The 72,089-nt window shown below is 41.8% G+C and overlaps 1 protein-coding gene across 2 annotated transcripts; it reads right to left on the bottom strand.

Annotated features, from left to right (window-relative positions):
• Positions 1–13,688: 13,688 nt before the first annotated feature.
• Positions 13,689–51,074, bottom strand: adprs (ADP-ribosylserine hydrolase). 2 transcript variants are annotated; one of them, XM_078567083.1, is made up of 6 exons: positions 50,887–51,074; positions 47,625–47,721; positions 36,815–37,022; positions 25,373–25,557; positions 16,365–16,459; positions 13,689–14,069 (listed from the first exon to the last, which is right to left on the bottom strand). In XM_078567083.1, exons 1-6 carry the CDS (start codon positions 51,059–51,061, stop codon positions 13,756–13,758), a joined length of 1,074 nt encoding a protein of 357 aa, XP_078423209.1. In that variant the 5' UTR covers positions 51,062–51,074; the 3' UTR covers positions 13,689–13,755. The 2 variants fall into 2 exon arrangements, with proteins under 2 accessions (XP_078423209.1, XP_078423210.1); XM_078567084.1 differs by lacking the exon at positions 50,887–51,074 and adding an exon at positions 47,817–47,993.
• Between the last annotated feature and the right edge of the window lie 21,015 nt (positions 51,075–72,089).

Here is a 72,089-nt window from a genome sequence, read left to right as displayed (position 1 = left end):
CTAACTGACCTTTTGAGATTCGCAAGGGTGAGTAAGTCTGCTCTCTGTCTATCAGTGTACATGGAAAGTACAGGGAAGGCTCGATAAGGCTTGAGTCTCGGGAGTACTTCAGAACTCCGAGGCAGCATTACGCACGGATGACACTGCTTGTTGCCCCGATGCCTCTATGGGGGTGTCGTTGTGGTTCTGGGTGAGGGGGGGTTGCTGGCCTTAGACTTGAGGAAGATACATAATGTATTGTCTGCCAGTCAGTGTGCAGACTATGTGTTCCTCACAGAGCTTGGACGCGTGTTGAATTTAAGGTACCTGAGAATAAACATCATAGTACTGTCATTTCAGGGAAAGTGGGCCCATGATACCCAGGAAAGAAACAGGACTGGAGGTGGTGTGCCCAATCTGGCAATTCTCACGTCCCTGGAGGAGGAGATTCTTTGTTGTCCTTCATGGAACGGAGCCACTTGATTGGAGGCACAATTGGAGGAAAGCCTCGGAATGGTGAAATTTCAAGGGGCTTTATCCAGATGTGGGACACAGGTGGGGAGAGGGCTAGGTGGGGGTGACTGAGGCCTGGCATGGTGACATGAATTGTACATGTGTGGTTTATGTATTCAAAGTCTGGAATGCTTCCTGGCAGAAACCGTGTGAGGATGTTCTAAGTGGTTTAATGGTTGTAAGGTGTCATATCTCATAATTCATATAGTGCTAACGATGTTGAATTTTGTGTCCTCAAACACCCATGGAGACTGTGAAAGGCCAATTAATGCCCTTGTGTGTGTCCTGGACAGGTGAACCATCATCTACTGACCTTGCCAGCCCTGAGGTACGTATCTTAGCCTCTGAGGAGGAAGAGGAAGCCTTACAGGGTGCAGCATCACATCCTCTCTCTGCACCAAGCACCAGCGCAGATAATGGTGCCTCAGCAGGGATTAGCCCAGCAGGATGAGGGAAAGCACAATCTGGTGAGTGCACTTTACAATCACATGCAGTTGTCGGAGAGTGTGCTGGAGCAGGCCTCGGGCAGTTGGAGGAGTGTTCAAGGTAATCCAGAGACTAATCCGAGACAGATGATGAGCTTCTGGAGTTGTCTGTAGAGTGGCAGATGCTGGATGTCCAGTGTGAGGTGTGTGGAGATTTGGCGATATACCAGAGGGGTTGCGTGTTCTGACCTGGACTGTGGAGGTGTCCATCCAGACCATGTGCACTGCGAGCGCCCACTCCTTAGAGCGCCAAGCTTCCTTCATGGACAGACTGGCGACTGGTCTGGAGGGGCAAACTCACTGGATTGCAGAAACAGTCACGGGTGTGACCTGCACATCATTGCCCTGGCTCTGAGCTGAGGGGCCCAGAGTCAGGGCAGAGACAGTGGGACTGGGAGCCTGGACATTGAGCCATCTCCTGGGATTTCACAGGAAGGAAGGGAGGAAAACTCAGCCCTCGTGACAGAGGATGAGCAGCAGCTGTCGCCATCTGGAAGCACCTCTCAGGACACTTCTGATGGGGCAGCCTCTCTTCTGATCCTCCACCATTGGCACAGTCACCCTCAATTGCTGCAGCAATGGAAGGTCCTCCTGCCATTCAACAGGAATCTTCTAATGTGGTAGTGCCCTCAAGGCCTCAGCCACACATAGGATGCCTGCCAAAGACATCCAGCACAGCAGCAAGCGAGGAGAGACACTACGCCACAGCACACAGAAAAGAATTAAGATACCACCACAGTTGTCACAAACTGGGTCACATGGGTGCGTTGTGTTTGTGTATTCCTCAGTGGGACCATTAGTCATTTGTTAATAAATCATCTATTTTTTAGCTTTCATGCAGAGGTTGAGTTTGTCCTTAAGCGATTTATGAAATGTCTGGAGAAAAGATTCATGCATTTTGAGTATTTAATGTTGGTCGGGATTCAACAATGCCTAAGGTATCGAGACAGTGAGTGTGCTGACAGGACTTTCTCAGTGAGCTTGCATTATAGATGCAATGATATTGGGACATGGGCAGTACATGCATCTCAGAGGCCAAGAATGCCTGACCTACTGAAACCTCTACCTTATTAAGGCCTCCTGTGCATTACAGCCGTCCATGCACTTCTGTGCAAGACTTTGCACTTCTCTGTCGGGGTGTTCCGTCATCTCATCAACCTCATCATCAGCGGAATGCCCGCTATCTTACGTCTTCCCTTCCTCCAGGGCACCCCCTCTCTGAACGATGAGGTTATGCAGAATGCAGCACACAATGGCCATCAGTGAAATTCTGGATGGAACGTACTGCAGTGTTCCTCCTGATTCATCCAGACATCATCATCTTTAGCAGGCTAATTATATGCTCTACAATGCCCTAGCAGTCGTTATAGCTCCTCTCTTACAGGCCTCATGAGCCATTGCTTCAAAGGCGAGCCCTTGTCACCCAGAAGCCAACCATGCAGGGCATCAGGCCCATTAAACATGTCTGGCACCTGGGAATTCTGGAGAATGTAGGCGTCGTGGGTGCTGCGTGTGTACCTAGTGCAAATCTACATAATTCTTTGGCTATGGTCACATACCAACTGGACATTTACAAAGTGATTATCTTCCCTGTTAATGAATGTACAGGGCTGGCCTGCTGGAGCCTTTGTGGCAATCTGAGTGCAGTCTATTGCTCCCTGAACCCTGGGGAAACCGGCAATCACCCAAACCCTCTGGTTTGTTCAAGTTGACTGTGACGATCCATGGAAAATGCAACGTACTGATCTGCCCTTCGGAACATTGCATTGGTAAAGACTATAATGCAGTGGTGGGCAGCAGGCTGTGTGATGCCACTGAGGTTTCCACTGAGGCTGCCTAAAAGGATCCAGTGACTTTGACGGCTACTGACATTGAGTGACCACGCACACAGTTGGAAGCATCTCCCTTGCCAGCATCTGAGAGGTCACTGTGGTTCCAGAGCATGAGTCTCCTCTGGCACTTTATCTCAGAAGTTTGAAGGTAACTCATTCGCTGCCTATATTTACTCAACTGGCAGCATAAATCCTTGTTCTGTATCTCTCGGATTGCAGCATCCTGCTTTCAGCAGCTAATTGCTCCGACACAGGTCTGCCACCCTCATGCATTCCAGTGCATACTACCCCTGACCATCTGGCCTTCTCCCTCTCCATCTCCTCCTCCTCCTCACTGGAAGATGTATTTCCCACATAGCCTCTTTTTGGTTTTAAGAAGAGGCCCTAACTGCACATTTCTGCAAGCTCATTTCAGCCTTAAAACAGCAAAGGTATACCCTGGAACTACACCTTCCAATAGTGAATGATAACAGCTCTAAAAGCAGCCTGAACTGCTGAGGTCAAAACAAAGGACCCAACTGTTGCCTCTAAACCTGCCCTTAAAATCATTTGAGTGCAAAAAAAACAAGTTCCCCACCTGGCATGCTTCACACACACACTAACCATTTTATTGCTCCCAGCACGTATTAATGCAGTCAATTGCACCTTTAATAAGCTAAACTATTCAATTTTAAACAATTTAAATATGGTGGGTGGGCAACCAATTTCTAGGGCTGCCCACCTAGCTTATCATTATGTTCCAGCGTGATGTTGGGAACGTGACCCAATGCCATCGTGCCTAATACTTTGGTGTGGGCGCGGTACAAGCCCCTTTTCACTGTGTATTATTCAGCCCAAAGCGAATTCACCTTGTAGACTACAAAGGACAGATAAGCCGCTGATACATGTCACAATCTATTTTTAAAAGTTATTTCATCGAAAACGTGTGAAAAGTTTATGCCACTTGCAAATCACGTTAAAAATATCCAAAACCATTTTACTTGCTGCCCTGGGTGTATATCTTTCCTTCCTTGCTGCCATTTATTGATTTTTATTTTGGTCAAGACAGCTTTCACAGCAATTTTGGAAAGTAAATTCCAATACTGCTGTCCCTTAGTCACCACAGGCTTTAAAAATGAAACACTTCCTGGCATCATCAGCGTTAGAATAGCTAGATGATTTTTTTTTTTGTTTCCTCAATTAGTTTTGTCTCCTTGATTCTGTAGGCATTTTTAATTTTCTAATTAATTTTGCTTGCAACCAAAATTAATAATAATGAAGAAAATCATCTGCTAATTGCCAATAATTTGCTTACATCAAGATTTTGCTTCAGGATTGCACAAAAGGCGAATTAATTCTGTGTTTCAGTAATTTACGGTCTCAATTAATTTGGCAAAAGTCTCATCTAAATTCAACAGATGGTCAAAAGGCTATAAAATACCAACATGAATACGAAATGGGTCCTCGGAATGACAATATGCTGGCTTTGTCCCAACAACATTCTCAGCAGAAACAAGCAGCTGCTTTCAGAGACTGTTCCAGTAACAGAAGTTCCAAGACTTACAGGTCAGTGACAGACAGTTTGAAAACTTCAAGAGTTCAGTCACTTGAACTCGAGCTGCCCATTTCTGCATTGGATTTAGGAGTGCCTAATGTGAATGAATCACAGTGTGAGCGAATTAGCCGATGGATTAAGAGTGATGTTCAGCCAAGAGTAAATCACACAATTGAAACTTTAATGATGGCATCAGTCTTAGTGCAGCTCCACGTTCATATTATGAATAACAATATGAAAGGAAAGAAAGCAAAAGTATCTGACATTGATATGATCCAATAAGATTGTGTTTAACATTGTGTGTTGCAAAATACTCTTCTTTCTCCAATGAATTATAGTTTTATTTTAACATTATAGGGTGGAGTACCATACATACAGCGCAGAGCTTATCCTTCATTAAGATGACATCAGCAAGAAATCAGGTAAGTAGATGTGACTGTCTCACTGCTCCTGTAAAAGAAAATAACTTCCGGTCCTCTACGCTTTCACGTTCAGCTGTTCTCTTCATTTAGAAACTGGAAAAGTGCTCAAAGACAAAACCTGTTTCTGGGTTTCTCAAGAAGCAAAACTGTGAGGCTGATAGCAATCAGCAGTAGGAACTCTTTGATTTTCTTCCTCTCCCAAGCACAGAACATCAAAGCCAATTATTATGGACTCTACAGGTCCTGTAACTGAATTAGCAAATTCATCACACCCTGGGGATCAAATCCTGGGCCTTCCTGGGCTGTGGTTCTTTGAAATACCATATAAGCTTCCAATCACAAATGCACGCCATCACCAAGACCTCTTATTTCCATTTCTGTTACAACTCTGTCCCGCCTCATATACGTCTTTGCTACCTTTAGGCTTGACTATTCCAACGCAGTCAAAGCCAGTCTACCACATCCTACCCTCACAAACTTGAGGTGATACAAAATTCTGCTATCATATCCTAACTCACACCAAGTCTTATTCATCCATCATCTTGATGCTCACTGACATATATGGGCCCCCATTTAAGCACACCTCAATTTTAAAATTCTCGTTTTCAAATTGTCCCTGCCTATTTCTGTAATCTCTTCCAGCCCTACAGTCCTCCAAGATATCTGTGCTCCACCTATTCTGGCCTCTTGAGCATTCCCAATTAGAATTGCTCCACCATTAGCAGCTATGCCTTCAGCTTTGAACTTAAGCTTTGGATTTTCTTCCTTAAGCACGTCTACCTTTTGTGATCTCCTTCCTCCTTTACGGCACTTTAAAACCTACCTCTTTAACCAAGCTTTGGGTCATCTATCCCAATATTTCCTTGTGGCCCAGTGTCAGATTTTGTTAGATAACGCTCCCATGAAGTGCCTTGAAATATGTTACTGTGCTAAAGGTATTGTATAAATACAAGTTTCTGTTGTTACTATGATGTATTTAGCAAATGAGCCCAACACCTTTGTTTCGTAAATAGAAAAAATAGCTTCCGAAGACGTTTTAGTATATAAATGAGGGCTAAAATAGCCTTTGACCTTATTGTTCATATAATTTGTGGTGCAAGGCAAGTTGATGTGAAATTGCCATGTCATCGTTCAAATGTGTGTGTTGGAAGTCCTTGACTGGTTGTACTACACAAGTCTTGGTACAAGAATAATTTGTTCTTGCAAATTAGAAATTCATTCAACAAGGTTGAGCTGTTGAAGGATATTGTTGCAATGATGCAACAAGGATATGCATTCCACATGGATTGGAGTAGACCAATGGAATCATCTTTCGTAAAATGGAAAAACGCCATTTGCTGATTTAGCTTTTCCTCAAATGAATTTTTAAAAAATTTAATCTCAATTCCTAAAAGATAATAGTCAAGCTGTTCTTTGTACTGCCTCAATTTATTTTCACTTCATTTTTATTACTTACAATTATCTGACAGAAAAATGTATGTGACAACACAACCTGCACTCTATCACTTGGAGGAGAGCACCAAATACAAATTTCATGTTCACAAATAAACTGAATAGTTCTGAAAGGAAATCTGTATCAGGGCACCGCTATTTATTAACATTTAGATTAAAATTGGGATACATGTTCTTTGTACCTCAACAAAATATTAATCCAAAACAATGCTGCAACTGACCCAACACCCCATAATGTACATAATACATTAGGAGAAAATATCTTTCATTCACTGTGTTCGTCATGTTGTACACATAGGAAGAAATTTATCCTAACTCAAGTGCAATAAAAAGAAACCTTCCTATAACATTGCTCAGGTCTAAATTCTTTCAACTAATCTAGAATGGAACTTCAAGGATTTAATCTTATAAAAACGTTTTCAAAGGATTCATTGATGTTTGATATTAAAACAGCAACAGGGAGGGCTAGACATTAATTGAGGTGACTTAGTGAGCTAAAAGTTTCACTATTCCAAGAGATAATAGATAGCAAAAATTGGAACTTCAGTGAGTGTTGCTGCAGCATTGGACAAGATCAGCAATATGAATAGATTGCTGCAATGCTACATTAACTTTCCAGCTGGCATAGTACATCCAGTGGTTGCAGCTGATTCTAGCAACCAAATTTCTGCCAAGTCCAAAAAAAAACCCAATTTAAATAGGGCTTTTAAGCTCCCAATCATGTCATTAGGAAAGATTTTTCACAAGCAAAGGTGTACATCATTCCATTCAATTGCCCGGATTTGAACTGCAACTGTACTATGATTCTGAAGCAAAATTTCTGTAATTGGTTACTTGCCATGGGGGAGGGAAGAGAGGGGGGAAAACATGGATTGAAAAAAAAACAGGGAAAACTGCTAAAGAAAATAATTCTTTAGAACAAAAGGGCATTATGAATGGGACAAACATCAATCAGTGGTAAAATAGAGCACAATTCCAAAAACATAAGCTCAAGAAATTAATCATGAGGTAATATATTGCAAACACTAAGTGAAGAAAAATGCCTCAGGAATAACAGCCTCGCAGAAAAAAAATGGGGCACACATTTTGCCTAACATGTACATCATTCACAGCTATTGGCTCTGTCTGCAAACCGCATTCTTGAGGAAGAAACTTGGCAAGAAAATATAGGTATTTTGTTTCTTGGGTAAGAAATGCTCAGCATTTCTTCAAAATAAAATTGAGTTGTGCTGGTCAAGGGTTAATTTTTGTTTTGCATCTTCTTCAGTCACAAGGATAGGAGAGTTGGCATCTCCTCATTAAAGAAGTCAAAAGGAGTCCAAGGTCTTTCAGAAATGTTGTGAAGCTCCAGGAAGAGACAGTGAACATCATGTCCTCAGTGAAACAGATTCAAGCTGTTCCCTACTACAGAGTAACAATAATGAATGGAGCCAACTCCTCAGCAGCAGTTCCAGTTCAGAGGTCATTTTTAACCACACTTATTTTGCAACAACTTCAAACTGATCTAGAGTTGCAATTCAGTGCTCTAATAACCTACAATTAACACAAACTCATTACTGGATTAATATTGTATTTTGTTGGTTACCACAATTTTAGTTGCTTTTATAATCCCACAATCTCTCATTTCAACTGCTAGGCAGTTTACATTTTAATTCACTATGAATGTAGGAAAGAGAATCATTATCTCACCTAAATCAAATTAAGCTTAGAGGGTCCATAGGATTTGAAAATATCCCAAGCCCTTATCATGCTGCTTTTCCTTGCAGATATCCACTAATTATACCATAATATAACATGGTTAATCTGGTCATCAAAATTTGAAAAATGGGCACTAGGGCAAGCAGTGGCTCTCTGTACTCAAGGAACTGTAATTCAATCCACATAGCCTCAGCAATGGACAAGGGAGAAAGATTGACAAAGAATATCATAAAACGTTAACTTTATGGATTAATTTATATGGCTCCTCTTCCTCCCTTCTCCACTGGTTAAGATTTGCAGTGGTGGAATGAAAAGTAAACTCTGTGCACATCGAGGACTGTTAACAGACAATGTAAGTACTCGGAAGCTAGGTGTAGCGCAGATTAGTTGTAGGACTATGTTCAGAGGCATGAGTGATACTGATGCGTTTGTGTTGTGCATTCAGTAAAATTGAGTTATCTTCCAATGTCTATGCTTTTTGAATGGTGTTAAAGAATTGGATAGTAATAGATTTGAGCCCATGGCCAAGGTTAATACTTGAAGCCTTGAGCGATCGCAGAAAATAGTTTACCTACTCATTTCCAACTTGCCAGGTGGAATTTTTGCTTTTCTTTCTGCAAGGGGAGGAAAAAGAATCCTAGTTAAATTCTGGAAGAGCAATTCTTACTCAGCAAGATCTTGACTGCGCACTCAACTTTGTACAACTACTACCAGGCCATTCCATATACGGTTGTGCTTGCCTTCATGCTTCCATCTTTCACCAGGAGTTTAGTTGCTCACTACCCTTACTGCATTTAATAAACACAGGGGAAGGCCAGGGTTCTTTTTCCTGGTGCATCAACAGATGGAACCAGAAATTTAATGATATATTAGAAGTGAGTGGATACACTATTATCTACAATCACTAATCATTTCAATTGATAACCTATCACTAATTATTTCAATTGATAACCTTGACTTTGGACCCAAATCTATCACTATATTTTTTAACAGTTTTCGAAAAGCATAGGCATCAGAAAGCAACTAAAAGTAGGGTACTCAATTTAACTGTATTTGGTTTTAACAGGATTTGAAATTTTAAAAAATCTATATATTTCTGTATATCCTTGCTAATAATACCTAGTCCTTTGTCTCTCTGAAGGCTACCGAAGATTCTAAGAAGCAAGTTATATTAAAATTAATTCAAAGTTTGAATCCACAGGATAAAAACACTCCAAGACAATTTGCACTATTATTTTACAATTTTCTTTAGATTTATCTGTGCACCTCCCTGACCAAAACTACTGATTACATTTGTGAAATTGTTAAATTAACCTTTGGAAACAAAGGGCTACAGCATTTCTTAGTTTAAACTATTGTATATTTTATATCTTGAAGCTCTGCAGAGATGATTCACTAGCTTATGTGTAACAGGAATTCATTCAGTTCTTTAAAATGTCTGCTCTCATGCTTCTAGAAGCTTCTCCAGTTTGTTTACTTGTTTGAGTCCACATTGAGGCTTAACTAATCAAGCAGAGTGAGCATCAATAATAAAGACTTACATAAACAAGAATAATTGAACACAAACCACAATTTAATGCACATTAAAATGCTGTGGATCGTTGTGGGACAATTTTTTGGGTGTTGCGTGCTCCAAGGATACAATGGTGACTGTTGAGCAGAGACTCTGGCAAGGATGTAATTATTTCCCCCCCAGTTAGTCAATGGGACAGATTTCCCCTGCCCTGACTTGTTCTTTCAGTTCCCTGATTGGCCATTCAGATCAGTGCTCCAATTGGCTAATCAGAAACTTCCTAAGTTCTTGTAACAAAAGTGGTACTTTGAACACGCTGACGAATGATGAGGCAGTCTTGGGATCAGTGCTGCGGCTCCATTACATGTGAATGCATGATTCTTAGCCCCAAGGCCCCATCAGAAAGTTCAAAACTATTTTGGACAAAGTCATTTCCCCCCCTCCCTGCTCTCTCTGGGGCACACCAATTTTTAAGCATTAAAATGGGGTTACAGTGGGAAAACGTTTGGGAAGTACTTCAATAGGCACTTTACAGCCTTCTCACAACATTGAGTTCAAAAGTTTCAGACTGCAATCTCTCTGCCCCCATCTTGTTTCCTTTTCTTTACATAATGTTTTTGCTTTTGGACAGCAGCCGTTTAGCATTCTGCCATTCACATTTACTTTGGACACATCTTTTGTTTATTTATTTGCCCCATTACTGCTTTCTTTGGCTATGCCCCATCAACTCTTTTGCCATTTAATGTCTCCCATCTTTAACTATCGCAGGCTGTCCCTTTTGTTCCCTTTCCACTCTTCCCCATTTTACTGACTTAAAACCTATTGCTTTTCTAATTTTTCCCAGGTGCGAGGAAAAGTCACCAACTAAGCTGTTAACACTATTTCTCTCTCCCCAGATGCTGCCAGGCCTGCTAGCATTTCCAGCATTTTCTGTTTTTATTACAAATAACTATATCAGAGCTTCATTGGTTCACAGCTGGACATGGTGGAAGTGGAAATACTCACCAGTATTGAACTGAAACTCATTATGGGAGGAACACATTAAAAAAAACATCAGTTTGAAACACTTCAAAGATTTTTCTTGTATGGGGCTGGGTTATATACATTTACCATGAAATATATCTTCTAGAGACTATTAATCACAAATGATCTTTAAATACATTATTAACGCATTTTAATATGAAAAGCATTTGCTGGTTTTACAAATACTGCTGGCTGGAGATGCACTTTCCTATGTTTCTATTCTTCTCTAGAATTTATCACTAAAGGCAGACAATAGCAATAGACTAGGCCAACATCTATTCCTGTCTCCCTACTATTCTTAACTTTACACAAGAACAATTTCAGACCATTAAGCCTGTTTCAGGCAAACAAACTTTCTTCTGAATATTTACAATCAAGAACTTTATATAATGATTTACACAACTCCTAGGATGCCCCCAAAGCACTTTACAGCCAATGAAGTACTTTTGAAGTGCACTCACTGTTGTAATGTATGAAACACTGCAGCCAATTTGTACATGGCAAGGTCCCACAAACAGAAATAAGGATTACGACAAAGTAATGTGTTTTATTGGTGCTGGTTAGGGGCTAAATAATTGGCCAAAACATTGGAGGGAGCTATCTGCTCCTCTTCGATAAGCATCTTGGGATCTATTCCATCCAAGTGGACAAATGGTGCCCCAGTTTGTCGTACCTGAAATGCACTACCTACAACAATGCAGCACTCCCTCAATACCGTACTAAGTGTCAGCCTAGATTTTGTGCTCAAGTCTCTGGATCACAAAAATAGTCAAAAAATAATGCTTAGTTATAAAATTATTAGTCTAAAGCCAAATTATATGATATCTGGATATACTTGACATAGAGCTAGTGCAACGAAGGTTCACCAGACTGACTCCTGGGATAGCAGAATTGTCCAAGGAGGAGACCGGGCCTATATTCTCTAGAGTTTAGAAGAATGAGAGGTGATCTCATGGAAGCATACAAAATTCTTACAGGGCCCAAACAGGGTAGATACAGGAAGGTTGTTTCCCCTGGCTGAGGGGATCTTAAACCAGGGGACATGTCTCAGAATTAGAAGTAGGCCATTTAGGACTGAGATGAGAAGGAATTTCTTCACTCGGAGGGTGGTGAATCTTTGGCACTCTCTACCCTGGAGAGCTGTGAAGGCTCAGACATTGAGTGCTTTCAAGACAGATTTCCAGATCAAGATGTATGAGGATAGTGCAGGAAAATGGCGTTGAGGTAGAAAAATCAGCCATGATCTAGTTGAATGGCAGAGTAGGCTCGAGGGGGTGAATGACCTTCTCCTGCTCTTATTTCCCAGGTTCCTTTCTCAAATTTTGGGAAACCACAATACTACTCCTCTCAAATTCTAGTTATTTTGTTCTAGTCATGTGAATAATTTCAATATTTGTTTTAATAATGGAGAAATAGGTTTGATGGGCTAAACTATTAAATATATTTTAAATCATCTGGTTGACAATAGCTTTAAATTTTAATTCACAAGGCAAAGCCAGTGATGTCCTCATTATTAAAGCATAAAGATAATTCCAGGGATGAAGGCGGCTTCAGTTACAGAGCAAGTCTAAGGAAACTGGGGCTACTGTCACCAGAACAGAGAAAGCAGAGATGTAATCTAATATTTCAATTTATGAAGGGCTTTGATAAGATAAATCAGAAAAAATATTTCTGCTGGTGAGTTACTAAGATTATAAAAACAAAGGTGGTAGGAGTTTTTTTTTGAAATGCAGAGGGTTAGGACATGGACCACTAATAACCACCACCCCACCCAAACATACACACATGTGCACACACATCAGAAGCAGTGAATACCCCACCAGTAACAGTGATAGAAGAATCCACTCTGATGAAGGCTCATTGACCTGAACCAGTAACTGTTTCTCTCCACAGATGCTGCCTGTCCTGAGTATTTCCAGCATTTTTATTTCAGATTTCCTACATCTGGAGCATTTTGTTTTTGTGTTGAAGCAGAATCTATAATGGTATCAAAAGGGAAATGGATAAATATTTGGAAAAAGGAAAATCTTATGAAGGTATTGTAAAATACACAGCCCTGGAGAGAAAGGCAAGGCCTCCTGTGTGGTGAAACTGATTCACTAACAAGTCTCACAGAAGAATCACCTAAATAATAAAAGGGAGTATCTGGTGATTTTAAACTTGTGTTGTGGAATAATTTTTCATTTCACGTTAGAGCTTTAGCAATATTATCAGCTACACCTGGTAGAAGGATTAGAAAGGAGTTGAGGGGAATTTTTTCACCCAGAGAGTGCTGGGGGTCGGGGTGGGGGTGCAGGCTCTGGAACTCACTGCTCGTAAGGGTGGTAGAGGCAGAAACCCCTCATCGCATTTTTTTTTTTAAAAAAAACACTTGGGTATGCACTTGAGGTGCCATTACCTACAAGGCAATGGACCAAGAACTGAAAATGGTATTAGGCTGGGTAGCTCATTTTCAGCCAGCACAGACAAGCTGAATGGCCTCCTTGAGTTTTTTTTTTTATTTTCAATACACTACAGTTGTCCTCCACTCTTAGGCAACCAGATAGGACTTCAGTTAGATCTTAGATGGACAGTCCAATTATCCTGCGCCTACATAAAGTGGCCGATATCCAGCTACCATATAATGTGGCATGGGTGATGCAAAGCAATGCTACAAAATGCTGATCTTGGGCATTACTTCATATCAACTAACGCATCTTAAGCAAATGCATCCCTCATCTAGAAGAGTTCAGGTAACCCCTAACCCCAGATTAGTGACATAAAACCAGCAAACAACCAGCAACATTTAGGCAAGACAATACAATGTTCAGGCTCAGCAGTGGTGTCATCATATTCTGTTTGTTAAGCAACAAACCAGATGATATAAAGACATTAAACAGGAGACTTAAGCAATGATAGATTCACAAATGTGCTATCCTTGCAAATGTAGCAACAGCTGCATGACTGAGGGACCAGATAAAGTCAAGCAACCAATATTCAACACATCCTTAATTTGGCAAGACAGTGTGACAAATTCAATTTAAGAAAGAAAAAGTTGTACTATTCATGTACTCCTTACTCTAGTATTTATGGTTGAATCCAGTAAGAGATTAAGCAATTACAATTGAGGCTTCTATGAATCAATTCAGTGTTAAATTATTTCAAGTTAGAAACAAAATTGATAATTTAAAACTGTCACAAACAATTTTGATTACTCAAATAAAATAAAACAGGAGAAAATAAGTTTCTAGAACCAACTGGATTCAAGACTACTATATTTTTCATTTTGCAATTTCATTATTTATATTTTCACCAACCAAAGCATTTATCCTGTTTTTAGTGAGGAGTCTAGGCGATTACGGTACAAGTCACACAGTTTCTCCCCCAAATAATCTGCATCTTTATAGGCTTCACAGCTCTTCTGCCAAGACTGTGGTATATCATCTTTTCCATAATAAGCCCCAGCAATTGCTCCTGCCATGGTGGCAATTGTATCAGTGTCGCCACCCAGTGAAATGCTGTAGATTATTGTCCTTTGAAGTCCGTTGTACTTTTCTGGAATTTCTGGATCAGGATCCATGCACCTCAGGAAAGAATAAATGGCAGTTGGCACAGATTCAAAAGCTGCAATTCCATTCCCTAAAGTAAACAAAAATCATACAAACCTTACAAGCTCAGCAGATAGAGATGACATCTTTAGAGTACAAACACAAAGCACTGTACAGGGTATACCCAAGTGGAGCACTTTTAGTTATTTATGGACATTCATTTTGAAGATGCCAATAGAATTACAAATAGCTTTCTGCCACAGCTTAAATAGTAAAATGGCACTTTTTGTCAAAACATAAATCATAAGAGCATAACCCTTGAGCAAAATGTATGTCTCAGCACATATTAAAAATGTGAACAAAGTTGCAAGCCAGAGTACAGAAGTCTTGCATAAAGGGGAAGATTTTGTAAATAATAACCTTACAAAAAGAGGGGAGAGATATTTGTTGTATGGTTTGCATGTGAATAAATATTCCTAATTGATATAATGTTCTGATAGTCAACAATACTTGCCTGCTTCTCCTGGTGATCATAAATCAATGTGATTACATTAGACTAGAGCAGTTGTCATTAGGAATATTGCAAATCTCAAACATACTGTTTCCAGACAGAACCAAGATTAATGGTGATCCAAAACATCACTGATTTTTAAAAAATAAATGCAAAGTTTTATTTTATTTGTTCATGGCATGTGAGCGTCACTGGTAAGGCCAGCATTTATTGCCCATCTCCAAGTGCCCTTGAAGGTGGCATTGAGCTGCCTTCTTGAGCTGCTGCAGCCCATTTGGTATAGGCACACCCAGAGTGTGGTTAGGTACAGAGTTCTAGAATTTTGACCCAGCAATGATGAAAGAACAGCAATAAACTACCAAATAAGGATAGTGTGTGGATTGCACGTGGCGGCGTGTCTATGCGCTTGCTGCCCTTGTTCTTCTAGACGGTAGAGGTTGAGGGTTTGGGAGATGCTATCAAAGAAACTGTAGCAGTTTCTGCAGTACATCTGGCAGCCAGTATGTAGAGTGGTGGAGGGAGTGCCAGTTAATTGCCCTGGATGGTGTCAAGCTTCGAGTTTTATTGGAGTACCAGTCATTAAGGCGAGTGGACAGTATTCCATCACACTCCTGACTTGAGTCTTGTAGGTGATGGACAGGCTTTGGGGAGTCAGGAGGCAAGTTACGCGCTGCGAAATACCCAGCTTCTGACATGTTTTTGTAGCTATGGTATTTATGTGGCTGATCCAGTTAAGTTTCTGATCAATAGTAACCAAGTTGTTCATGGTGGGAATTCAATGATGCTAATGCCATTGAATATCAAAGGAAGGCAATTAGACCCTTGCTTGTTGAAGGCAGTCCTTGTCTGGCACCTGCATGACACCAATGATACTTGCCACTTATCAGTCCAAGCCTGAACATTGCCCAGATCCTGATGCATGCAAGCCTAGACCGCTTCATTTTCTTCAGAGTTGTAAACAGAACTGAACATCCTGCGTTCATCAACTAACAGTCCCAATTCTGATCTTATGAAGAAGGTCACTGATGAAACAGATGAAGATAGTTGGGCCTAAGTCACTACCCTTAGAAACTCAGGGTTGGCATTGGCTCACTGAGCCAGAAGGTTGTGGGATCAAGTCCAATTTCAGCCATGGTTGTAACTGGTGGCTGACTGGTCTTAGCATTTGATTCTTGCTTATAGAGCTTCACTGTGGGAATATAGGAGGGGCTCTGGATTCAGATCCCAGGTGAGCCTGGTTGTGCTAAAGAAAAATCTGCAGGACTATGTGGAAAGACCTGGGGAGTGGTACTAGCTGATTTGCTTTTGCAGAGAACCGGCACAGACTGAATGGGTCAAATGGCTTCCTTTTATGCGGAAGCCAATGATTCCAGCAGTAATGAAAGGGAGCAGAAATGAATGCCCTTCAACAACCACAACCATCTACCTGTCTTAGGTATGACTCCAGCCAATGGAGAGCTTTGCTCCCAATTTCCATTGACTCCAGTTTTGCTCGGGCTCCTGGATGCCACACTGTCAAATGCTGCCTTGATGTCAAGGGCAGTCACTCTTAACTCACCTCTGCAATTGAACTCTTTTGTCCATGTTTGGACTAAGGTTGTAATGAGGTCTGGAGCCAAGTGAATATAATAAATTTATAAAATTAGACATCAACAAATAGATGAGAGTCAAATACGGCAGTAAAATATTGCTTCTAAATGCTGAAAACAGATCAGCAGGAAGCAGCTGCTATCTTGAACTCCTACAACTAATTATTTTCCTTCCAGCTGGCACAGTTCTCTTTCCTCTCCCTTAATTCTGCTAAAGTTAATACACTTAAAAATAAAACAAGGGCTTAGCACAAAACAGTTTCTAGGAAATAGAAGCAACTTTTACCCAATTCATTAACCACCTCTTCCTTTGAAACATCCGTTCGGGATAAAAATGCTTTCATTTTCTTCAGTCTATTGCAGAAGGGAAACTCATGAAAGCTGAAAAAGGAAGAAAATAAAGCAAACGTTGAGGAATCCAAGTAGGAAAGAGTCAATTGCTCAGACTGGAATGTTTCTGGCGTGACTATTGTGTGTAAGCACTGCACTTATCAACTATTTTGTGCCCTTCTCAAATATTTAGATTCATCACAAAATATGCCTTGAGCAAAGATGACAAAAACTTACAAACACCAAAGCCAGTCCATTAAATAGGGGCTTATTTTTTCTTTTAAGTGTAGGAACTAAAGTTATCACTGTCCCACATTTTATAAAACTTCTCTTTTATGGCGCTGCATGGTTACAGCTTCATGTTTTAAAATTCCAGCAAGATGGAATCAGTAATTGTTGGTAAATCTTCCTAATGTTGATGTCATGAAAGGGTGGCCCCCGGCTTGTAAGCGATAATCTGTTCAGTAATTTACTAGGAGACATCTTTAACGTTAAACAAATCAAGAAAGATGTGCTACAAATTACAAAACAATTTAAAACATGCACATTAGCAAGGGGTCAGGAGAGGCTCCAGCAGTCGTACAGATATCACCCTAACACTTTGGATTATATGACACTCAGTTGAACAGTGTTGCTTTAAGCAAAATAGTGCTTTACAAACTTATCCAAAGATTATACCAGCTTTGAAGGGCTGTGACTTTTATAATAAGTCAACAAACTTTCAAATCCGGAACGATCTTTATTGGGTACATTTCATACACAATTTTATATATTCCGTTCTATGATGATGATGAAAGATAATGGGGAATTAAGTGCTTTTCAAGTTAATGCCCAACATCGAGCTCATTTGCTTCAAGGTCCAATAAATTATGTACCAGACACTGTGAAGCTACTATAGAGGTTATAACGTCTTTAAAGAGTACCTCCCATTATACTAGCATGGCATTTCCATTTCCTACTTCTTGATGTGAAATCACCACTAAACTAACAGTAAACTCTACTTCCAGGACAGAACACTCATCAATTCAATTATGTGCGTGCAGTGCATTTTGGCTAAAATAATCTGATATCAACAAAGGCCATTTGAACCAGTGCTTGCGCCCCAGCAAGAGTCATTGTCTTCAGGAGGAGGGATTTTAAAAAAAGGGGAAAAAATCTTAAATAGTACAAGAAATTTGAGAGCATCCAACAGTTTTGTAATATAACCCAACCTCAAGCATTTTGGTAATATATTTCAAGTGGACAGCATTTGGTTTCTATTGTACAGGTTCTTCAGAAAATAATTTTGCTGGTGGAAGAGATTAGAATACAAAAATTGCTCATGATCAATTTTTGGAATATTGCTCTGTAAACTGATCATACCTTCACTCCCATTCCATCCCCAAATACAACCATTTACTGAATGCTCAACAATGGTAGTAAAGTGAAGCAAAATTTAGTTGCTTATTTAAAAGCATTTTTAGAAGGACTCAAGGGGAAATTAAACAGAATTTTTTAGCAAACCATTTCTTCAAGGTTCCTTCAGAACCTCAACCCTGGAATCTTTGAAAACAGTACATCCTATCCCAAACATTGCTTGGTTTTTCAAGGCTGACTCCACACAATTCACAGTTTTAGTAATTTTGTTTTATTTTAAGTTTTTTTAAAAAAGTCATATCTTAAGAATTTCTGAAACCTTCAACAGTTCAAAATAATTTAAACAGATCAAGTTTCAAAACAAACATTAATTTGGCACTGAAATGCATCTTTTTCACCTCTTCCATGCTACATAACCATCCTTGATTAAGAGGAAGGGTTGGAGACTGTTGTTAATGCCACTCCATATTCAGCGTGTTCTCTTTTGCAGATGTAACTAGCATTAGAGTATTCAAGAACAGCCCACCATGTAACTAATTACGGATACCAATTAATTTTGTACCCCTCAAAACATGTGAATTTTATCAAAAAAATTAAGGGATGCAGACCACTGTGCATACATACTGATCTTCTCACTGCAAGATAAACCATTTGTGCACAGGAATCACCAGTATATACTGTGATTTTCTTTTGATTTGATGGTATGGATGGTCAAGGGCAATGAGTGAAATTAAAAATGTTGTATTTATTGCCCAAGAACTAAGTCAAAAACTCAGAATTGGATAATCTCTCAGGCTATTTGGGGTTTTTTGGTTTCATTTTGCACAAAATGCATGCAACTGAGGCTGCTACAGCAAAGTGAGTTTACCAGCACTCCATTTTCCAGCAAGTCAGACTAGATTTTTATTTTTAAAACAAAATCAGACAGCCTGCTTACATAATGGAAGAAATAAAAGCATATTCTTTACAAATGATGATTTTTTTCAAAAATTATTTTGAAGTCATGAACAGATTTAGAATTGAGATAATCCAGAAAAATGAAATGAGAATTAGGAAATTTCTTCACATTTATTTTTCACAATATTCATTTGCTCAGAACTCCTAAATCGCTGGGAGGGGGTCAGACCCCAGAAGACGTGCTGGTCCCCAACCCCAGGCAAAAATTGCACGGGAATTGCCCGGGAAGTTAAACTTCCGATGGGCAATTTCCTTGCACTGGGAACCATCCGACACTCCGAATTAAATCGAAGACTACGGACGGTTCCGACGGTCTTAGCAGAATAGTTATCCAGAAAATTTTAGAAGAATTAAAACCACTAACTATTGAACCACTCCAGACACCCCCACCAGACCCTGACTATCACCCACCCTCCGACCCACTAACCCCCAACGCCTAACTACTCCCCTGAACCCAGACTACGCTCTAGAATACCCCCCATACCCCTAATCCATCCTATCCTCCTCCTCACCACCAGCTCCCCACCCAGAAGGCCTCAAGAACCAGGTGTACTGCACATTTCTCACGAGGCCCGGGTCAGAAGAGCAGGCAAGAAATGTGCAGCTCCTGACCTGGGTAAATAAAAAGGAGCTGAATGGTAACCAGATGTTGATTGCCACTCCTCGAAGTTTTGACCCAGTACTTAGTTTTGAGAAAAAGGCAATGTAAAGAATTACATGCAGGCAAATTTTAAATATATATTTTTGAGACACCTGCTAGATTTAAAGGCTTCTCTACACCTATTGTCTCTATGCTACTCCCACCACCCAATCGATAGCAAGTTGAGTATATTCGAAACATTTACATTCAATCTCAGTTTGCCAGGGCAACATCCCAAAGGAAGGATAAAAAGCAATACTGTTCTCACTCAGCTCCTAGCAAATGTCTTAACAGAAGTTGTCACATGGTTGTAAAAACGTAATCAGGTTTTGCAGCAAAATTTACAAGTCTACAGATAGATAACGATTATCGCTGGATTACACATTTTGAGCTAAAATCAGCAAAATTGAGTGGCCAAGTCCACTGTGAGCTCAAGAAAGCTGAGTAGTCAGATGCACTGCAGACAAGTTTTAATCCAGCAGACTCAAGTGAAAACAAGCACTCTGTTCTGCAGCAGACACCAGCTTAAAGAAGCAATCATAAAACATACATTTAGTGGAAAATTACACACTTTTCCAACATAACACAATCCTCTTTGCACTAATAAGCAGCAGCTCAGGTGGTTTCAGCAGCCAAGTGGGAAAATCAAATGAGACATGAAAAAGGTTAGACTGTGGATTATAAAGCTACCAAAGTGATCAGAGCTTGTTCCTTAAAACGTGCCCTCTCCCCTCCACAATCACCTCGAGAATCAGCAAAAGCTGTATAAGCCTTTTCAAACTGAGCAAAGCACCACCTATATCAACCATCAACTAATTAAAAGTCACTGAAAAAGGAAGTTCAACAATTGAACTCCCTATATATAAAAACAGAAAATTCTGGAAAAACTCAGCAGGTCTGACAGCATCTGTGGAGAGAGAAACAGAGTTAACGTTTTGAGTCCGTATGACTCTTCTTCTGAGCTAAAGGGTAGAAATGTGATGAAATTCATACTGTTTAAGAGGGGTAGAGCAGGTGAAGCCAGATAGAAGGTCAGCAATAGGTGGGGGCTAAGGAGAGATAGACAAAGATGTCATGGCCAGAAAGACAAAGGGAGTGTTAATGGTAGTGGTAAGGGCTAAAGAACGTGCTGATTGTGGCACAAATGTAAGAAAGCAGAATGTGAGAACAGCAGAACAAAGGTCAGCACTCTGAAAGGACAACATGGAACAAGGTAACAGAAGGCTCTTTCAGGGTGGGGTGGGGGAGGGTATGTGGTTGGGGGAAGGAAGATACAAAAAGGGATAAGGGGATAAAAAAGGGATAAAACAATGAATAAATTAATTCAAATAAAGCTAAGTAAATAAAAATAATTTTACAGCGAATTTTAAAAAGGGGTGAAGATAGAGGAGAGTGTTCATGGTCTGAAGTTGTTGAACTCAACGTTAAGTCCGGAAGGTTGTAAAGTGCCTAACCGGAAGACAAGGTGCTGTTCCTCCAGTTTGCTTTGGGCTTCACTGCAACATTGCAGCAGGCCAAGGAAGGACATGAGGGCATGAGAGCAGGGTGGGGTGTTGAAATGGCAAGCGACAGGAAGGTCTGGGTCATGCTTGCGGACAGACCAAAGGTGTTCCGCAAAGTGGTCACCCAGTCTGCATTTGGTCTCCCCAATGTAGGGATGACCACATTGGACTTTATTTTGCTGCACCAACTGCAATTGAAAATGGTCTGAAGACCAACCTCTTAAGTTGTAAATCAGAGCCATAATAAACTACCCACTTTAGAAAATTTATTAAACATTGCAAATTCAAATTGGAAACATCTTTTTGACTGTTAATTGTTACTTTTTAAAGATTATATACTTATTTTCACATTGATGTAGTGATTGCATATGTTCAGAACATAGTATTTACAAGACAACAATTATACCTCTTGTAGTCGTTTTAACATGTTTCTGGACCAAGATAGGTTGCCATAGCAAAGGTCCACAGAACAATCCCATATTTTCAATGGGAATTTGCGGTTGGTCACTTCCTATGACAAGTGGAAATGAATGATGAACTTTCATTAATCAATAAATCTCTCTCTGCAGGAATATATGTCTGTAAAGAAATTTTCATAGCTTTTCAAGAAGGGTACCTAGCACTCAATGGTTTCCCAGTTTTATGCATGTCACATGGCCTGACAAGCATATATCCCACAAGTGTTTGATCTACTTGTGTGGTTGAATGACAGGGTTTTGGCAAAGTGGAGACACTATTCTTGCCACGAGCAGTTAAGCATTTAGTTTGTCTGCACAACTCGGATACCTTGCACTTCCAGATTTAGGCCCAGAAATCACAAGAACAGAGTGTGGAGTGTGAGGATAAAATTTTTTCCACCTTACTCAAGAGAGCTAGATCTCACACTCTTAAAAGGTTATAATTAAAGGCAAACATATTGACATCAAGTATTCCAATTGGAATTTCCTCCTGAATTGCAGGAAACAAAATTACATTTTATCAATTTTTTAAAAAAATCAAAGATCAGTGTGGAGAATGCAGAAGTTGCACTTGAACATCAGCATGCATGTTGAATGCCATATGTGCTGCACTATTATCACTGATATAATACACATGCATCCCATGATCTGAATTTTGGATAGAAAACAAAAGGTTGTAAGATTGGATTTTTTAGAAAATATCTGTAGGTACTACTGTGTCAACTTTTAGGGATGAATGTGGCCAAGGACAAAAAAGGTCTGAAAATTTTTGAGACAGGAAATCATCGCACTTATTATAATCTGTAGTAAAATGCAAATGTTTCTAGGCCATTTCAAATTTGTGGAATTATTAGATCAAGTGAGCAGAAACATTAGTTTTCCCTTCATCTTACTTCCATTAGCGTCAAGACTGCAGACAATGCATTTATTTCGAATCACCAAGGTGAACTCAGCATTTCAACGTTCACTGAAGTCCATACTAACAGAACATGACCTTGCTGGATTATGTACATGTGAAGCGAAGCAAAACAAATACAACAGTGCTTCACAAGCTATTTTCCAATGAGACTCCATTTTAACACTTGAAAATTAACACCAACAAAATCAAACCAGCATAGTAACATTCAGTATTAAAGTTAATATATTATAGATTAAAACAATAGGTCATATAAATATGAAAATCTTTGTTTTTAAACTACTTTGTAAAAATGTTACTTTGTGTACTTAAATTTCATCCCAGTTCACTATATTCCTGGTGACAGAAGGATCAATGAAGACCCTACCCCCGCACACATTGCACCATCTCGCCCCACAACACACATACATACACTGGCCTCTTTCCAATCCCTCCATAACCAGCAGACTGGCCTTTTCAACAGCCTTACAGCAACTGAGCCACCTGGAGCACCACAGGCCCCTCATGACCAGGTCATAGTGACTGAAAGTTGGCAATAAATATTGGTGACAATCCACAGGCTTTTGCTTCCAGCAAATGCTGGGATGTGCAATATTTCTGCATTTCGTTTTGGTGATACTTTTCTATGGTTATTGTTGTTTGCTGCTGTAATTCAACAAGCAGAGAACAAAGTGGTGGTGTTCAAAAAACCCGCATCAATTCACTACAACCAACCTAGGCTCTGACTCAACTGCTCCCTCCTCCACCCCAACCCCCGCCATGCCGACTGAAACAGACAGCTCCATCGAGTGGCCAGCAGCACAGTGCATCCTCCTGGCAGGATGAGTGACAGCAGTTGGGTTCAGGCTGGCATGAGGCTAATTGGCAACAACCACTTCCACCCTCATAAGAACATAAACAGGAGAAGTAGTGCTATTCAGACTCTCAAGCCTGCCCTACCAGTCAATAAGATCATGGCATATCTAACAAGGCCTTAACTCCACTTTGCTGCCTGCTCCCATAACCCTAGATGCCCTTGACTATCAAAAAATCTGTTTAACTCAACCTTGAATATATTCAATGACCTAGCCTCCACTGTTCACTGGGGGAGAGAATTCCAAAAACCTCAGAAGAAATTCCTCATTTCCATCTTACATGGGAGACCCCTTATTTTGAAACTGTGCCCCCTAGTTCTAGATTCTCATGAGGGGAAACATCTACCCTGCCAAGCTACCTCAGAATCTTGTATATTTCAATAAGATCACCTCTCAGGTCTTCTAAACTCCAATGATAGTATAGGTCAACCTGCACAACCTTTCCCCATAAGACTACCTCTTCATCCCAGGAATCAGCCTTGTGAATCTTCTCTGAACTGCCTCCAATGCAAGTATGCCCCTCAAGGTGTCCAAAACTGTACACAGTACTCTAGATGTGGTCTCATTAATGCTCTGTAGCAAGACTCCCCTACTTTAATATTCCATTCCCATTAAGGCCAACATTCGCTTGCCTTCTTAGTTACTTACTGTACCTGCATGCTGACTTTGAGATTATGTACGTGAACACCCGGTCCTTCTGTACTGCAGCATTCTGCAGTCTGTCTCCATTTAAATAATACTCTGCTTTTCTATTCTTTCTGCCAAAGTTGACAACCTCACACTTTCCCACAATTTACTCCATCTGCCAAATTTTTGCTCACTCACTTAACCTAACCATATCCTTTTGCAGATTTTTGTAGCCACATGAGGGTACATGTGCTCACTAGGAGAGAATAGCAGATTAAGTTTTTGGCTGGTTTCTAAACTAATGTGCAAGTTAGTAGAAAGAATGGGAAAACAAGAATTAAACATCTATAGAAGGTGGTTGACCTGCTGAGTGCTAACAGCACTTAATTACTGGTGGAGATTTTCTGGGCGAAGACTCTCTCCACCTGGCATTGGCCTCTGAAGTGGCTTCAGCCAAGTGGAGGGGGGAGGTCAGGAAGAAAATTAAAAGCGTGGAATTCCATTATCCAATATTGTGGAAATTTTTCATCCTTGAACTGTGCTTTTTAACCTACATCAAAATGTCAGTCTTTCTCCTAGTTAGGAATAGACCAAGGACAGCAATGCACTGAATGATAGGTTTCTGGAGACTGAGGTCATCAAAAACTAACTCAGGTCACATACCAAGAAAGATTGCAACAGTTCCCTTGTGCGTAATCTCGAACAATTCTTAATATTGCACTAAAGGGCAGGTAGCTGGCTGAAGCAACAATAAACAAAGCTCCTCAAATTAACTTTTAACTTAAAATCTATGCATTATGTAATCCAGATAACACTCATAAAAAGCAGTGCCTGGGAACTGTCTGAATGATTGGGGGTTGCCATTTAGATTGTGTTAAAATCCCTTGATCAACTTTTAGTGATTTTATTACATTTTTTGAATTTAGCTGCATTTTTTGCTGACCAAATTTTCCACCCTTTTAACACCTGGAACAAAAAGGGTTTTAAAAAGTCCTTAATGTACAGTTTAATATACAAATTAGGAGTTCCAGGTTTGATTCCCAGTCTGTGCAGAGCTAAGCAAACTCAGGTTTAATAGAACAGTACAGCACAGAAGGGAGGCCATTTAGCCCAGAGTCTGCGCCAGTGGAACAGCAAGGTGGGTTGCTACAATTGACTAAGATCTTCTGGGATAGAAGAGAAAAATCAGTAATGTTTCATGAACACTATAAAGTAAATTGGGACAAACACACACTTCCCTCTGAATTCCAATAGCTTGCCAATAGTCACTGTCTAGGCTTATATATGGAAGAATTCAGTTTAATGAAGTATAGGAAGATGCAAAGGGTGGGGTGGGAGGTGTAATGGGTGTCAAAAGCAGAAAAGGCTTAAAAAAGATCTTTCTGAAGAAAATTTGTTAGTTGACAGAAAACTGAAAACTACAGATTGTATCACAGTAATAAATTTCTGCCACTTTATTTTACAGCCTTTAGTGGCAGAAAACAATAGATCTGTACTTTATCTTAGATCCTAGATATTCAATGCCATTCAACTAGGATCTATTTACAAGGTCAACCTTTGAATATATGTTGACAAGATTGTAAGAATTTCATCTGAAGTTATCCAGAAAAATGAAGCATTTAGCCACAAGAGGCCACCCTAGACCTGTACTCACTCTTTTGCATCTGACAGAGATTTTTCATCGTTCTCAACCAACTGCATTTCTCCAATGAGCTGATCCAAGTACTTGTCTTTCTGCAACTCTCCCTGCAAAGCATGATGAACAGCAAGGGCTTGCAGGATAGCACCGTTGTAACCCAGTGAGGAAGCATGTGTCACTTCAGCATTTTTCTTTGCAAACTGTCCCAAAACAAAACAATCACATTAAAGTCAGCATAGGGAGATTATTACAACCTGTTTTTATTTAACTGAAGAAGCCTAATCTACAGAATTGTATTTTGAATGAAAAGAAAGAGAGAGTTGATCTTGTGTTAATTAATCACTGGTTAAAATAGTTGTATGCTTCCTTTTGATAGCTAAAAAAAACTGAATAGTTATTTGTTCCCAGCACTAACTTTCAACACCTCTTTCAAATGAGCAACAATTAATTGAAACGTAATCTTCCACAACTACCATAACCCTTGGAACACCACAGAGGTATCTTTTCAAAAACAGTGCAAACTTGCAGCTGGGTGTGCCAAAAAATTTTTTTTTTTTTTTTGCAGCACTCAAGTTCAGCACTTGGAGAAAAAAAAAGTTCAAAAGTTGCTTTAGCTGAATTTCTGACACAAATTAACTCAGTCTTTCACAGCATTGAGAAGTTATTTTAGGTTAGGGTATATTATTCAAACATAAACCTCAATGAAATGATATTGAATTGGCTTAGAAAAAGCAGAGTGTGGGATTAGTTTTTAATTTGAATAAGTGCTAATTTTAATAGTATTGGAATATTATGTAACAAAACGACTTCTGACAGCTGAATAACATACTAAAGATTCTTTCATGTCATTGCCCATGAGCTGAAAGGCCAAAAATAAAGAGAGCCTTAAACTCATTGAAGCTGCAAAAACCACTATGCTTCAAACTCAAACTAGAACGACACAATGTTCTGGAAAGGGACTCATGCTTTCTACCTTTAGCATACTTGGTAGCATTCATTTGCCACTTTCACATTACCGAACACCTAAAATTCCCAAGAAAAAAATATCAGAGCGGCATCCTAAGGGTTACACCAAGGATGGTATTTCTATCCAGTCTATATGTTGTGTCATCACCAGACTTACACCCTTATTTTTAAATCTTTTTCTAGGGATATTTCACTGCAACTGCTGTAATAGTATGGATCGGCTAGTAAAATATTAATACAACAAACCAGTGGATCTCTCAAGGAGTCATTCATTGCATGTCAGAGGGCAGGAGTATTATATCGAGTAATGCTCATTATTTGGCTGCCAAGAGTTCTATTGCTTTAAGTCAGAAGATTTAATTCCTGTAGAATCCTAAAGTCAATTAGTAATTAATTGTCCAAAGAATTACGAGGGCAATTAGGTATTCTCTCTTGCTAGGGATGTTTGTTTGTAATTTGGAAGTGATTAGCCTTCTCTTTGATATTTTATAACGCAATGTAAAAATTTACATGCGAGACAAACTGGAACAAGCAGGGTGGCACAGTATCTCAATACTTCTATATCTGATGGCATTAGGAATGTCCAAGACACTGCCTGTAGCCAGTAGGCAATGAGCTTGTATTATCCACCCCTTGAAATCCTGACTTGCATATTTTTGTGTGTCTTAAATTAAGCTATTAACATTGGGAACTTGATAAGGGTTGCAACAAGTTATTAACATATTCACTTTTTTAAGATTGGATATTTTAGATTTTGTGCATTCAATCCTTTTCACAGAACCTTTAGTGCAGGAGGCCATTTGGCCTATCAAGTCTGCACTGGCTCTCAAAGAGCATTCTACTTAGCCCCATTATCCTGCCTTATCCCTGTAACCTTGCACACTCTTCAGGTCGCCATCGAATTCCTTTTTGAATAACTCAATCGAACCTGCCTCCACCATGCTCTTCGGAAGTTGGTTCCAGACTCCAACCACCCTCTGGGTGAAAAAATAGCTTTTCCTGACATCACTTTTACTCTTTTTGCCAATTATTTTGAACCCATGCCCTCTAGTTCTAGATGCTCCCTTGAGTGGGAAGAGTTTCACAATATTTACCCTGTCTATGCCTCTCAGGATCTTGAACTACCAAGTCTCCTCACAGCCCTCTTCTCTAAGGGAAAAAAAAGAGTCCCAACCTCTCCACTCTATCTTCATAGCTACTGTTCTTCATCCCTGGAATCATTCTTGTGAATCTCCTCTGGATTCTCTCAAATGCCTTCACATCCTTCCTCAAGTATGGCACCCAGAACTGGACACAGCACTCCAAATGAGGCCTAACTACTGTCTTATACAAGTTCAACATGACCTCCTTACTCTTATACTCAGTGCCCCTATTAATAAAGCATATAGTGTCTTAGGCTTTATTAACTACTCCCTCAACTTGTCCTATCATCTTCAATGGCTTATAAACATATACACCAAAGTCCCTCTGTTCCTGTGCCTCCTTTAGGGAGTTTTTCTGTATTTTATACTACTATCTCACCATATTCTTCCTGCCAAAATGAATCACCTCACACTTCTCTGCACTGAGCATCATCTGCCACTTGTCTGCCCAATCCACCAACACGTCTATGTCCTTTTGAAGTTTAAGACTATCCTCACCACAGCTGACAATATTTCCAATTTTCATATTATCTGTCAAGTTTGATATTCATGCCCTAAACACTACATTCCAGGGCATTAATATATATCAGCAACAGCAATGGTCCCAACACTGATCCTTGGGGAACTCTACCACAAACCTGCCTCCAATCTGAAAAATATCTATTAACCACCACTGTTTCCTGTCACTCAGCCAATTTCTTATCCAAGTGCCTTTTTTAAAAAAAATATTCATTCACGGGATGTGGGTGTTGCTGGCTGTGCCAGCATTTATTGCCCATCCCTAGTTGTCCTTGATAAAGTGGTGGTGAGCTGCCTTCTTGAACCACTGTAGTCCATGTGGTGTAGGTACACCTACAGTGCTGTTAGGGATGGAGTTCCAGGATTTTGACCCAGCGACACTGAAGGAACGGCGATACATTTCCAAGTCAGGATGGTGAGTGGTTTGGAGGGGAACTTGGTGTCCCCATCTATCTGTTGCCCTTGTCCTTCTAAATAATAGTGGTCGTGGGTTTGGAAGATGCTGTCTAAAGGAGCCTTGGTGAATTCCTGCAGTGCATAGTGTAGGTGGTACACACTGCTGCTACTATGCGTCAGTGGTGGAAGCAGTGAATGTTTGTGGATGAGATGCCCATCAAGTTGACTGCTTTGCCCTGGACGGTGTCAAGCTTCTTGAGTGTTGTGGGAGCTACACTCATCCAGGCAAGTGGGGAACATTCCATCACATTCCTGACTTGTGCCTTGTAGATGGTGGACAGGCTTTGGGGAATCAGGTGGTGTGTTACTCATCACATGATTCTTAGCCTCTGACCTGCTCTTGTAGCCACAGTATTTATATGGCTAGTCCAGTTCAGTTCCTGGTCAATGGTAAACCCCAGGATGTTGATAGTGGGGGATTCAGTGATGGTAATGCCATTGAGCATCATGGGGCAATGGTTGGATTCTCTCTTGTTATAGACTGTCATTGCCTGACGCTTGTGTGGCACAAAATGTTACTTGCCACTTGTCAGCCCAAGCCTGGATATTGTCCAGGTCTTGCTGCTTTTGGGCATGGACTGCTTCAGTATCTGAGTTGCAAATGGTGAACATTTGTTTGCTGATGATTTCACATCCCCACTTCTGACCTTATGATGGATGGAAGGTCATTGATGTAGCAGCTGAAGATGGTTTGAGCAACTCCTGCAGTGATATCCTACAGCTGAGATGACTGACCTCCAATAACCACAATCATATCTTCCTTTGTGCTAGGTATGACTCCAACCAGCGGAGAGTTTCACCCCACCTCTCCCTAGATTTCCATTGACTCCAGTTTTGCAAGGGCTCCTTGATGCCACACTCAGTCAAATGCGGCCTTGATGTCAAGGGCAGTCACTCTCACCTCACCTTGGGAGTTTAGCTCTTCTGTCCATGTTTGAACCAAGACTGTAATAAGGTCAGAAGCTGAGCGGCCCTGGCAGAACCCAAACTGGGTGTCAGTGAGCAGGTTATTGCTAAGCAAGTGCCACTTGATAGCACTGTTGATGACCCCTTTCATTACTGATGATCGAGAGTAGACGGTTGGGGCAGCAATTGGCCAGGTTGGAATTGTCCTGTGTGTGTATACAGGACATACCTGGTGTCATGAAGCTATTAAAGTATATAATTCTTTAGTCTGCGGGTCTGTTTTAATTGGATTAAAGCCAGCTAGTCTGGGTGCTTTGATGGATACTAGTTTTGACATGGAAGACAGATAGCGTGTATTTGCGTTTTTTGAATAGAGCATTCAGAAGTGGGGTGAAAACTTGACATCTATCTAGCATATACCAAGCCATATGATTATATTACTAATAAAACTGGTACTATGAAAGGGGTTTCATTGTTAAAAGGTGAAGTTCAAAGAGGTTGTTGATACAATGAGAATTATCATTCAGTGGGGCTGGTAGGTATAATTTCAGTAGTTTTCAGGTATACAGGGCAGAGGCAATGTAAGATCAAAAGGCAGCTGCAAGCCTCCAACTGGCTCCACAGTGAAAAGAACCTCATTTTGAATTCGTACGGTGAAAATGCTTTGTCTGGTGTTTGGTTAAGTCTGTCGTTTGCTATTGCCTTAATGGAGATTAGTTTGGGCATTGGTTAAAAGCTATGATAGTAGTAATTTGTAGCTGTGTATATATTTTAACCTGTGTAAATTAATAAAATGTTTCAATTAGTTTAATGCAAAGCCTCAAGAACTGATGGCCTGATTCCGGAATTTAAGGTCGCATCTCAAACATAACACTTAAAATTATAGGTTATGACAGTTGTTTAAAGTTTCCCTCTGGGATTTTTAAATAACTCCACTTTACCAGTCACAACACCTGGGCAATTTTGCACATAGCCAGGTAGATGCCAGTGTCGTAGCTGTACTAGAACAGCTTGGCTAGGGGCACAGCGAGTTCTGGAGCACAAGTCTTCAGTACTATTGCTGGAATATTGTCAGGGCCCATAACCTTTGCAGTATCTAGCACCTTCAGCTATTTCTTAATATCATGTGGAGTGAATCAAATTGGCAGAAGACTGGCATCTGTGATGCTGGGGACCTCCGGGGGAGGCAGAGATGCCTCCAGAAGATCCACTTGGCACTTCTGGCTGAAGATTGTAGCCATTGTTTCAGTCTTATCTTTTGCACGACTGTGCTGGGCTCCTCTATCATTGAGGATGGGGATATTTGTGCAGCCTCCTCCTCCAGCGAGTTGTTTAATTGTCCACCACCATTCACGGCTGGATATGGCAGGACTGCAGAGCTTAGATCTGATCTGTTGGTTGTGGGAGCACTTAGCGCTGTCCATCACTTGCTGCTTGTGCTGTTTGGCACGCAAGTAGTCCTGTGTTATAGCTTCACCAGGTTGACACCTCATTTTTAAGTATGCCTGGTGCTGCTCCTGGCAAGCTCTCCTGCATTCTTCATTGAACAAGGGTTGATCCCCTAGCTTGATGGTAATGGTAGAATGGGGGATATGCCAGGCCATGAGGTTACTGATTGTATCGAGTACAATTCTGCTACTGCTAATGGCCAGACTTGAGTTGTTAGATCTGTTCGACATCTATCACATTTAGCACAATGGTAGTGCCACACAACACAATGGAGGTATCCTCAATGTGAAGGCAGGATTTTGTCTCCACGACTATGCTGTGACCCATCTGCAGCAGACAGGTTCATGCGGCCGAGGTCAAGTATGTTTTTCCCTCACCATCTGCCGCAGACGCAGTATAGCAGCTATGTCCTTTAGGACTTGGCCAGCTAGATCAGTAGTGGTGCTACCATGCCACTCTTGATGATGGACATTGAAGACCCCACCCAGAGTACATTCTGCACCCTTGCCACCCTCAGTGCTTCCAAGTGGTGTTCAACATGGAGGAGCACCGATTCATCAGCTGAGGGAGGGCGGTACGTGGTAATCAGCAGGAGGTTTCCTTGTCCATTCTTGACCTGATGCCATGAGGCTTCATGGGGTCCAGAGTCGATGTTGAGGATGCCCAGGGCAACTCCCTCCCAACTGTATACCACTGTGCCACCACCTCCTGCCGGTGGGACAGGACATAGCAGGGATGGTGATGGTGGTGTCTGGGACATTGTCTGTAAGATATGATTCCGTAAGGATGACTGTCAGGCTGTTGCTTGACTCGTCTGAGTCAGCTCCCCGAATTTTGGCACTAGTAAAGATGACTTTGCTGAGTCAACAGGGCTGAGATTGCTGTTGTCGTTTCTGGTGCCTAGGACAATGCCAGGTCCGGTTTCATTCCTTTTTTGTGACTTTGTAGCAGTTTGATACAACTGAGTGGCTTGCTAGGCCATTTCATAGGGTATTTAAAAATCAACCACATTGCTGTGGGTCTGGAATCACATGTAGGCCAGACCAGGTAAGGACAACAGTTTTCCTTCCCGAAAGGACATTAGTGAACCAGATGGGTTTTTACAACAATTGTTTCACGGTCATCATTCAAATTTTAGTTCCAGAGTTTTATTGAATTCAAACTCCAACATCTGCCATGGTGGGATCCAAACCCAGGTTCCCAGGGCATTACCCTGGGTCTCTGGATTATTAGTCCAGTGACAATACCAATACATCACAACCTTCCCATCTCTTCCCTTTTATTCCATAATCTAGAATTTTACTCAAGTCTGTGGCGCCGTATCAAATGCCTTTTGAAAATCCATATACACCACTTCCACAGCGTTGCTCTTATCAAACTTCTGTTACTTCCTCAAAAAACTCCAACAAGTTAGTTAAACATGATTTTCCCTTAATGAATCCATGCCTGGCTTTCCTTAATTATTCCTGCACTTGTCTGAGTGACTATTGATTCTGTCCCGAACAATAGTTTCCAGATGTTTCACTACCACTGTAGTCAGACTGACTTGCATCCCTTTTTGAACAAAGGTGTAACATTTGCAATTCTCCAGTCCTCTGGCACCACCTGTTTCTAAGGAAGGCTGGAAGATCATTCATGCCTCTGCAATTTCTACTCTCACTTCCCTCAGTACCCTTGGACTTATCTCATCCAGTCCTGGCACCTTATCAATTTTAAGTAAAGATAGTCTTCCTAAAACCTCCTCTCTCGAATGTAAATTCTTCTAGCATACCAGTTGCCTCCTCTCTCAATTCAACCTGGGTAGCACGATCTTCCTTTGTAAAGTACTTGTTGAAGACCTCCACGTGCAAGTCCCCTTTCTTATCCCTAATTGGCCCTATTCTTTCTTTTACCACCCTTTTATTATTTAAAATGCTTAAAGAAAACCTTGGGCTCCCTTTTATATTAGCTGCCAGTCTCTTTTCATGCTCTCTCCTTGCTTTTATTAGATTTTTCATTTCTCCTCTGGCCTTTCTATATTCAGCCTGATACTCCATTGTATTTTCTACCTGACATGTCATACACACACTTCTTCCTTTTCATCTTCACCTCTATCTCTGTCACCATCCAGGGTGCTCTGGACTTACCATACCTTGACATTGGGCTACTTCAAAGGACAGGCATTGTTCAGTCACCTTTTCTGCCTACACTTGATTCAAGCTTACATAGCTTAGATGATTCTCATTCCATCGAAGTTGGCTTTCCCCAAATTAATTATCCCTGCTCTGGAATGTTCCTTGTCCTTTTTCCACAGCCAACCTAAACCTTATGATACGATGGTCACTGTCCCCTAGAGGCTCTCCCACTGATATTTGATCCACTTGGGCCAACTCATTCTACAGAACCAGGTCCAACAGTGCCTTCCCTCAGTGGACCAGAAACATATTGCTGCAGAAAATTATCTTGAACACATTCCAGGAACTTGCTCCTCTTGTCCCTTTGCACTATTCCAGACCCAGTCTATATTTGGATAATTGAAGTCTCCTATTAAAATTACTCTAATTCTTGCACCTCTAATTTATTTGCAGATTTGTTTCTCTACATCCCTTCCACTAGCTGGTGTTCTATACACTACACCAGTCAATGTTATTGCACCTTTTTCATTCCTAACATCTAGCAAGAGAGATTTTGTCCTTGACCCCTCTCTCTCTCCAGTACTGTAATTTCATCTTGTATTAATACTGCTACTGCCCGCCCTTTTCTTCCTTTCCTGTCTCTCCTGAATATTCCTGGGTACAAAGTATTTAATACCCAGTCCTGCCCTTCTTTGAGCAAGGTCTGTTATAGCAATATCATAACTGCATTTGTCAATCTGTGCCTGTAGTTCACCAATCTTATTAACCACACTGTGCATTCACATACATGCACATTAACCCTGATTTAGGCATTTTTATTTTCCCCTTACTCTGACCACATCTAATGACTTATTGCCTACTCGAATTTTATCAAACTTTCCAAGTATTCCATCTGCCTTGATACTGCACTCTGATATATTAATACTTCTCTACTTCCCACTGTGAGTTCCTCTCCACTCAACTCTGAATTCGTCCTCAGTCTAGTTTAAACCCTTCTCAACAGCACTAGCAAGTCTCCCCACAAGGACATTAGTCCCAGTCCTGATAAGGAGTAACCCATACTTCTTTACAGGTCCCACCTGTCCCAGAACCAGTCCCAAAGCCTCAGAAATCTAAAGCCCTCTCTCCTACTCCATTTCTCCAGCCCCATGTTGAACTGCTCAATCTTCCTATTCTTATGCTCACTAGCATGTGGCACTGGGAGTAATCCTGAGATTACTGCTCAAGGTCCTAATTTTTAATTCCCTTCCTAAATCCCTAAAATCTGCTTTCAGGACCTCATCCTTTTTCCTACTTATGTCATTGGTCCCAACGTGGACCATGACCTCTGGCTATTCACCGTCCCCCAAAAGAATATCCTGGAGTCGCTCTGACATCCTTGATCCTTGCACCAGGGAGGCAACACACCAACCTGGAGTCATGTCTACGGCCACAGAAACAGCTGCCTGCTCCCCTAACTATAGAATCCCCTACCACAATAGCTCTTCCTCCTCCCCTCCTGTGCAGCTGAGCCACTCGTGGTGCCACGAACTTGGTTCTTGCTACAGTCCTCTGAGGAATCATCTCATTCACCAGTATCCAAAGTGGAAAAACTATTAGAGGGCAAAATAGCCTCAGGGGGTCCCTGCACTGCCTGCCTGTTTCTCTTAGATACTCTGGCAGCCACACATTCCCTCTGCCAGCGTACATCTTAGCTGTGGTGTGACCACCTCTCTAAACGCGCTATCCACAATCCTCAGCCTTGCAGCTACATCAGTGACTCCAACTGCTACTCGAGTTCTGCAGCCCGGAGCTCAAGTTTCTGTAGATGGTGACATTTCCTGCAGATGTAGTCAATCTGCCTGATTTCGCACATCTTGCAGGATGCACATTCCACATGGCCAAGCTGCACCTTCATACCTTAAACTTTATATAAAGTGTTTACTACAGTATGGTATAATATAATAACTTACCTGTCACTCACCAATTGTCTCCTGTGCCGAGTCCAGAAAGACCTATACTTCCTGTGATGTCAAACAGATTTTATCTGTAAACTCTCGCCACTTATATGGGCTCTATGTTGTTTAGCTAGCTTAATCAATTACTTTCTGAATTAACTTAGAATAATTCTCATATACCATAGTCTTTCCCCCCACTCCGTGCACCAAATTCCTAAGTGAACCTAATTCATTACTCACTCGGTCTCCATCTCACTCAGGTGTAGTTGCCCATCTCCTCGTACCCCTTACTGATCCTTTTTCAGTTGACTCCTTTGTTATAACCCTCTGATTGTTGTGAATTTCTGACACCTGTTGCAGGCCCAGGTATAAAACAATGCTGCCAATGTATCAGGGTGTGTTCTGTCCTTTTATCGCTATCATCCATGGCAAGGCTGATTTAAAGGAAAGTACATTATTCAGACCATCATGAGGTCGTGAAAAACGCTATATTTCTTCCCTCGACTTGTTTAGGAATCTGCTGGACTCTCATCAGCCTTTGCTCCATTGTTTGGAGTCTACATATATGCAGTATATTCAAGCAGATAAAATACTGAAGGTGAAATGCTGTCTTTGTTGTTCAGTTCCGAATGACTTATAGCTTATGAATCTGCAGCTGACTCACTTTGCACTAAACTGGTTGACCTCATTCCAGGATTGGACGTGTAGGTTTTGTACAGACTCATGGGCTGGCTCTATATTTCTCCCCGAGAACTTCCAATAGTCCCAGTCCCAAAGGCATTTTACTGTTGAAATGCCCATTTTAAATACAGTAACTTTTTTTTTAAATGTATTTAAATGGGTAAAACATCAATGTCAACATTTTGGGGGTCATTTTCTTGTAAAACAAAAATAAGGGTTACTATTTACAAGCTCTTCTTGTATTGCTACGCATGAGAATTTCAAAGTAGAAAGATTACATTTTATGATGATTTCTATATTTTTGTAATAGTCCCCGATTGTCCATTTACATTGAAGAAACCACTGTTTTTATTTAGGTTTCGAGTAACCAATCAAAAATACTTCTGTCAGGAGGGAGATCCTAAAACTTCCCAGACTCTTAACTGCAGATGTGTTCCTCTCCTCATACCCTCTGCTCACTACAGCTGCAGTGCCTCTAACTCACTATTAGCAATGACACACCAAATCCACTATTATATAAATAAAAGTATAGATTGGCTCACCTCTGTCACATACCAGAGGTCACAATTCATTACAAACGTAAACCAGCTTTGAAATTAAGAGAGCCGCTAGCCTGAAACATGGAAGTTTAAAGTACCTCCCAATCTGAAATTAGAAGATCTGAAGGTGTTTCTCATTTTCAAATTCTAGGGTAGTGTTTACTTAATAGTAATTAGACTTATGACCTGAAAGCTCCATCTTATATTAGTACTTTGGGCATTACATGAAATAATGCTCCTGGCCTTCAAAAACAGACCACCATCTGACTTACCATAAGCAATGCCCCAGGTGATCCACTAGTATAGATAAACTCTGGCAAGTGAACAAAAACATAAATGTACAATTAGCACAAGGTTAATTATAAAGGCCAGCCAAAGGAGCTTCATTCCTTTCCTGCTGCTGCCATCCCATCATACATGGCTTCCATAATTGTCTCAACCCCATTATATATTATAGGCTGATTGACTAGATCAGAAGATTGTCAATAGTAAGCCAAGACAAAAGCATAGTGGCCAAGTGAACAAACAGGGCTTCCTTTTCTTAGAGGTTGGGGAAGAGCATCCAGTGGTGATAGAGAAATAATCGTAAAAATGTTTAAACGATGAATTATTCTGCCCAAAGAGGGTGGGCCATTGATTCTAAAGGGGTAGAAGGTGGAAGGAAGAGAAGAGGAGAAAGAAAGCAAATCAATAATAAAATCTGTCTTATTTGAACAAAAGTAAATTACACAAGCTCCATTAGTCTGACCTTTTTAACATCCTGAATATCTGGATATGCCAGTGCAATAGGGGCGATCCTCATGGCACCTCCATTTCCATAGGAGCCCTTTCCCTTAAACTGTTCCCTTGCTGGTTTAAACACATCATTACAGTTTGGACTTAGAAGCTTCTTAAATACACGCATGACACCACTTCCATACCCTCGATTTGGCTGTGCTTTGTATTCCTCAGCAAACCTAAGGTGGTAAAGAAAAAGTATATTTTTGTTCTTTCATAAACTTTAAACAGTATAACATACAGATGATTAAAATCAAACATGTAGTTGAAAACTATTACACTCATCAGAAAAAAACACTTTTTTGTATCTAGAACAAGTTTATCAGCACTGGCAATGGTACACTGTTCTCAGTTTGGTCACCAGTATGCACTTCGCTAAAACAGTGAATGCTCCCCATAATGCTGTACTCCAAAAGCATTCACCTTATAGTGTTACATCAGACAGTAGAAATGCCAAAGGCAATCTTGTAACTAATCTGTCAATAGAAACTAAAACTTTTCTTAGAAGTAGTTTGCCCTAGGTACCAGGATTGAAAATGATGAGCAGGTTCCACCACAAGTACTTTTGCTGATTCCATCTTTCATCTAGCCACAATTGGATTGAATGGTTAATCTATTCACAGATGTCAGAAATCCACTTTTGTTATTGCTGACTTATATGGAACATGTCCCACCACTAGAGAGAATGGTAGCCATAATGACTAATGAGTGTTTGATCTTCATACTAACTGTATGAGCAAGATACACACATGCAGCTGCTCTAAAGTCACATTCTTGACTTAAGCAATAGTCAGAACACAGAACTAGACCATTTAGTCGAAATCTGTATTTACACTTCACGAGCAAATAACTCTAATCAGATTTACTGTCCTGTTCCCAAATGCCTTCATCTATTTTCCCCTAATCCACCTACTTAATCTAATCTTGAATATTGGCAGTTTCTGCTGCAACCACCAACTTTAGAAGTGACTTCTACAACCTTGTAACAATGTAAAGAAATTTCTCTTGCCCCATCTCCCAAATATCTTACATCTGTGGTTCTTTGTTCTAGATTCCTCAAGAACTGAAAACAGTTTATTCACCCTTTTCCATCCTTTCATAACTTCAATCTGTCACGTCACCTGTAATTTGCATTATGCGAAACAATTGGCCCCAATTTTTCAGATCTGCCTTCATAGTTTTATTTCTTCATGCTAGGTAGCAACCTAATGAATCTACAACAATACTACCTAAAGCTTGGCATCCTTTCTATAGTGTGAAATCTAACAGGGCATATTATACTGAGATCTTAAGGATTTTTTAAGCTCATCACTGATTGCCTCTTGGCTTTTTGTTCTATATCTAATGATTTCATATTTATTTATCCTTTTTACACCCTTCATAACCCAATATACTGCCCCTAATATGCTGTAAATACGAACCCCCAAATTGCTTTGCTCTTCCACAATATCAGGCTTATTTCAATTCAAAGCATAATTACTTTTATTTACAGTTCTATTTTTGCCATATTTTAGCCCATTCCCCCCCAATGATCCTGTGCAGTTTCCTTTGATCTTCGAAAGAATTTGCTATACCTATGTTGGTATCATTACAAATGTTGACATTACTCACTCTAGATCTGTATCCAAATCATTGAAATGCAGAATTCACAGAAGTGGCCCCAGAACAGAACCTTGAACATTGCCAACCACTCAGAAAAATTGATTTAACTCTGCTTTCTAGTAAGGAACTTTTCATACTACATGCTGTCCCACTCAATTCAATAGCCTTTAACCTTCTCTTGTAATATCCTGGATCATACCTTATCATGTACCACACATTCACTGCAATTCCCCTATTTATAACGTCTATTAATTCTTCAATGAGGTCTTTCCAAGTGTGATCATCCCTTTTGAAAGCAGCTGCCTGCTGCTAACTATTTTTTTCCTTTATCAAGATGCAAGGCAATTGCATCTTTAACATGTACCAAATCATTGATGTTAAAAATTAACTGGCCATATTAACTCAGGCTCTCTCAAAAATACGTACCAAATAAACCATTCCTCAGCCCTCTGACATATATCCACACTCAAAGCCCTGAAATATAATTTCCTTTCTCATCTCCCTCAGTGCCATAATACATATCCTGCTGGGCCTCGGAACTGTCCCTTCTCTAGTGATTAACCAACAGACACAAAATTTTCCCTTTTCCGTATCACTTAGACTTTCAGAATTGAACTCCCCGCCAATATCCTTCACTTAATGATTAATTCAAGTACTTAAATATTTCTGCCATTTTCTGATCTACAAATTGACAATAACTCCCCCCATCCCCCGCAAAAACACACCTTCCTGAATCCCATCTCTCTATTGGCAATTATCTTTTTACTGACATATTTGTAAAATATTGGTTTTTTTTAATGCTTCCTGAATTTGCTCTCATTCACTTAGCTTCCCAAATTACTGAACACAGTGGGACTGGGAGTCTGAAATGCATTTGTTTCAATGCGAGAAGTATAACAAGCAAGGCAGATGAGTTTAGAGTTTGGATTAGTACTTGGGACTATGATGTTATTGCTATTACAGAGACTTGGTTGAAGGATGGACAGGATTAGCAGATAAACATTCCAGGATTTAGATGTTTCAGGCAGGATAGGGAGGGATGTAGAAGAGGTGGGGGAGTTGCACTGCTGGCTAAGGGGAATATCACAGCTGTATGACAGGAGGACACCTCGGTGGGCTCGTGCAGCGAGGCAATATGGGTAGAGCTCTGGAATAGGAAGGGTGCAGTCACAATGTTGGGGGTTTACTATAGGCCTCCCAATTGCCAGCGGGAGGTTGAGGAACAGCTATGTAGACAGATTTTGGAAAGATGTAAAAGCAATAGGGTTGTTGTGGTGGGAGATTTTAACTTTCCCTATATTGACTGGGTATCACTTAGTGCTAGGGGTTTGGATGGTGCACAATTTGTAAGGTGCATCCAGGAGGGCTTCCTGAGACAATATGTAGATAGTCCAACTAGGTAAGGGGCAATACTGGATCTGGTATTAGGGAATGAACCCAGCCAGGTGGTCGAAGTTTCAGTAGGGGAGCATTTCGGGAAAAGTGACCATAATTCAGTAAGTTTCAAGGTACTGGTGGATAAGGATAACAGGAGTCCTCGGGTTAAGTTGCTTAATTGGGGGAAGGCTAATTATAACAATATTAGGCAGGAACTGAGGAATCTAGACTGGAGGTGGATGTTTGAGGGCAAATCAACAACTGACATGTTGGGGGGTGGGGGGAGCTTTCAAATGTCAGTTGATAAGAATTCAGGACCAGCATGTTTCTGCTAGGATGAAGGATAAGCATGGCAAGTTTCAGGAACCTTGGATAACGAAGGATATTGTGAGATTAGTCAAAAAGAAAAGGGAAGCATTCGTAAGGGCTAGAAGGCTGGGAACAGATGAAACCCGTGGAGAATATAAAGAAAGTAGGAAGAAACTTAAGCAAGGAGTCAGGAGGGCCAAAAGGGATCATGAAAAGTCACTGGCAACCAGGATTAAGGAAAATCCCAAGGCCTTTTATACATATGTAAAAAGCAAGAGGGTAGCCAGGGAAAGGGTAGGCCCACTCAGGGACAGAGGTGGGAATCTGTGGAGCCAGAGGAAATGGGAGAGATACTAAATGAATACTTCTCATTAGTATTCACCAAAGAGAAGGACTTAGCAGTCGATTTGTCTAGGGATGAGTGTGTAGATAGCCTGGATCATGTTGAGATCAAAAAAGAGGTGTTAGGCATCTTGAAGAATATTAAGGTGGATAAGTCCTCAGGGCCAGATGGGATCTACCCCAGAGTACTGAGGGAGGCAAGGGAGGAGATTGCTGGGGCCTTGACAGAAATTTTTGTATCTTCTCTGGCTACGGTTGAGGTCCCAAAGGGCTGGAGAATGGCCAATGTTATTCCATTGTTTAAGAAGGGTAGCAGGGATAATCCAGGAAATTACAGGCCGGTGAGCCTTAAATCAGTGGTAGGGAAATTATTGGAGAAGATTCTTTGTGACAGGATTTACTACCATTTGGAAGCAAATGGGCATATTAGTGAGAGGCAGCATGGTTTTGTGAAGGGGAGGTCATGTCTCACAAACTTGATCGAGTTTTTCGAGGAAGTGACAAACATGATCGACAATGGAAGGGCAGTGGATGTTATATACATGGATTTCAGTAAGGCCTTCGACAAGGTCCCTCATGGCAGACTGGTACAGAAGGTAAAGTCGCACGGGATCAGAGGTGAGCTGGCAAGATGGATACAGAATTGGCTTGGTCATAGAAGACAGAGGGTAGCAGTGGAAGGGTGCTTTTCTGAATGGAGAGCTGTGACTAGTGGAGTTCCACAGAGATCAGTGCTGGGACCTTTGCTGTTTGTAGTATACATAAATGATTTGGAGGAAAATGTAACTGGGCTAATTAGTAAGTTTGCAGACAGTGAAGAGGATTGTCAAAGGATACAACGGGACATAGATCGATTGGAGACTTGGGCAGAGAAATGGCAGATGGAGTATAATCCGGACAAATGCAAGGTTAATGCATTTTGGAAGGTCTAATACAGGCAGGAATTATACAATAATTGGCAGAACCCTTAAGTGCATTGACGGGCAGAGGGATCTGGGCGTACAGGTCCACAGGTCACAAAGTGGTAACGCAGGTGGATAAGTTGGTCAGGAAGGCATATGGCATGCGTGCCTTCATTGGCAAGGGTATTGAGTATAAAAGCTGAGAAGTCATGCTGCAGCTGTATAGAACCTTGGTTAGGCCACACTTGGAATATTGCGTGCAATTTTGGTCGCCACATTACCAGAAGGATATGGAGGCATTGGAAAGGGTGCAGAGGAGGTTTACCAGATGCTGCCTGGTCTGGAGGTTATTAGCTATGAGGAGAGGTTGGAGAAACTCGGTTTGTTCTCACTAGAGCGACGGAGATTGAGGGGCGACTTAATAGAAGTTTACAAAATTATGAGTGGCATGGACAGAGTAGATAGTCAGAAGCTTTTTCCCAGGGTGGAAGAGTCAATTACTCGGGGACATAGATTTAAGGTGAGAGGAGAAAACTATAGAGGAGATGTGCAGGGAAAGTTTTTTTTACGCAGAGGGTAGTGAGTGTCTGGAATTTGCTGCCAGAGGAGGTGGTGGAAGCAGGTACGATAGTGGTGTTTAAGAGGCAGCTTGACAAATACATGAATAGGATGGGAATAGAGGGATAAGGACCCCAGAAGTGCAAAATGTTTTAGTTGACGGGGCAATATGATCGGCGCAGGCTTGGAGGGCTGAAGGGCCTGTTCCTATGCTGTACTTTTCTTTGTTCTTTATTCTTATCCTCTATTTTCTGCTTTCATTTTTTTATTTTTATAGCCCTTATACATTGACCGCTTCAACTAAAATTAGTTTCTAACCTCTGTCCATGGAATTGCAGTTTTTTTTTTAAATTGAGAATTTTAACTTTACTTTTAAATTCTGTACCTCCCTAATCCTTTTTTTTAAAATTTAATATAAAATACTCTGCCGTTGCTCTACAATCAAAGTGCCAATCTTGCCTTCCACCTGCCAAGGGTTCTCTCAGAAAGCAAAAGCTTCAAATCTGTGAGCCTGCATTAGGTGCTCCTGTTCTAACTATCCTTCCTGCCTTTCCCTACCCTCAAAGTCACCCATTTTCCTTCCTCATCTCGCATAAGTGTGATTATTCTCACAAACTCACATGGCAAAAACTGCTCTCCTTCCCAGTGATGCCAGGTGGTCACCTTCTCAAATTATGAAATTTTGAGCTTGAGCAATGAGCGCTGGTGAAACTTTCCATGGGCATGTTTGCCCGAGTCAACACCTAGTGTTAAAAACTCCATCTTGCAGGAAGAACACATCACTGTCTCTTCCTCTACTGACTGGTTGAGGTTTAGTTTGTTCTACTTTAGCCTATAAAGCTTATCATCATGTCCTTCCAACTCTGCATCTGAAATTCCCATTTTAGAAGTTCTTATTTAGTCTGCTCTCATTTCACTCCATTGCCAACTCACAATGACATGCTTGTGGCGCGAGCTGAAGTTCAGCAACAAGACAACCAATTTATATTATGGAAAGCAGTACCACAATATAAATGGGGTACAAGAAATTCTTCTCCTAATTTTTCTTTTGCAGCGCGCAGACAATTTATGTGCACGACCCCTTTAATTTTTTTGTACGGCCGTGCACGCACAGTAATTTAAAGGCATCAACTTGTGCACAGCCTATGTAATGACTTCCAGGCTGCTGCGCGGCCACACAATTTAGAAGAAACAAATGCCCCCAAGCTTCCTGTTACTTGTCATTTCAATTCTCCACTGCACATACTCAGATATTCTTAAACATGGCCTGCTACAGTATTCCAAATACAAGCTTGAGGAACTGCACCTCATCATACGACTTGGTATTCTACGGTCTCTAGACTCAATACTGAGTTCAGCAATTTTAAAATCATACCTCGGCCTCCATCTTATTCTGTGCTTTTTTTCTTGCTGGTTTGGTCGTGTCTCATTTCTTTATCCTTTCATGTTGCATTCAGACAGCTGCTATGTAGCCATTCACACCTTGTCCTCTGCCCAAACTTAATAAATTTCTATCTTTCTTCAGTTCTGATGAAAGGTCATTGACCTAAAACATTGTTTCTCTCTGCAGATGCTGTCTGACCGCAGTATTTCCAGCATTTTTTGATTTTATTTCAGATTCCCAGCATCCATAGTATTTTGCTTTTGTATTGGTCATGTATTTTTGTCCAATTAAATGCAGTAGTCTTACACTCTGGAATTGTACTACTGGAAACTGAGTTAACCCTGCACAAAATTTATTTCTCAAGAGACAATTCTAATTTGCAGAGAGTCTTCATCACATCCCTCCCACAAAACCAGATCCCAGGAATGACTGGGCTGCACACTATAATCCACAGTACCACTAAGTTCCCTATAAATATTAATGCCAACTGATTTACTTTCTCATGGTTGCCTCAGTACAATGCTGATGGCAGGTCTCTCCTTTTTCCCAAGTTATTCACAAACGTGGTGACAATGCAAGATATTTAGCTGCATTCAACACTGCAGTAAGATACTCTAATCAAAGTACATCTTAAAGCAAGCTGTCCTTCTTTGCTGACCTCACTGTGATTTGGTGGATATAAGGCAGCGTGAACCAACTTCATTGTATGTCACTCAGATTGAGTAAGGGAACAACTTACATCACTGATGCCAAGAGGATATCTAAGACATGCCTCAATCAGTAACAACAACCAAAACAAGGAAATGGAGTGGGACTTGGAAAGGACAAATAGACCAGGATGAGTTCTTTTGAGGTGTGATGGCAGTTTTGAAGGGGAGATGGCAAATGCCTATGAAAAAGGTACAACTGTGTAAACCAGCATAGGGGCCAGGAATTCATGTTAAAACGGGTGGGAATTCAGAGCAAGAGTTGGGCAAGAGCCTGGAATGGTCTCCATCCTCCAAGATGATCCTGAAACAACAGATATTTTTAACAAAGAACAGCAAACACAGCAACACAATCTAATGGCTGATGAATAAACCACAAGCTTTTTTACCCAAAAGGTGGTGACGGTCTGGAATGCACTGCCTGGGAGGGTGGTGGAGGCGGGTTGCCTCACATCCTTTAAAAAGTACCCAGATGAGCACTTGGCACATCATAACATTCAAGGCTATGGGCCAAGTGCTGGTAAGTGGGATTAGGTAGGTAGGTCAGGTGTTTTTCACGTGTCGTTGTAGAATCGATGGGCCGAAGGGCCTCTTCTACACTGTGATTCTGTGAAGCTCTGACTTGGAAGGTTGAAGATGGCAAATTTGCCAGGGGGAACCACGAGGGTTAAGTGGGATGGTGGGGGTTAGTGATTGACTAGATGGACACAAGGATTTTGAAGATAGGGATCAGATAGCTTGATGCATAGAGGGCAAAAAATTCAAGAGTTGGGAATTGGAGAGTGTGTATTGAGAAAGAAATTCAGACTTGCAGTTATTTGATGCCTTGTATGACCTCAGGACATCCCAAAACACTTAACAGCCAATGAAATTCTTTTGAAATGTAGTCATTGTTGCAATGTAGGAAAGTTGAGGGAGGGTTTTGCCCACGTACATATGATGAGAAAAGTGGGACTGAAGGTGGGCTGAATAATTTATGGCAGAAACGACAAATATTAGAGCTCTCGTAGTTCTTTATCAGTGCTCAGACCTTGGTGGGTGACTTGTGCATGCAAAATGAGTTTAATTGAAGACAGGAATGCTCCAAGGTCAGAGGCAGCGGGAAGAATTCAGGTGAAGATTGAAATCACAATGAGAAATGCTCAATTGCGGAGACAGAGGGAAGACAGAAAGGATAGTATTGTATTTCAGTAAGGAAGTCAACTTAAATTTTACGGAGGAGGAAATCAACAGAAATGTGAAAGGAAGAGAAAAATGCATTAATCATTTGGGGATGTTATTGCACCTAATTAAAAACAAAAATCAAGTTTTTTTTAATGATTATATGCCTCACTAAAACCATAAAGAATCTTGAAAAAGATTTCTACCAAAGGTAGTAGAAACAGAATGCTGTACAGGTGATACTTTTGGCTTTGTCCTACACTCCTCAGAATGGCCTGTATATGTCAGTTATTGTGTTACCCTTGCTAGCATGATATAAATCACCAATTGTCTCCTGTGCAACATGCTCCATGTACAGTACTTAATCATTGCCAATAATAGAACACGAGAACCTAGTTCGAAGCCATATAAAAAGTAGGCTATAGTCAGGGGTCTTTTAATTTTAAATGGTTTCTCTACAAAGGAGTCAAAAGCAATGCATATTTACAGACTAAACATCCAGTTGTGTTTTTATCTCCTGGTGGCTTTTTATTCCAAATGCCAAAACAAATAAGGGGAAATTCATTGAATCACCTGCCAAATATTCTCAACAGTATTTTCTCTGGAGGAAAAAGTCTTTAAAACTTCATTTATTCAATAAACCTTTCACTGGTCAACATAGTTAATGCTTGTTTTGCATTATTTTAAAATCAAAAATTTGAAGGAGGATTTAGAAAAGAGAACACAAAGGATACAACTGTGGGTCAGTTCTCTCCTGAGTCAGTAAGTTATGGGTTCAAGTCCCACTCCAGGAACTGGAGTATAAAAATCTGCGCTGACACTCCAGTGCAGTACCAAAGGAAGTGCTGCGCTGTCAGAGCAGCCATCTTCCAGGTGAGACGTCAAACCAAACTGCGCACTCAGATGGAGATAAGGGATGCATTAATTTGAAGAGTGGAGGGGGGTGGGGGGGGGGGGGGGTGGGAGAGAGAGAATCTTGATGTCATGGCCAATATTTATCCCCGAATCACATTGCTTAATTGCTGTTTGTGGGGACTTGCTGTGTATGAATCAGCTGCCGTATTTCCTACATTATAACAGCAATTACACTTAAAGTACGTTAGCCGTGAAGTGATTTGGCACATCGAGGTTGTGAAAGACGCTTTATAAACGCAAGTCTCTCTTTATACAATAGGAGATACAGTGCCTATTATACTTCTAGTCTATGGTTACCTTTTAAATTTATCCTTTCATGGGACATTGGTGTCACAAGCAAGGCCAGCGTTTGTTGCCCATCGGTAAATTGCTCTTGAACTGAGTGGCTTGCTAGGATATTTCAGAGGGCAGTTAAGAGTTGTTGTGGATCTGGAATCACATGTACGCCACTCCAGGTAAAGATGACAGATTCCCTTCCTTAAAAGGCATTAGTGAACCAGATGGGTTTTTAAGGCAAATCAACAATTGTTTTATTGTAACAATTACAGAGACGAGCCTTTAATTCCAGATTTTATGAATTTAAGTTCCACTAGCTGCCATTGCAGGATTTGAACCCATGAGCCCCAGAGCAATTACCTAGGCTTCTGGGTCACACGTCCAGTGACATTATCACTGCACCACTGCCTCTTCAGAGTTTAACTAAAAATTTCAATCAACCCGTTTAAATGCCCAAGTACTGCTCTGCAGAGCAGGCAAATACAGGTTTTTGTTTTCAATCCTCCAAATGCTAATCCATGCAAAATATCACAGTCACTCTTCCCCAACTCATTTTATGCTACTCAGTGTCTTTTCTTCTTTCTTTCCATCCCCACCACCCTTCTCCCTCTTCCACTTCAGGAAGTGGAAACACTGCAGGAAGAGTAAACAAAGTGAACCAGCCAGTCCAGACCCTCCTGCTGCATCTTACTGTGTGCACTTTCAAAGCCAGTTCCAGTAATCTTGATGCATGTTGCTCATTTTTATCCAGCAGCACAAGAAATCCAAGAATAAGACTAAAAAATTACTTTCAAGAGGGAGTCTCACCATCCAAGAAGTGCAACCTAGTATCTTCAGTCTATTAGAGCAAGGTAAAAATATTAACCAAATGCCTGTTTTTGGATGTGATAAATGAGTGAAGGATCTAATCACACTAACTTTGCAACGTCAAAACAGAACTGTAAGTGGCTGTATGGCATGGAAGCACAATAATTACAAATAGATGCAATATGAAGAGACAAAAACTACTTTCCTCAGAGACAAAATGTTTTCCGTTCCATTCCATTATAAATTTCAAAGCTCACAATGTCACTGCAACTGTAACAGACTGATAGGCAATACACCCCCAGCAGTGTTTTGTAGGATATCAGCTAAGAGTTTAGCATATTTACAATGGTTTTTGGGTTCAAATCAGAACACCATGCCACAGGACAACTTAAGATCTCTGCAGTACAGTATTTTATCCCTTTGGATGCAGTAATATGTTACCTTTTAGCCATATCCACTTCGTCAAAGTCTTGTTTGGTTATCAGTGACTGTGCCACACACCTCGTCATTGCTGTATCATCTGAATACACTAAAGAACCTGAAAAATAAATTGATTGTCTAAAGGAACTTGCTGAGAAACTAAAAGACACAGAAATCACACGAATATAACTCTAGCACAAATAAAACACTAACCTCAGAGTACAGTGCCAGTTAGTGCTTGGCCACAACACAAAATGTCCACCACATCCATGTAAATAGCAAATGGGACCTGAAGCATTCTTGCAAGCTGATAAGTACAGGTACAGTGACAAGAAGCCATCCCACTTAGTATATTGTACTGTTAATGAAGCAAAATGGTTAATAACCTGAAATGATAACTCTGCTTCTTTCTCTGCACAGATACTGCCCGACCTGAGTATTTCCAGCTTTGTGTTTCTATTTTAAAACTTTACAATTGTCTGCTCTATACCAATACCAGACAAACATGATGGCAGAGCACACAGTTGGAAAAACTGCAAAGCTGTGCTGCTTGTTTCTTGGAGTCAAGCAGCTAAGCATCTAGGATCAGCCTCTTGTAGCACAGTATTAATGCAGTTTCTGGTCAATGGTGAACTCCAGGATATTGACAGTAGGGGATTCAAAGGTGGTCGTGCCACTAGACGTCAAGGAGAGATGGTCAGACTCTCTTGTTGGAAATGGTCATTGCCATGGCACAAATGTTATTTGCTACTTCTCAACCCAAGCCTTACTGCACCTGGGCATAGACTGCTTCAGAGGAAACACAAGCAGAACCAAACACTGTACAATCATCAACAAACATCCCAGTTTCTGACTTTTATGATGGAAGATAAATTGTTAAATGAAGTTGAAAATGGTTGGGTCTGGGACATTGCCCAAAAGAACTCCTGTAGCAATGTCCTAAATTAAAGACAAGGTCTCCCAACAAGCAAAACCATCTGCCTTGTGCTAGGCCTGACCCCGGCCAGTGGAAAGTTTTCCCCTTGATTCCCACTCACTTCAATTATACTTGATGGCACACTCAGTCAAATGTTGCTTTGTCGTCAAGGGCAGTCACTCTCATTTAACCTCTGCAATTCAGCTCTTGTCTATATTTGGGGCAAGGCTGTAATGAGGTCTGGAATTAAGTGGTCCTGACAGATCCTAAACCAAGGGGATTGGTGAGAAGGTTATTGGTAACTGCCACTTGACAGCAATATTGAAAACATCACCTGTTATTTTGCTGACAATTGAGAGTATGCTGATGGAGTGGTAATTGGCTCAATTGGCTGTGCGCTACTTTTTGTGGATAAGACAGACCTCTGCAATTTCCCACTGTCAGGTCTTGTAACTCTTTCGAGTTATCAACAGTCACAGATTGTAACTCTTTCGAGTACATTCACAGTTCTTGGTTTCCGGGAGTGGGACATGAACCCACAACCTTCTGATTCAAAGGTGAGGGTGCTATGAACTGAGCCACAGCTGACACCTCAGGTCTTGTAGCTGTACTAAAACTGTTTGGCTACAGGCACAATTAGCTCTGGAGGACAGCTCTTCAACACTACAGCTAATACGATGCCAGGGCCCATAGCCTTTGCTGCATCCAGTGCACTCAATCATTTCTTTACATCATGTGGTGTAACCTGAATTGCCTGATCGTGGGAGCCTCAGGGAGAGGTTGAGATTAATCACTCACTCATTACTTCTAGCTGAAGATGGTTGAAACCTTCAGCTTTGTCTTTTGCACTCATACCAGGCTCCTCCATCGTTGAGGTTGGGATGTTGATGGAGCTTCCTCCTTCTGTCAGTTGGTGGTGAACAATTAAACACTCGTGACCAATATTACCTCAATAGAAAGTTTTCACACAGGGCACACACAAATCAGTCCATTTATGTTACCATGCGTGGGTGGCCGTGTGCCTAAATGAACCAGTCGGGCAACCAAAAAAAAAAGCACCTAATCTTTTGATTCGGCACATTACAACCTTCCAGACTCAGCACCAAGTTTGGATCATAGTCTCTGCCCTCAGCTTTTCAAACAGCATCTGTTAGTTATTCTGCCATTCCTTATTACACCTCCTCCAGACCCATCAGTTGTTTCTTTACTTATCCCTTTACCATCATCTTTTGCTGTGCACCATCATCCCTTTCGTCATTTAGTCTCTCCTGCTTTCCAACCTATCAAAGGCCTTTCTTGTTCTTTTGCCCTTCCCTGCCTGTGTTGGTTTAAATCCTATTGCCCATCTAAACCTTTCAAGCTCTGAAAGAAAGGTCATCAACCCAAAACGTTACCTGTTTCTCTCCCGGATGGAGAGAGAATGCCCTAGGTATTCCCAGCATTTGCTGTTTTTGCTTCAGATTTCAGGGATTTTGTCTTTGTATTGGTTATTACCAATACTGAAATTCTAAATACAGCCTCAAGAACATGTACAGTGACATCTTCACAGAGGGAATTGGCCACTATTAAAAACAATGTACCATTTCCCTTTGCCGCACCTGTTATGTGGGAAAGCCATTTAAAAAGTTAAAGCTGCCCCTACATGGAGATTACAAGCTAGTGTGGCCATACACAACATCTGCATTCTTCACATCAACAGGTCAAAACTTTATAACATCAAATACACAGAATATTCATTTACGTCAATTGAACACAAGGCCTTTTCCAGATTGTAAAACAGAGAGAAGAGGGGCAGGGCAGAGCTTGAACTGTTTACTTTTCTAGTAAAAAAAAAATTCAAAATAATACCATTCCTCACAGAGGTAGACAGAAAAACAAGGGGTTTCCTAAAAACACTGCATCCAGAATGCATTTTAGAAATTCTCTCAGTAACTGGTCCATCCAGTCTAAAACTAGACGCCAACCATCCAAATTAAACTTCACACAAAACCTATTCAACAGTAATTCTTGCGGTGCCTTTACATCTGCAAACCTTTATCAAATGATGCAACAGCCAATAAGTAAAGCACTAAGGGGGGTGGGGGGGAGAAAAATGGTACAGAGATTTCTTTTTAAAGAGTGAATGCGTTTCTATAGGTTTTAACACCAGGTGTGGAAGGAGAACAAATATTTGTGTGTTCTGTGAGTAAAGGTTACAAACATCAGTGTGACTTGAAAAGCACCAAAACACTCCCAAGCCCGCGTTAGTGTGCTCCAGTGTACTGAATACTCAAAAAAGAGCTTTAACCAGTTACACAGCCTTTTAAAAAAAAATACAGCTCGGTGTTCCACATACACTGCCCTGTCAATACTCAGTGGCATCATTACCTTCCTCCTGCCCCTGCTCCTCCAGAGCGCGGACAGCTTCAATCACATCCTGCACTCTAACTAGCTCCTTCCCCTCGAACTCCCCACCAATACAATCCCCCAACAACGCCCCGGTCATGGCCCCGCAGAACCGGGACAGGCTGGGCGGAGCCAGGACCTTGCTCACCGCCGACATCTTGGTTGGAGTAGAAACAGGAAGGGGGGGGGGCGGGTAAGAGGAGCGCTGACTGGCGGTGGGGATACCCAATCGCAACCAGCAGAGCGACAAACAACACGGACCGGTAACCAATCAGAGAATGAGCCTGGTGGCGGGCGGTGGGTGGTCGGAATATCATCCAATCGGATTGGCGGGAAGGGCGACAAACTGACCAATCCCCTTGCGGTGCCTGGGCCCCGGTTTGGTGGGGGTGGGGGGGTTGATTGGAGGGATGCGAATGTTGCAGCGATTTGAATGAGATTCGGTTAATGACGCCGGTGGTGAGCCTCTCTCGCGGTCCCCTGCGGCTGAGTTACTTGGCTAAGTTTGCGTGCTGAACGCAACAGGGAATATCCTTTAAAAACAAAAAAAAAACTACTGCGGATGCTGGAAATCCAAAACAAAAACAGAATTACCTGGAAAAACTCAGCAGGTCTGGCAGCATCGGTGGAGAAAAGGGTCGACGTTTCGAGTCCTCATGACCCTTCAACCCTTTTGGCGATTCATTGGAGTAAAACCCTGTGCAATGAGAGTGTAACTGTGGTGCCGGGGTGGCGAAGCGGTTATTGGCACCACGGTTGTGTTGAAAGGAGACAACAAAGAAAGACTCAACGCTTTTAAAGTGCATGAATGAAACCCAATTTAGGAGATTAAGGCTGTTGTATAACAACCTTAAATGAAGCTAGATATTATTGATGTACTATGTTCATTTATCACATGAGGTCCATCTCTGAACACGTATAACTCGCCACCCACATCCCTTTTCCAAGCCCCAACCACCTTCAATATCCGCCCCTGGGGGAAAAAAAATCCCCAATTCACCTACGACTGCACTTTCAAAATCCCAGCTATCTAGCCTTAGGCCCTCTGGTCGCTGCATTTCTGTAGTTACCAATTTACTCAATCACAAGATGTCCTAATCCCCAATAAAGCCATTACTCTCTTTCTCTCTCTCTCTCTCTGACCATACCCTTTGGCAATCATCTCGACTCCCCTAAGTCAAGAAACACTAGCTTGAAAGGATATGGCAGACAACTGGTTTAGCCATCCACCCACCAGATCTAACTGGACTATATAAAGTAACAGGTCCACCTCTTGCCTGCTAAAACTGCTCACTATTGGACCCCACAAAGGCACAATGGGGAAAGGTTGCTGTTGAAGACCTTTCTGTTGTAGTGCACCGAGGGGCTGGGAACTGTTGAGAGCCCCTCTGGCTGTACAACTCACAATGAATGTATGCATTGAATACTAATTGTATTATAATTGTATTGAAGCACCTCAGAGTGCAACATGATAAATGTTGATAACTCCAATACCATTATAATAATAAAAACAAAAAACTACTGCGGATGCTGGAAATCCAAAACAAAAACAGAATTACCTGGAAAAACTCAGCAGGTCTGGCAGCATCAGCAGAGAAGAAAAGAGTTGACGTTTCGAGTCCTCGTGACCCTTCAACAGAACTGAGTAAAATTAGGAGAGGGGTGAAATATAAGCTGGTTTAAGGGGTGGGGGAGAGAAGTTGATACCATTGTCTGATTGTCTGTAATGACCATATTGAAATGATTGTAATATTCATTGATTGTATTGAAGCACCTCGTGATCCATGTGTAAAAGTTGAATCTGATTGTACTTTTTGTGATGGCGATTTTGAAATGTTTTGTAATGTTCTTCCAGATATTTTATGAATAAAGTATATATATTTTTTTAAATCTGCTCGCTATTGGATGGTCATCCTTGAATACATAGATAACCTTTGGCTGTTGGGGAAGGAAACAGTTAAAGAAACTCAATTGCTAATTATTAGTTAATAATCTAAGTACCCATTGGGTTGTAAGGAGGGGGAATAAGGTGAATTTATTGAATTAAAAATATATATTGATGTTTGTTTTTTTGTGATTATATAAACTTAAGGATTACTTAGAAGGAAGCAGTTAAAGGAGTTCAATTGCTAATTATTAGTTAAAAACCTAAGTACCTATTTGGTTGTATAAAAAGGATAACAGGTGAGACAAATTCTCTAGAGAGTTTTATACACTAGAAATAAAACTCTATCTGAGGGAGTAGATCTCTATCTCTATTACTGTGGAAGCTTAACATTGGCTTCTTTACTGCAAACTGCCTTTTGCAACCCCTGTTAATGTTCACATCACCTTCACCTGTACCCTTAATAGCAAGTGCAAGGAACTCAGACTTTTTTGTCATGAAGATCCAAACAATCCAATCAGCTGCCTTTACCACATCCCTCCGTTTGATTTCCTTTAATGCTTGCACCCCCAGCCCTGACCTCACATCTTTCTCGAGTTTCTTCTCCCATCTCCCCTTATGCTCTCTCTGAATTCATCATGTCCATGATATTCACCTGCTGTTCCTCAATCCTATTCCCACTAAACTGTGATCACCCAACTTCCCTTCCTCCCTCCCCCCCCCCCGCCGTGTTAGCCGATATTGTAACCAGTACTCTCTCTTCAGGCATTGACCTTTTCTTTAAATCTGCTGTCATCACCCTTGTCCTAAAAAAAACAGCTCTGTACACCACTGTTCTTGCAAACTACAGTCCCATCTCCAACTCCCTTTCTTTCCTCTTCTAATGTCTTTGAACATTTGTCACCTCCTAAATCCATTCCTATCTTTCCCAGAACTCTTGTGTTTGAATCCCTCCAATCGGATTTCCCCCACTGCCAAATTACCGTAGCAGCTCTTATCAAAATTACAAGTGGTATGCTATGTGACTCATTCTTCTCGACCTGTCTGCAGTCTTTCACACGGTTCACCACAGCATCCTTCACCAATGCCTCTCCACTGGGGTCGGACTGCTCTCACTTGGTTCAACTTTTAATTATCTAATTGTGGTCCGAGAATCACTTGTTGTGGTTTCTCTCTTGCTCCCACAACATTACTTCTGGTGTCTTCCAAGGATCTATCCTTAGCCCCCGCCCCCACTTCTATTTCTTACTGCATGCTGCCCCTTGGTGAAATCATCTGAAGGCAGAGGGTTAGTTTTCACATGTATGCTGATGACACCCAGTTCTACCTCACCATCACATCTCTCGATTCCTCCATTATTACTGAATTATGAGACGGCTTATCCCATCATCCAATACTGGATGAGCAGAAATTTCCTCCAAATAAATATTGGGAAGACTGAAGCATTGTTTTTGGCTCCTGCTCCAAACTCTGTTCCCTAACTAATGACTCCATCCATCTCCCTGGCAACAGTCTGAGCCATTTCATTATGTTAAAGATGCTATATAAGTATAAGTTTTACAAGAGTGTACAAACAAGACAGCACCAACAACTAGGGTCATTGCAGGGAAAAATTGTAAAAACGAGCAGCTTATATTCATAAAGCATCTTTAAGGTAAGGAAAAGTCTCAAGGCACTTCACAGGAACGCTATAAATCAAAGTATGACACCGAACTAAATAAGGCGATATTAGGTCAGCTGATCAGAAAGTTGGTCAAATAGGTAGGTTTCAAGAAGTCCCTTAAAGAAGGAAAGTGAGGTGAAGAGGTGTTATGGAGAAATTCCAGAGCTTGGGGCCTAGGCAACTAAAGACCCAGCCACAAATGGGGAGACGACAGAATTGAAGGCTCTTTTATCTGAATACACACAGTATTCATAACAGGATAGATGAACTGATAGCACAAATTGAAATAAATGAGCATAATATGATAGCCTTTACGGAGTCATGGTTGCAAGGTGACCAAGGCTGTGAACTGAACATTCAAGGGTACTTAACATTTTGAATGGATAAGAAGGAAGGAAGAGAGGGTAGGGTAACTCTGTTAGTAAAGGACAAGCTCAGTAAAGTAGTGAGAAATCATTTTGGGACGATTTCTTAGAACCAAACAGGAAACAGGTTGTTTTAGACCCTGTAATGTGTAATGGGACAGGAATTTTCAGAGTAAAGGGCTCTCTTGGAAAGAGTTACCATAAGATGTAAGAATTTCACATTCAGTTGAAATGTGGGACTGAAACTAGAGTCTTAAACTTAAATAGAGGCAATTACATGAGTAATAAGGCATAGCTGGCTGAAGTGGAATGGGGAAAAGGTTAAAAGGTAAGATGATAGAGAAGCCTTGACAGACATTCAAGAAGATATTTTCTAACTCTTAAGAAAGATATATTCCATTGAGAAAGAAAGCCTCTATGAGAAGGATGAATCATCTGTAGCTAACTAAAGAAGTTAAGGGTTGTATCAATTTTTTTTAAAAAGCATACAATGCTGTGAGGATTAGTGGCAGACCAGAAAGTTGAGAAAATTTTAGAAACCAGCAAAGGATGACTAAAACAAAATAAAGAGGGAAAATTTAGAATGAGAGTAAACAAACAAGGAATATAAAAACAAAGTGTAAGAGCTTCTACAAGTATATAAAAAGGAAGAGAGTAGCTAAAATAAATATCAGTCCCTTAGAGGATGAGCCTGGGGAATTAATAATGGGAAACAAGGAAATGGCAGAGACTTCTAACAACTATTTTGTATCTGTCCTCATGATAGCAGACACTGAAAGTATCCCAATAATATTAGAAAATCAAGGGGAAAAAGGGAGGAAGGAACATAAAGCAATTACCATCATTAGAACATACGAATTAGGAGGAGTAAGCCATTCAGCCCCTCAAGACTGCTCCACCATTTAATAAGATCATGGGTGATCTGATTGCAACCTCAACTCTATACTCCCACCTACCCATTATAACGTTTCACCCCCTCATTTATCAAGAACCTATCTACCTCTGCATTAAAAATATTCAAGGACTCTGCTTCCACTGCCTTTTGAGGAAGAATTCTGAAGACTTAAGACCCTTTAAGGGAAAAAAATTCTTCTTAAATGGGCGGCCCCTTATTTTTAAACAATGATCCCTAGTTCTACATTCTCCCACAAGAGGAAACATCCTCTTCACATTCACCTTGTCAAGACCTCTCAGGATCTTATATATTTCAATCAAATCGCCTCTTACTATCGAAGAAGTACTAGGAAAACTAATGGGACCAAAGTCCCCCGAACTTGATGGCCTGGAGTCTTAAAAAAGTGGCTGCAGAGATAATGGATGCATTGTTAGTAATCTTCCAAAACTTCCTCGATTCTCAATCACAAAATGTTAGCATGCAGGTGCAGCAAGTAGGAAGGCAAATGGAATGTTGCCATTTATCTCAAGGGGAATGAACTATAAAAGTAGAGATGTCTTACTGCAATTGTACATGGCATTGGTGAAATCACACATAGGACACTGCATACAGTTTTGGTTTCCTTATTTAAGGAGGGATATACTTGCATTGGAAGTAGTTCTGAGAAAGTTCATTAGATGATGCCTGGGATGAAGGGTTATCTTATAAAGAAAGGTTGGACCTATACTCGTTGGAGTTTAGAATAATAAGAGGTGATCTTATTGAAACATCTAAGATTCTGAGGTGACTTGACAGGGTGGATGTTGAGAGGTTGTTTCCACTCATGGGAGAATCTAGAACATGGGAGCACAATTTCAGAATAAGGGGTCTCCCAGAATGTGATGAGGAGGGATTTCTTCTCTCCGAGGGTTGTTAATCTTTGGAATTTTCTACCCCAGAGAGCAGTGGAGGCTGAGTCATTGAATATATTCAAGGCTGAGTTAGACAGATTTTTATTCTACAAAGGCATCAAAGGTTATGGGGGACAGACAAAAAAGTGGAGTGGAGCCAACGATCAAATCAGTCAGGATCTTATTGAATGCCAAAGCCGGCTAGAGAGGCTGAATGGCCTCCACGTGCTCCTATTTCTTATGTTCTTATTGTTATTATTTCAATAAAATGTATTTTTGTTTGAGAACCTTGAAATTATTTCTATAAATGTTTGGCACTGCTTATCTACTTCAATACCTTTTGATCTATTTTCCCAATCAACTTTAGCCAACTTGCACCTCAAATGTATTTTATTCCTTTGAAATAAACTCACTCTTTGGAAGCTTATCACAAAAGCTTTATTGTAAAAGTAAAATCACCTGCACTTGTTTCCTTACCATTGCTGGACCGGCCCGTGGCATTATAACCACTGGTTGCTTAAATACAGACAAAGGGAAAAATATGCCCACCTGGAATCTTAGATATCCAATGCATTAAATCATTACTGGTTTGTTGTTACCCCTCTCCCCAAGGAAAGGCCCTCCACCCCACAAGCTCTGCCCCTGGTCTTATACAGTTGCCCTAATAATCCAACTGACATTCTGGAAGATGAAAAATAGCAATATGTCTGGCAGATTAATTTTGTCATATAATTTGTATTGAAAGTTGCTCTACCAGAGGAGTTGTACTAAAGTAGGAATTTCTAAAATATTAGTAGCCATGTGTAAGTGATTTATTGTCTGATGAACATAAAAGCACAAAGAAGCTATCAATATAAATCCTATCCTATTTTATGCTCCATCTGTTCATGCTATGGTTGAAACAGATAACTGCCACATAGCTCACTTACAAGATGTTTGCACAGTACCGTGTTTCAATACTAACATCATGAAATTTGTGACAGCTTGGTGACAGGGCTTGGACAATTTTTGTTCTCAAATTGCTCTACTGCACCACATTATCAATGCAGGTTCAGGGCACTAAATTGCAACCTCAGCTTTATGACTGAAATTTAAAGCTGCTAAAGCAACTTTATGATACTCGGTGTTTTCCAGAAGTTGGGATTTAGGTATGTTGCTGAAACAGAGCAGATAGGGTTGATTCAGATTATACCCTAGTTAATGATGACTCTTGGTGCGCAAGGTGAAAAGAGTGTTATTTCTTAGCAAAGGAGAATATCACATGCTGGAGAGAGGATGTTCTAAGGGGTCAAGGACAGAATCTATTTGGTTAGAATTAAGAAACAATAGACATGCCATTTCATTACTAGATGTATTTGAAAGACCACCAACTAATGTAAAATATGTGGAGGAGTAAAGTTGCAGAGAAATAACAGAGGACCAAGGACTATAGAGAAGTGATAATATGGGACTTCAATTATCTTAATATATGCTGGAATAATAATAGTGTAAAGGGCAGAAGAGGGTAGAGTTTCTGAGGTGTGTTCAGGAGAATTTTCTTGATCAGTACCTTTCTACCCATTAAGAAGGAGGCATTGCTGGATCTGGTTCTGGGGAATGAGGTGGGTCAAGTGGATCAAGTGCCAATAGGGGAACATTTAGCAAACCGCTATCATAGTATCATAAGGTTTAAATTAGCTATGGAAAGAGAGAAGGAGATTCAAGAGTAAAAATACTTAATTGGAGGAGGGCCAATTTCAGTGGGTTAGGAATGGATCTGTCCCAGATAAATTGGAATCAAAGATTGTTAGGCAAAGTTTTGCAAAACAATAGTCTGCTTTTAAAGAGAAGATGATACAAGCACAATCAAGGTACAATCCCAGGAGGAGTAAAGGTAGGGCAACCAAAACCAGAGCTCCCTGGATGATGAAAGAGATACAGGGTAAGGTGAAGCAGAGAAAGATTGTGTATAACAAATGTCATGTTGATAATAGAATTGAAAGCCAGGTTAAACATAGAAAGTTCAGAGGGGACGTGAGAAAGTGGTAGAAAATTTGCAAGTTCAGAAGAGCTGCTGCCTCCCTGTATAAGAGGCAAAGAGAGAGTGGTAACTAACATGGAAGGGAATACAATTGGCATGTAAATTGTAAAAGAATGGTAAGAAGAGAGGTGGGGCTCATTAGGAACCAAAAAAAGGCATGTATGCATGAAAGCAGAGGGCATGGCTGAGGTACCAAATGAATATTTTGCATCTGCCTTTGCCAAGGCCATAATGAAAAAGTGGGTAGTTGAGATACTAGATAGGCTAAAAATTGATAAAGAGGAGGTACTAGAAAGGCTGCCTGTACTTAAAATTGATAATTCACCAGATCCAGATATGGTACATCCAAGGATACTAAGGGAAATAAGGGAGGGAATTGTGGAGGTACTGGCCATAATCTTCCAATCCTTCTTCAACACAGGGAGGGTGCTGAAGGACAGGAGAATTGCAAAGGTTACACCCTTGCTCAAATAAATGTGTAAGAATAAATCCAGTAACCATAGGCCAGTCAGTTTAGCCTTGGTGATGGGAACACTTTTAGAAACTATGATCTGTGACAAAATTAACAGTCACTTGGACAAGTGCAGATTAAATAAGGAAAGTCAACATGGATTTGTTAAAGGCAAATCGTGTTTAACTAACTTGATTGAGTTTTTGGTGAGATAACACAAGGGCTTGACGAAGCTAATATGCTTGGTGTGGTGTATATGCACTTCAAAAAGGCATTTGATAAAGTGCCACAGGCTTGCCAGAAAAGTTGAAGTCTGTGAAATAAAAGGGACAGTGGCAGCATGGACACAAAGCTGAGTGACAGGAAACGGAGAGTAGTGGTGAACAGTTGTTTTTCAGAGCCAAGGACGCTAGACAGTGGAGTTCCCCACAAGTTGTACTAGGACCACTGCTTTTCTTGATATTAATAATTGATTTGGACTTGGGTATATAGCACACAATTCCAAAATTTACAGATGACATAAAATTTGAAACTGTTGTGAAGTGTTGGGAATGATAGTGATAGACTTCGAGAGGATATAGACAGGCTGGTGGAATGGGCAGACGTGTGGCAGATGAAATTTGATGCAGACAAGTGTGAAGTGATACATTTTGACATGAGGAATGAAGAGAGACAATATAAAATAAAGGGTACAATTCTAAAAAAGGTGGAGGAACAACAAGACCTGGGGATATATGTGCAGAAATGATTGAAGGTGGCAGGACAAGTTGAGAAAGTGGTTAAAAAGACAAATGGGATTCTGGGCTTTATAAATGGGCCCATAAAGTACAAAAGCAAGGAAGTTATTATGAACCTTTATAAAACACAGGTTTGTCCTCAACTGGAATATTGCCTCCAATTCTGTGTACTTTAGGAAGGATGTGAAGGCATTCTCCTTAGAGAAGATAGGGTTCAGCAGAGATTAGATAGGTGTTCAAAATCATGAAGAGTCTAGACAGAGTAGAAAGACAGAAACTGTTCCCATTTGGTGGAAGGGTTGAGAACCAGAGGACAAAGATTTAATGTGATTGGCTAAAGAATCAAAGGCAAGGTGAGGGAAAACAATTTAACTTAGTGAATGGTTGTGATCTGGAATGCACTGCCTGAAATGCAGTGGAGGAAAATTTAATCCTGGCTTTGAAAAGGGAATTGCATAAACACCTGAAGGGAAAATTTTCATAAGGATACAAGGAAAGGGTGGTTGAGGAGGCTTGCTAAATTGCTCCTGCAGAGAGCTGGCATGGGCTCAGTTGGTCACATGACCTCCTTCTGTGCCATCCTATGAAATTACACCCTTCTTATTGACTATAAGAAATCTGCCAAATAGATTTTTTTTTTTTTCGGGTTGCCTTATATCATACATAGCAAGTTGCTCCAACATTACAAAAATGCAGCCATGACGGATGCCACAAAAGTGACCCAATAGACTTTGGCTTATCCAATTCCTTTCCAAAACAATGCAATCTCTTTCCCACATACAGAGCATGCAAATATTCAAACAGTTTCCAAAAGAAATTATACACAGTTGATTCACTTTTTCCAAGGATTATTCCTTTCTACCAGCTGCTTTATTTACAATCATTTCCTGAATAAGAAAAAATTGTTTCCAATGGCTGAAGGGTTGATAACGAGAGGTCGTAAATTTAATGACATTGGCAAAAAGATCACAGCTGGCATAAAGAAAACTATTTTTACACAATGATAAGTTAGGATGTGGATTGCACTGCCTGATTCAATAATAGTCTTCACAAGGGAATTAGATTTCAAAAAAATGGAGCGATTTGGGGAAGAGTCAGGGAGTGGGGCTACTGTATTGCACTTCAAAAGAGCCAACACAGTCTCTAAGGGCCAAGTAGGCTTCTGTGCTGGAGTATTCTATGATTTTATGAAGATTGCCTTGGTTGCTATTTATCACACAATGTTCTTAAAGAATAAAAACAAAGGGCAGAATCATCCCAGATTTTCTCTAAGTGCGGTAGCAGGCGGGCAAAACGATGTTTTACCCGCCGGCCGCGATGGCGGGTTTTCACGCCGTATCCTCCCAAACCCGCTGCATTATTTATGCATTCCTGGGAAACACGCTGTTTCCATGGCAGGCAAGCTCTCATTCACCAGCCATTCCATCACCTCACCGCTTCATCATGCCGGGCGCCATATTTAAAGTCCAGCCGCACGCACACATCTCAGTGCTTCCAGCCCACAACTGCTGCAGGGAAGATGTCCACAAAAAGCAAAGAGACTGCAGCCCCCAAGTTTAGCAATGCATCACTGGAATGTCTTTTGGATGCCGTGGAGGCCCGCCGGGATGTCCTCTACTCCTGCTCTGGCCGCAGGATGGACAGTGGCAGCTGTGGTCAGTGCCAACACCCTTAAAAAAAAGAGGGCAGCCACCCAGTGCCACAAGAGGATGAATGATCTCTTCCATTCCGCTAGGGTAAGTCACTTTTCTCACACTCTCAACTCACAAACCCATCACACATTCACATGGATCTCACTCACTGCCAGTTCAAGGGACATCACAATTCACTCTCTCATACACACCCTCATTGTCCTCATCCCTTCCATGGGACTACTCACCACACATATGCCAGGCGTACTTATCATCTGGCCTGGCAGGCGCCCTGCTTACACTCGCCATCTTTATTCATGCAGGACAACACGGAGAGGTCACAGACAAGTGGAGGAATGCCTGAAATCAAAGTCCTCACGGAACCATCCAGCTGGCCGGCGAGGATCTGGACTGGTCCTGTACTGATGGTGAGGTCGGTGGTGTTCTACCATGTGAGGGTCCAGCAATGCATCATCCATCAGACAACCATCCTGTGAGAGATGTGTCCTGTTTCACAGGCCACTGCCATGCACTAATTATCTCTCCTTGCTTCCACGGGCACATCTGGGAAACAGCCGCCAGAGTCCACAACCCAAGGCCTCCAATCTTGCCCCGAAGAAACCTCTGAAGAGGAATCTGAAGAAACCCTCCTTGAAATCCCATCACAGCACTCACCCACACCCTCCACCAGCACAGACACACACACACACACACACACACCTCAGTGGGACCCAGCTTTAGAATAGCCTCGGGATCATAATCTGGTGAGCACGTCACACTGTCTGATCCACAGCAGGCGGCGGCAGAGACTTCCCAGGTGTCCGGCACTCAGAGGGCTGATGGAGGCCAGAAACTTGCTGAGTCAGAGTCAGATGATGAGCCTCTGGACTTGGTCGTATCACAGTTGCTGGAGCTGCAAAAGTAAGTTCGGGAACATCAGGAAGGGATGTCTACCGCACTCCTCAGATTGCAAGGCACAAAGGAGGAGTCCGTCTGTCTTCAGGCTGAGGTGATAGTGCCAGCATGCCAACACACCAAAGTCAACACTGGTAGGACGGCAGCCGCCATGGAGACCTTGGCCCAGGACACTGCTCCTGCACTGCTCAACTCCATCGCTGATGCCATAGTTGGCCTCCAACTTTGTGTCTGTGAGAGGGGTCCGGGGAAGCTCAATCTCACTCCAGCTATTCCTTCTCCGCAAGGATTCAGCCTGGGGGACCTTGGGCACCCATAGGGGAGAGGATCAGCAGGTGTCTCCCCTGGGGCCATCCATCCAGGTGACTCCAGGAGTGTCTGACATATCCAATTCCCCTCTTCCTGTGATCTGAGCAGCTCTGGCTCCATGGGCCAAGGAGGGTGCCACTGGCACACAGCAGGACCCCAAAAGCAGCCCAGGGTCCTCCAGGGCTCGGCCCTCCAGAGGACGCCGGCCAAGGTCATCACAGACAGGGCATTGCAGTCCACAGGCTGCCTCCACCTCCACTGTGGATGTCCGGGGAGCACCAAGACGTACAGCAGGGTTAGGAAAGTTAAGAAAAATTAGTTGCACAGCCTGGGCATGGGTGTTCACTATTGTCAATAAACTTCCAAGCATGTCTCCCTGCCTATGGCTCCTTGTTCTGATCAGCAGTGTTCATGTCACTCAGATGTGAAACTTTTCTGCACAAGATAAATGCAGGTGTCTCAGTCCAGGGCCTCTTCCCTGTGCTTTGTGCAGCCTTCAGACCAAAGTGACAGTCCGGCCTCACACTCCCTGGATACATTACTGATGCCTGCACCTCCATGATGCTCGTCATTGCTGCCAGAATGTTGTGGGCAGGCGTCACAGAGTTCTGTCATTCTCTGTGTGCTCTCGGCATCTTTAAGGTGGGGCAGGCCCCCATCTCTTCAGCATCTGTGATCAGTGACGCTGTGCTGCTGAAGGGGTCAGGTGCTGAAGGCGGACAAAGGATCAGGTGCTTTTAAAGTTTCATGGCCGCGTCTCCATGATATGACCCTGATCACAGTGCAAGCGAGCTGCCCTCGGCCAGACAGAAGTCAGACATTCTCAGAGGCTATGTTAAGAGCTATGGAGTGTCCTCACTGCATGTCATCATCACCCTCCTGCAATCGCGCGACTATTAAGGCCTTCACTACGTCTCCATGACAGGAGCATTATCTCAAAGGGAATGCATGCTGCCATAAGCCAGACTGGAGTCAAAGGTTCACTGATGCAATGTGAGGATCTATGGGGTCACCTCACTGCATGTCGTCATCATCCTCCACAAATCTAGCAGCTATGAAGGCCTCCCAAGCATGCCTGCCTCATCTGGCCAGTGCGAGGGCCTCATCCCCACTTTTTGGGACCTCCTCACCCTCATTACCGTCGACGTTTTTCTCATCTGAGGAGACCTCTAGCTGCTCCATCTACTCCTCAACCAGCTCTTCTCCCCATTGCAGTGCCAGGTTATAAAGGGCACAGCAGGCAATGACGATGTGTGACACCCTCTGTGGACTGTATTGCAGGGCTCCACCAGACCAGTCCAGGCACCAGAACGTCATCTTCAGCATCCTGATGGTCTGCTCCACCAAGATACGAGTTGCAGCACGAACCTCGTTATACATTCGCTCTGCTGCAGTCTGAGGCCGCCACATGGGTGTCATCAGCGGACTTTGGTATACGCCAGGGATCCGTGACCGACTATGATTGTAGGAGTCATGCACACTCCCTGGAAACCATGCGCAAACCTGCAGGATGCATTTCTGGTGGTCACACACCAGCTGCACATTTAGCAAATGGAATCCCTTGCGGTTGATGTAGTTAACCGCATGTTGTGACACAGACCTGAGTGCAACATGAGTGCAGTTGATGGTATTCTGCATCTGTGGGAAACCTGAGATCTGGGTAAATCCAATCACTCTTGCATCCTGACTTTCCTGGTCCCAGGCGAAATGCACAAAGTTGTGTGCCCTGGTGAAGATGGAATCCATGATCTCATGGATGCATTTGTGGGTGGAGGCTTGTGATATCCCACAGAGGTCACCACTGGAGCCCTGAAAGGAGTCATTGGCTTAGAAATTGAAGACTGCTGTCACTTTCATGGCCACTGGCAGTGGATGTCATCCATGCCCCCGTGGCGCTAAATCCTGCAGCAAGTGACAGAGGTGATCAATCAGTCCACTAGGCATGCATATTTTTCTGCGACACTTGTTCTCGGTCATCTATAGGAATGAAAGGTGGCTCCTATACACCCTTGGTGTCGCTAAGCGCCGATCAGTGACAGCTTGCTGTGGTTCTTCAGTGGTGTGGGAGCCCCGGCTGCCCTGAGGGTCCTGCTCCTCCCTCTGCGCAGCCAGGCATTTCAGTCGCTCACTGCTCCGTCGCCTTCACTCTCTGTCAGCCCCAAGGCACACAGCTAGTTCACCAGGCTCCATGACCCTGATGTACTCCCCCTGCAGGATAAAAGTGAGAGACACTTGGGTTAGCATGAGTTAAATGTGAAGGCCCCTTAACACATCGTGGAGAGTGCTGGCCACCACTTGGATGACCAGAGTTCAGTGCACTCCATGGCTGCCCGAAACCCCATGCACCTCCACCCCACTCCACCCACTGATTGGCGGCAGCTTTGCCCATTGGACTGCATGCTGTGCTCTTAGCTCAGGTGCAGGCATTCTCCTACACTGCACTGCAAGGCAGCACTGTTAGCTTCAACCATGGGGTAGACTGGTCCAAACTGAGATGCTGACATTGCAAGGGGCAGGGAGTACCTCCACCAGTGTCTCCTCCATGGCGAGTTTTAGCAAGGAGAGTGTAGAACATGCGCAATTGTCCAACTGTCCTGCAGTCCACTAAAATGCTCATTATTTTGTAGTCTTTGCTCGATGGGTAAAAAGCACTGGAGCACTTTATGGTCACTTTATAAGGTGTCCCTAGTGTGAGGCTGCTTCTCTCGCCCACCCTACCCTCCACCCTGAATACTTGTGCGCTAAATTTGACCGCAAGTCAGCCTTAGGCCTTGGCCCACCCTCCCCCGAGCCACCTCAAAGCAAGACAGCCCTAGCACCCCCCCCCCCCCCCCCCCTCCCCCGCCAAAGTCCCACCCCTCCCCAAGTGCCTCAAGCTTGAAGGTGACCCTGGTGAGCGCTGCGCAACGTAACTGTGCACTCACCTCCGAGTTCCCCTCAAAGTGCAGCCCGCCAAGTGCACGCCTTTTATATGCTGTTGTGAAACACGTGGCGTGCTTTTCTGCCCATGTGGGCGGACAGTCGGCGGTGGGGAGGAGGAGGGGTGGGGAGGAGGGGGGGTGATTCCGGTGGGCAGGCCCAATAATGATGCGCAGATGTTTCACAGTGAGGTTGCCGACGCTTGATGGCGGGAATCACAGCCAGCCATCGGCGGGTTGAGCAGACGACCACAAACTGGTTTCACACCGTCATGAAACCGATCGTGCCATATTGTCCACTCACGTCACCGAACACGCCCAACACCACGGACACGGAAAATCCCAACCTAAAAAAAAAGACTTGCATTTATATATGCTGTTCACAAGTACCCGACATCTCAAAGCACTTCACAGCCATTGAAGTACTTTTTGCAGTATGGTCACTGTTGTAAAGGAAATACAGCAGCTAATTTACATTCAGCAAGCTCCCACAAACATGATACAGACCAGATAATCTATTTTTTGTGATGTTGATTGAGGGATAATTATTGGCCAGGACACCAGGGATAACTCCCTGCTCTTTGGAATAGTGCTATGGGCTCTTTTACATGAGCAGGCAGATGGGGCCTCACTTAATGTCTCATTCAAAAGATAGCACCTCCAACAGTGCAATACTGCCCAAGCACTGCACCTCAAGGGTCAGCCTTGGTTCTTGTGCTCAAGCCCTGGAGTGAGACTTGAACTTGTAATCTTGTGATTCAGAGGTAAGCATGCTAACACCAGTGGCTGAAGATATTGTTTGGCATTCCTTAGGTTTATGATTTCATGATACATAATACACAATGGATATCTTTCCATTGTATCTATGGGGAAGTTCGAACAACATGGCTTGCTCTGCCATACCATACCATAGACACTTTAGTCTTGTATAAACTTAGTCAAAAACCAGCTGGACAGCTGCACAACATATATTCTTGTTTTGCCAGCAAGGACTCAGATGTTGTAAACTGACCTTCCATTTTCTAAGTTTCTGCAGAGTAGATAGTTGCAAATTAAAAAAAGGCAAGTGTGCGCTTTAATTTGCTGGTCGCATTCTGAGTAATGACGAGTCAAATATTACTGAGTCACAGTCTGACATTCAGCCAAAATGATTCATTCTGTTGTTGCATTCACATCACATAAATTCTACCAGGATTCTGACATCAGGCAAACAGTTTGCAATGTGATCCAAAGTGTTGCTGAAGATGTTAGAAAAAAAAAGCAGTAAATCCAGCCAAGGTCGCAGCCTTCCAAAGTTCTTCAATAAAGATGTGAAAACATTCAATATGTAATGTGAGCAGGAGCCGTTGGGGACAAGGATAAGTTCAACCTAGTACGTGAGATGTTATACAGATAATATGATCTTGGCAGGGATGCACTTGGACCACTGCTCTTCAGCTATTGTGCATGCTTGTGGTGTGTCTTACGACCTTGCATGATAATGTGGGGCAAGTCCATTGTAATAAATACAAATCATTTCTAGTGATGAAAGCATGACAGGCTTGGATTGTCAGGGGTCAGAGGCAGATTATAGGATACAGACAGCTCATAAAGGGCTGTTGTTAATCCTTAAAGCAGTCTTGCAAAAAACAAAGAAAAATGACCTGAGGTAGACAAAAGGGAGGACTGCTCCCCCAAATACCGGAGTTTTAGAGGTTATGCAGGGAGATGGCAGATTTGAAGGGAAGGGCTATCCTACAATGAGGGGTATGCTGGAGCTGAAACTTCCTCCTTGCCCGCTGATGAGAGAGTCTCATTGAGTTTAGCTCAATGGATGGAAGCCAATTAATGACTTTTTAACTCTTTCGAGTTATCAACAGTCACAGATTGTAACTCTTTCGAGTACATTCACAGTTCTTGGTTTCCGAGAGTGGGACATGAACCCACAACCTTCTGATTCAAAGGCGAGGGTGCTATGAACTGAGCCACAGCTGACACCTCGTAATGACTTTTTAAGGGCCACATCCCATGACCGATTGTAGAGAAATGTGTTAATGAATATGTTAATGAGACCATGATATTAATGAAGTAACTGTGACATCAGTAGTTGGATGACCAAGAGGCTGTAAGAGAGCTAGGAGCAGAACCATCTGTCTCTTTATCACCATGTACTTACTGAGGTCTTTGTATATTTTTTTTAATTCATTCATGGGACGTGGGCATCACTGGCTAGACCAGCATTTATTGCCCATCCCTAATTGCCCTTGAGAAGGTGGTGGTAAGCTGAACATATAGTTCTCAATAAAACGTTTGAAGTTAGACTATACTGACTGACTGACCCTCTCTAGTATGTCCAGAGGGAGCAAAGCCTTATCAAGGTAAGCCAAGACAGCTTGGTATTAGCAAAACCTCACTAAAGCTCGGCTATAGCACAAAAAGGTGCTAGTGCTGGAGGTCACAGTCTAGCAAACTGCAGCCACAGGTCTGTGACTCACAAGTGATGACTGGTGGAGGCAGAAAATTGACTTCACAATGACAAAGATCGACCAAAAAAGTACCGCAGTGAGAGGACAGTGAAGGACACACAACGTCGCTATCCACTGAACAGCCACTACCCCTTCCACAGCCTTTCCAACATATCGAGGGTCCACAGCAGGGACAAAGATGGGATCTCTGGAAGAGAGTTTGAAAGGTACTGAATGGTTTCAGGACTGCAGGGGAAACATCAGAAACATTAGGAGTAGAATTTTCCCCCCCGTCAGGAGCGGTGGGGGGGTGGATTGTGCAGGGGTGGGCAGGCACAGACTCAATCAGTGCCCCCGATCGGGTCCGCGCCACCATTTTACGTGGGCAGGCCAACTAAGGCCCGCCCAGCATGATGCACACCTAGGAGCGCTGTACATTTCCTCTGTGGGCGGGAGGGGGGGTGTTCCCTGAGTAGGGAGTGCGCTCTTTTCAGCATGCATGCGAAAGAGCACAGAAATCTCCCTGAGGCACCTCTGTGTTTTAACAGTTCAATAAAGTGTTAAAAAAAATTTATGACACATCCCCTCATGTGAAACTGTCTCATGAGCTGGGACACGTGCATTAATTTCAGTAAAAATTTGGGAAAATTTAAAATCATTCATGAAACCTCATCCCGCCCATGGATGAGGTTCCATGAAAAATGGGAAGGCCGCCTGGGCTCTTCGCCTGCCCGCCAACCTTAAGGTTGGACAGGCAGCTCCATTAATTATTTTAATTGTTAGTTAAATGGCCTTAATAAGCCTTTGACAGTTCGGCGGGCATGGAGCTGACTGGGCAGCATGCCCACCGAGCTGAAAATCTAAATGATGCGCGGTGACGTCAGGACGCATGCCCGACGTCACCCCGCGTCATTTTATGCCTCGGCGAACAGGCCTCGCCAACACTCACCGAGCCGAAGATTAAGCCCCAGGTCTGTACACTTTTATATGTTGTGAGAGCCGCAGCTGCTGATGGCCTTGTGTAGCAAGGCATTGAGGAAACCTTGGCATCATTCAAAGAGGTGATGGAGGCCTCTGTGAAATACTTTAGCCCCAAAAATAATTTAGTAATAGAAATAGCAAAATCTAATCAGAGAACTCAAAGGCCAGGGGTGTCCACCAATCCCTTCATTAATGATCTATATTGGTTAGCAAGTACCTGCGGTTGTGGAGCTTTAAAACACAAATTGATTAGAGACCAAATTGTAGTCATTGTCATCGACGATGCCTTGTCCAACTTGTTACAATCAAAAGGTGATTTGAACCTTGAATAGGCCGAGCAGATCACCAGGCATGTTGAACTGAGATGCCAAAACTGAGGTATAATGCGAGATGATGTCATTGCTTGGGAGGTGTCAGTCCAGTTCATAGGCCCAAGGTCAGGGGCTCTGCCCACCAAGAAATCCATGCAAAAGCCCACCAAAACCATTGAGGGGGTGGGGCGAACTCTTCCATCTACAGTCAGGTGCTCAGGATGTGGCACAAACAGACAGCACTGCTGTGCAGACTGCCCAGCAGGGGGAACCGAATGCTTTCTCTGTGGCAGGACTGGTCATTTTAAAGAGTTTGGTAAATCAAGAACAACTTACAGGGGAAGAAAATTGGAACATGTTCCCAGCCAATTTTATGTCCAAGGCATAGGAGATATACCTTGCCAACCAGATGATTTCCTAGGAGAGATCGAAGAAACCTAGTCTGTGGAATTGGAAGTCCAAGGCTACAGTACAGAATTTAAACTCGACACCAGTGTAGGTTGTTAAGAAATGAAGACTGAAACCAAGACAGAGTTTTATTGCTTGTCATAAAACTCTCTACAGACTGCACTCGTCTCAGCTTGTTATTCCTTTTATACAACCAAATGGTATTTAGTTAAACAACCTAATAATTAGCAATTGAACTTCTTTAACTGTTTCCTTCCCCAACAGATTCCCCTCTTAAAAATAAAGTAGCCCTGAATTTATATAATCACACAAAAGGTAATAATGAACTTCAGTATATATTTTTCATTCAATAAATTGACCTTATTCCCCTCCTTTACAAAAAAGAACACATGTATTGATATGTCCACACAAAAGTAGTATTTTTTCTTAAAGAAAAAGACATCCTCTTTGGAGGATCTCAAGTAACTTCTTGGAGCTCGCTCCTCTTTGTGAAGCAGTCAGACAATTGGTGGCTGCTATCAATCCATTTGATCTTGGCAATCTCCTTATTCTCGAGCATCTGTTTTAAGCTTGAAATGTCAATTCGCAATCTCTTCTCGTTAACACATTTTGTAGAGTGACTTGTTGTCCATAAGACCATTCCTGAATACCCTTTTCCATTTAAAACTTCTGCCAGTATCTTTGACATAAAGAATGCCATATCTACTGCCTCAACAAGGGCGAGAGTCTCCGCTGCTAATGTACTTTTCACAAATCTTCGTATCTTTTTAGATTCCTATGCCAAAGGGCAGCATTTGCCTTTCTCCCCACCATGAGAAATATTATAAATCCTCCCGCACTCGAAAATCCATCACAGATTTGCATAAGACGCATCACTGAACAGTTTCATTTTTCTAACATCACCTAAAGATGGGAATTTCAAAACACACTGCTCCATTTTTAATTTTGTCAATGTTTTGTTTGCCCGAATGATTTCTTCAACCTTGAGATCATTCATTTTAGCGCTCAATTCCAAAACATCAAAATTGACTTCTGGCTTAGCCAATTGAATTGCCTAATTATACTTTTGAGTTCCTCTTTATCTGTTTCAGAAGCAGCTGTATCTCTCTGGGAGGCCCTATCACGACTAATTGCAATGAGATTGATGTCCTCTAAATAGGATTGCTCGTGTAAAATGACATGTGATCCACTCTGCCTGATTTCCAATCCAATGTAATTAAACACACCAGAAGAACGACATCCAATTTTAAATTCCATTCTGAGCCCATTAATGACAACTGTTTCAAATTTGCTACTACCATTCCACAAAAAAATCATTTACATGCATCATAAAGATGCCTGCAATTTTGCCTCCACGGTTCTGATAAAACATTGCCGGGTCTGCTTCCAATTGAAGACAGCCCAACTTTAACAAAACTGACCTCACTGAGAAATACCAAACTGAGGCATCATTTAAACCATATACACATTTATTTAGCTTCCAGAGTGTCCCTTCTGCATTTGGCACCTCTTTTGGTAGATGGAGAAAAACTTCCCTTTGAAGTTGGTGTCCCTGCAAAAAAGCAGCTTTGATATCAATGGAGTTACATTCCCAAGCATTTGTAGCTAATAGAGCTGAAAAGATCTTCAGCATACCTACATGAGTCTACTCTTATATCCCAGTCACCCAATTTTTCTTCAAACCCTCGCGCCATTAGCCTGGCTTTAACTTTCTAAGTCCCACCAAGAAGCACCTTTTCCATGCATATCCACCTATGAGACAGAGCTGGTTGTCCCATATCTGGTACCTCTGTGTATACCCCAAATTCTTTTCAACTATGCAGTTCTTGCTGTTTGATATCCTTTATTAATTTATCATCTAATTTGTTTGAAGCTACTAAAGCTTCTCAATCACGTGGGCTCCTGCTCCTTGTAACGTTACCAGTCTGTGCCATATTCCTTGACCTTTTTAAGCTACTTCTATCAGGTTCCAGACTGTTACTGTTTGATCTCCCTCTCCCATTTATAGATGTTCTTTCAATAGTTCACGATCTCTTCCTTGAGGCATTTTCACTCCCAGACCCACTGTCTGAAGTGATATTGCGTTTCCATGCCTTCCATTTTTGTACTTCCTGTTTCCAAACCATAGGCCTAACCTCCTGTTCTTTTTCTCATACATTTAAACAGTTTTCATATTTTCCAGTGGCCTTTCCTGGTCTACCTACAATCGTCACATCCCACCATTGACTAGCCACTTCTGGCAAGTACGTAACTTTAGTGTCAGCTTTCAGCAGTGGTCCTCCCAAGCTGGGGGATGATCATTCAGAACTGAAGGAATTTTTGGGTTTCTACCAAAAACCAACTAATATGGACTATAGCCCCA

Source organism: Cetorhinus maximus, chromosome 21, assembly GCF_964194155.1.
Source record: "Cetorhinus maximus chromosome 21, sCetMax3.hap1.1, whole genome shotgun sequence".
Classification (NCBI taxonomy): Eukaryota; Metazoa; Chordata; class Chondrichthyes; order Lamniformes; family Cetorhinidae; genus Cetorhinus; species Cetorhinus maximus.
The sequence above is the reverse complement of the archived record's forward strand: the minus strand, read 5'-3'. Positions and strand labels throughout refer to the sequence as shown.

Excerpts from the sequence above, each read along its gene's own strand:
- adprs (XM_078567083.1), bottom strand. The coding sequence starts at position 51,061 with ATGTCGGCGGTGAGCAAGGTCCTGGCTCCGCCCAGCCTGTCCCGGTTC. Across the intron at positions 37,023-47,624 it reads GAAGTGGATATGGCTAAAAG|GTTTGCTGAGGAATACAAAG; the intron begins GTAACATATTAC and ends TTACCACCTTAG. Across the intron at positions 25,558-36,814 it reads ATATTCAGGATGTTAAAAAG|TTTGCAAAGAAAAATGCTGA; the intron begins GTCAGACTAATG and ends GTTTTGGGACAG.